Source organism: Malania oleifera, chromosome 5 (genome assembly GCF_029873635.1).
Source record: "Malania oleifera isolate guangnan ecotype guangnan chromosome 5, ASM2987363v1, whole genome shotgun sequence".
Classification (NCBI taxonomy): Eukaryota; Viridiplantae; Streptophyta; class Magnoliopsida; order Santalales; family Ximeniaceae; genus Malania; species Malania oleifera.
The window spans coordinates 82,027,995-82,100,083 of record NC_080421.1 but is presented as its reverse complement, the minus strand read 5'-3'; the positions used below and the strand labels follow the sequence as shown (position 1 = coordinate 82,100,083).

General features: G+C 35.3%; 1 protein-coding gene and 1 non-coding gene across 2 annotated transcripts; both read left to right on the top strand.

Moving 5' to 3' along the window:
* Positions 1 to 29,932: 29,932 nt before the first annotated feature.
* Positions 29,933 to 30,021, top strand: TRNAM-CAU (transfer RNA methionine (anticodon CAU)). Its single transcript is given in 2 exon segments — positions 29,933 to 29,970; positions 29,986 to 30,021. It is a non-coding gene; the product is annotated as a tRNA-Met (tRNA).
* A 10,670-nt stretch (positions 30,022 to 40,691) lies between these two features.
* LOC131156245 (serine/threonine-protein kinase Nek2) lies at positions 40,692 to 71,085 on the top strand. The gene is made up of 15 exons (XM_058109773.1): positions 40,692 to 40,910; positions 54,059 to 54,170; positions 54,313 to 54,379; positions 54,909 to 54,974; positions 56,837 to 56,883; positions 56,975 to 57,020; positions 57,148 to 57,228; positions 57,355 to 57,397; positions 57,722 to 57,771; positions 57,858 to 57,939; positions 58,045 to 58,094; positions 59,749 to 59,822; positions 60,063 to 60,114; positions 61,081 to 61,545; positions 70,158 to 71,085. The coding sequence occupies exons 2-15, from the start codon at positions 54,085 to 54,087 to the stop codon at positions 70,782 to 70,784; spliced, it is 1,836 nt and encodes a 611-aa protein (XP_057965756.1). The 5' UTR covers positions 40,692 to 40,910; positions 54,059 to 54,084; the 3' UTR covers positions 70,785 to 71,085.
* Positions 71,086 to 72,089: the final 1,004 nt, after the last annotated feature.

Below are 72,089 nucleotides of genomic sequence, written 5' to 3'. Positions count from 1 at the left end.
AATCTCGGTAAAAAAATCAGGGCAACCCGAGAGGTCCGGTCAACCAGAACAAGTTCGGTCGACCGAAGTTCTTGAGGTTCGGTCGACCGGGCAAGAAATGAACTGAATGGTCGGTCGACCGAAAGTGCCTGTCCAAAGGGCGACTTTTCATTTCTCCGAGGTCCGGTCAACCAGGCCATTTTGAACTGAATGGTTCGATCGACTAGACAATTGGGACTTCTCTCGAGGACCCTCGGTCGACCAGGTGGTTGGCATTTAATTTTGGCTCGGTCGACCAGATGGTCAATTTGTTGACCTCAAGAGGTTTCGGTCGATCAGGGGATTTGAACAACACTAGTTCGGTCGACCAGGACCTTGGTCAACTGTTGACCCAGGCCAATTTCGGTCGACCGAGGCAGAATGAACTGCCAAGGTCAGTCAACCGAAAGTGCACAATGTGTGCATTTCAGTCCTGTTATGATCCACTCAAACCCTAATCAAGTGCCTAACATTCATAGGTGCAATGGTGAGTGTCCTAGGGTCATTTTTGGGTCCTTTTGAAAACACCGAAAAAATCTGGTGTCGGTCGACCGAAGGGTAAACTCTAAAGTCTTTCTAAGGTCACTTTTAGTTTACGGTTTGTTTGAGTTTACCTATTTGATCATGCATGTGATGTGTGTGAGCTTATTACAAACCAATCCCTATTTACTATTACAGACCAATTACATGAATGAATTATATATATTACAACACAAGGGTCTTCAATCTTTACTTTCTTTGTGCCCATCTCGATCTTGACAATTTTAGTTCATGCACAAAACCTCAAACACCCATTAGACACAATGAGTATTTGTCATAATCAAAACCAAGTGTGACTTATAAGGTCAACAAGTTTACCAGCAGAAGTTCTTGAGAATAGGGAAGATTACCCGCTCATACAAGTAGCTTCCCTCTACCCTAATACGTTATACAACCCACAGCTGCATCTGATACCTATCAGGGCACTCGCCTTTCTCAGCAAGCCTTCGAGCGAATAGTATACCCCACCCTAAATACATGTAATAATACCATATATAATACATTTTTTTCTTTATTCTATATCTGTTATTTCCATATCATTCATTACATTCATATTCACATTCCATATTCTTATAATCTATTTCCATTTCATTCCTGTCCATATCATTGCCATTTGCCAATTTCCATATCCGGTGTTCTCATATTTGTCATTTCCATATTATCCATGATTAAAATAACAATTATGCGTTTAGAACTCTCCATCTATACCGATCGAAGATCATAGTCATGCTACTGCCCCATGACGGGTTGTGCTGCCCAAAGGTTGGACTTAACTCTAGTTGACCTACCAAAGCTAAATCAACCACATTCTACTGTCTGTATGTACAATTGGCTGCTCCTACACTGGTCAAGACTCTAAGGGGACACTACCCTTCCCAGCACAATTGACCATCCCATCTCCACACTCTATCTAAGGCATGTGGGTGCACTAGCTCTGCCAAATATATTTGCAACAGTAGTGTGCCCATTTTCCAGTTTTCTAGTTTCCAGTTTACCAGAGTTCTCAAACCATACATTTCCATTTAACAATCCCAAACACATGCATAATAAACCATATCCCATTTTGATTATTAATACATTTCCAGTATTTCCTACATCTTATACATATATCATAATTCAACACAGAAATTTCCTTTTACTCATGCCATACAATTTAACAACATATAATCATATGTTTACTGAAAATAAGTCAACCACAATCATCGTTAATATACGAAAAATATACATTTAATTTCTTAAACATTTATCCAGAAAATTTGCCATTTTATCTTTCTTTTTTTGTAAAAAAAATAACTAGTAACACAGCCTTAGGCTACGAAATTTACCATTTAAGCAGTTGGCTTTTCAGAACTCACATAAATATCGCAAACATATATGCATATTATTTCCATTTTTACTAGTTAATTTCATAAAAATATTGATTTATTATATTCCCCTTACCTGGTTTCTTGAAATACGTCGGCAGGGACCCCCAAACAATACCTACGACGCTCACCCAAATCCTAATTCAAAAACCTTAATTTATCAACTCAAATCTCAAACAACACTCATTTAATACTTCCTAAGCTTCATATACCTCAATCTAACAATTAAACTCTAAAATATCTCTTTTACCCTGATTTTCGGATGTTACCCCAAAATCCCAAATCAACGATCTACTCTGGCAGCCTTGCAGAGAATGATCCCATGAACCTTGTGATGGTTTTGATTCGTCAAAACGGACTTTTATGGAGCAAGAATCGAAGAAAATTGAGGGAAGAACTGTAGGGCTCAGAGAGAAATGAAAGGAAATTTTGATTTCATTTAAGAAACACTTGCAAGACTTTTCTTTATATCACCTCTACAGAGAAAATCGTTGCCAATTTTCTCATACCTTCAAAATTTCGTCATCGATTTTCTCTTTAACCAGCCCTATTTTTACCATTTGACCCATTACTGACCTGCTTTAATTTCATATAATCGCCACTGGTTTTCTCTTCACTTTAGAAAATCGCTGCCGGTTTTTTTTTCCCCGGGTCTCTACAATTGCCTTAGGTTCTCAAATTGGTGGAAGTCCTCTAAGGATTTTCTAGATCATTTCATAAGTTGAGTAATTATTTCCTAAGGCATAAAGGGATTTTATTATATGGGTGAACCTAGTGTACATACTAGTAATGGTCTCATCAGGATTCATCCTAAAAGCTTCATACTCGCTAGTAAGCATGTCAATTCTATTATCTCTTACATCAATAGTACCTTCATAGGTTACTTCAAGTTTATCCTAGATTTCTTTAGTTGATTTACATGCCATGACCCTATTGAATTCGTTTACATCAAGAAAACAATATAATGCATTCATAGCACTTGAATTTACTTGCAACATCTTATGGTCATTTTCGATCATCTCTTTTTCTTCTTTAGGTATTTCTTTACCATCCACGATTTTAGTGGGGATGAGGTCACCATGTGTGACAACTTTCCATGTTTCCAATCCATAGTTTGTAAATAAATTCTCATTCTTTGTTTCCAAAAGGTGTAGTTTACACCACAGAAAATAGGATGTCTAGATGAGTATTGACCCCACCTCAGCAAAGGGAGATACTCCTAGCTATGTCATAGGGATCTTTATGTAACTTATAGTTTAATATTAACCACAACCTAAGGCTCTGATACCAAATGAGAAGTAAAGTGAACTCCCAAGAGGGGGGGTGAATTGTGTTTTAAAATTTTCTTTATAAATCTTTTTATTAAGTCTTTCCCAACTATTTTATATTCAGCAATCACACAAGTATAATTGATTTGCAATCACAAGTACAGCTAAGAACTAATTTAAGATTAAATCTTTATGAATGAAAATATCAACTTGAATAAAATTTCAGAGATTTTATTTCACAATGCTTTACAACTTTATCAATATTCCTTTCTGCAATTGAATTCAAAATTGGAACTCAATTTAGCTTTGGAATATGTCAATCCAATCAACAAAGTAGGTTTGATTTCACAATATGAAATAAAATAGAAATTTCAACTAGCTTCCAAAATTTAGACTTTGATATCAAATAAGTTACTTGAATTTAAGTATGTAACTAATCAATAAGTTAATGAGCTTTGATATTTATCAACCAACGTACTCCCTTTGATTAAGGTTTCCGCAATTCCCAATAAAAAATTTATCCAGCAATTAAGTAAGCATCCATGCAATTTATATATCCAGAAAATTAAAGAGAGTAGGGACGAGAGAGAGACACTGGACTTTTACAAGGTTCGGCCCAAGGCCTACGTCCTCGTCCCAAGCAATTGCTATGAGGATTCCAACTTTCTTTATTAGGACAAAGTTACAACCTCTCTCCTTCTTAGTGGAGTTCCCTCTCTAATGAGAATCTCCTCTCACTAGTCCAACAATTCAATCCCTTAAACCGTAAAAAACAACAAAAGATATAAGAACATTTTTGTGTACAAGAAACACTCTCAAAAGATCTTATTAGTACAGTTAAAATCAGAATATACTTTAGCAATTTATCAATATAAAGAGTTGAAACTCATAGTAAATATCACCAAGGTTCTTTTGATTTGAAAAGACTCAATTTAGAGCACCAGAACCGTGGGCTTTAATTCAGTAAGACTTAGCAAAAAGCTTTCAGCAAGTGTATTCAGCAAGATAGCTTTGAAAGTATAAGAATTAGATTGATTGCTACTTGTTGGTCATTTAATTCTTGGGTTAATCATGTATTTATAGATAGAAAAGACTTAACTTTCTTATTCCCCAAGTTACTTGCAGTATTCCCTAAATTTTTACAAAGTTTGAGGTCCAAACAATCTTATTTTGGAAACTTTCCCTCACTGTTTTATATTTAAAAAACCGAAGGTCAGTCGACTGAATTATTAGGGTTAGTCTCCAAACTCTAAGAGATCAGTCACTTGACTCTGAGAGATGAGTCACCTGATGCTATTCTGTCTGTTTAATTTTCATTAGCATAAAATGTCAGTCTCCTGATCAAATATGGTCAGTTGCCTGAACTTGCAATTTTTCAAAATCTTTATTTTTCAACACTTTAACCCTTTGATTTTGTAAAAACGTAAATGATACTTATTAAAAACATTTTCTAAGATTTTTAAAAATTGGTCTCTAAGTCAATAATTGTTCCTAAGAGCTTCAAACACTTATATTAAAAACATGTGAAGTACTTACACGAGACTATTATACAACAATGACACTTCTATTCACTAAGTCTTCATGTATAGCTTCTTTTCTTCATGTATAACTTGTCTTCAAGCTTCAACGACCTTCATAAAATCTTTGTAGCATTAAGTTCAAGTTGTCATCAGACTTGTCAAGCACTTTGACATTGATTACTTGAGTCACTTAATTTTTTATCCAAAAACACTTTCGTCCTGAAACATTATCACTTAACCAAATATGTTAAGTTCCTTTGATTTATTATCATTGAAATAATATTCTTAAGCCTTGTTAGGCCAACAACTCTCGTGAGCATAGAATGAGAACCCAATGGAAATATGGCATCAGGAGTGGAATCAGCACCATAGGAAGCAACATTGGGCTCAAAAGGAGGCAAGCTAGGCTCCATGTAATGCAAAGTGGAGCCTACAAGAGAATCAAGGGCCTGCAAGGAATCATGCACAAGGTCAATACAAATAACATAGGGGCTAGATCCAAATTGAGTAATGTATGGGGAACGTGGCTTAAAGGAAGGGTGTGGATCTATATGGATAAAAAGATTGGGTTCCAGAAAATTGGAAAATTGTAGTGATAATATGTGCTAAGCTTGGGAAGTATCTAGGAAATGAAAATGATTTTGATCAAATTGAGCATGTTTTTTAATGTATAGACTAAAGGTAGAGGGGTCAAGGCAACGAAATCCTTTATATGAGGGACTATAACCCAAGAAAATGTAAGGAATACTGCGAGGGGAAAATTTGTTAGGCATATAATCACATAAAAAAGCATAGACACGACAACCAAAAGGATGAAAATTTTCATAATTGATGGAGTTAGATACAAAACTTCAAAAGGTGATTTACCCCCCAAGAAGCGGTGTGGATAAGCGGTTGATGATGTAAGCCGCAGTGCTGAAGGCGTCAACCCAAAAAACAAGGAGGAATGTGAGAATGGAAAAGAGAGGTCAATCTCGTCACAGTCGCATGATGGTGTTTTCTGTCTACGCTACCATTCTGGGCAGGTGTATAAGGACAAGAGAGTTGATGGTGAATGCCAGAATTACGAAGATGAGTTTTTAAAACAAGTGCCAGTAAATTCAACACCTCCATAACTTTGGAAAATTTTAATACGAGTAGAATATTTATTTTCTATAAACTTTTGAAATTGAATAAAAATATCATAAAAATCATATTTCAATTTCAAAGGGTAAAGCCAAGTGAAGCATGAATAATCATCAATGACATAGTAAGCAAACCTCAAATTTGATTTGACAGGGGAAGGTTCCCATATATCGCAATGAATAAGATCTAGCACATTAGATGACCTATGTTCATTACGATAAAAAGGCAAACGATGATTTTTCGCAATTTGGCATGTACTACGCAATGCAGGAGAGGGAATAAAGACATAAGATAAAGATGTCCTCTCTTATTGAAGAAGGAAATGATAGAATGATTCACATGTCCAAATCTTGCATGCCATAAATCATATGAAGCATAAAGAGATTTATTTTTAAGGATAAAAATAAAAGCGTAATTTCCGCACTCTAGCTCATATAAGCCTCCATCTCATTTATCGATTGCCGCCACCCTTCCTATTTTGCGATTCTGAACTATAAAAAGATTATTAGTAAATGTAATGGATAAAGAAAAATCGAACATTAATTTACTAATTGACAATAGATTTTTGGTGAGATGAGGAACAACCAAGACATCTAATAAGTGGATATTTAGGGAAGGAGAAATTGTACTGGCATGGGTAATGAGTAAAGACGCACCATTCCCAACAATTACACAATCCTTACTTGTGTAGTTATTTGAGTGATTTAGTTGAGATAGGTCTGCTGTCATATGGGTCAAAGCCCAAGGGTCTAAGAACCAGTCAGATTTTGAAACTTCAGAGAGTGAGCACGAACTGGTAAAGGCCTCGACAAGTTAAGTAGAAGGCTCACTACAATCATAGCGCTAGAAGCACAGGTCAGCATATATATGGACCTTCCATCCAATAAATTTGGCATCGCGGAGGACGATGTCCTTGGCCATAGTAGGGATGTCCTTGTCCTTGTCCTCGATTAGAATTGTTGCTGCTAAGGCCATTGTTACGGCCACGCCGGATGCGAGAGGAGCCACCACCAAGGTTAGAGAAACTCTTGCTGCCGGTAGACACCGCAATAGAGGAGGTAGAGGGGTCAAGATTTTTCTGAAAAATCTCAAAACTCTCTGCTTTTAATACTAAATCTATGAATGATGGGAGAGAGGTAAGCACCATTTGAGTAGTAGAGAAGCTTGAGAAATTAGGCCCTAAGTCGCGAAGGAACCAATGCACCTTATCGGTGCTGTCAACGGGCTGACCAATCGCATGGAGTTGGTCATAAAGTGCCTTGAAGGCTCTAGCATATGCAACAATAGGGCAAGAGTCACACTTCATTAGCTGGAGGTCATCCTTGAGACGAAGTTCAAGGGCTTTGGGGCAGTGGCTGAAGATGTTCTCCAAGGCAAGCCATACCTCACGAGAGGTGGATAATCCAACGAATTTAGCCATAGCTTCCTCGGTGAGGGAGGAGAGAAACAGACTAAGAAGACGCTGATTTGTCATTTTCTATGCCAAGTATTTGTCGTTTGGCATCTAAGAGTTGACATGTTCAAATCAGGGTGGTGGCACAAGGGTGTCATCAATGTGACCCAACAGTTCTTGACTCTCAAGAAGGGTAAGAAGTTGAGTCTTCCATAACAAATAGTTGGAAGAATACAGCTTGATAGTGACCATGTGAATCATGGTGTTGAAGGGAAGAATGGTAGGGAAGGAATAAGAGGCCATTGGGATCGAGGGATGTTAATCCAGGTAGGCTCTGATACCATGAGAATGTTTGATGAAACCACCACACGTTTAGAGTGGTGAGTATTTTCCATTTATAATGATTTACAATTTGCATACATTAATTGTGATTACAATAGAAATGGAAAGAATATACAAAATTCAATAAGAACAATCTCCTAGAATTAAGGGTCAACTATATCACATATGGGAGGCCTTTGATTGAAGCGAAGTATCCTCAACAAGTATGACATAGAGGTTGGTTTTTGCTATGGATAGTCCACAAGCATTTTTTTTTTTTTTATGGATGGAAACTATTTGTCTAGAGTTGGCATCCACAAATGATAATAAAGTCTTGGATTTGGTGGAATTGTCTACTAGTTGTAAGATAGCTGGTTGTAAATGGCTCTTTGAGACTAACTATGACCCTTAGGTGAAATTGAAAGATAAACTAGTAGCGAAAGACTACAATCAAAGAAAAAGAAATTTATCACAAAGATATTTTCTCTCTAGTATCAATGAGTCTTTTCTAGCTTTTGATGGCCTTGGTTGCTTATTTGGTCTAATGCTTCATCTAATGGAAATGAAAATGGTGTTCCTTAACGGTAACTTCTTTGAAGATATTTATATGTAGTGGCTTGACAATTTTGAAGAAACCGATAAGGTGTGTTTTGTGCACAAGCTAAGAAATCTATTTATGATTGAAAGAGGCTTTGAAACAATGATATCTAAAGTTTGATGAGATAGTAACTCCTTATGACTTTCAAAAAACATTGTGACCCTAAAGGTGATCAAGAGAAAGCTTTCTATTCTTATATTATATGATAATGATTTATTGTTGGCTAATGATGATTGTGTTCTTATATATGAGATGGAGCAATTGTTGTCACATCATTTTGACATGAAGGATTTTGGTGATGCCTCTTTTGTTTTAGGTAACACTATGAATATATACAATTCCATTGTGATTGATAGATCCTAGAGCATTCTTGTTTTATCTTAGAAAAACAATGTTGAGAGATATAAATAGGTTTAATATGTAATCATGTTCACCTAATGTTGTCCCTATCTTGAAAAGTGAGAAAATCTCAAAGGCTCATTATCCTCAAAATGATTGATACTAAGAGATAAGTTATTAGTAGCTTTTCAAAAGCCCAAGAGTGGATGTGCTCTACTATTTCCTATGCAATTAGGGTACTTAGGAGATATTACTAGGGTTAGTCATTGGGAAGTGGTGAATAAAGTGATGCAATATTTTTAGGATGCTAAAGATTATTTGATCATATACAAGTAAAGTGATTGCCTCTGAAGGTGGTTGACTATTCCGATAATAATTATGCATACTATCCAAATGAATATAGTCTACTTCCAATTATGTTTTCATTGATGGTAGGAGGGGCTCTTTATAGTTATCTTGACTATAGAGGCAAAGTAAATAAGTAAATAACTTATTATGAGGCTATACGTCAAAATTTATGGTTGCAAATCTTCATTATAAGGTTTTAGATGGTTGATTTCACTGTTAGGTTGTTTATATATTATGAAAATTTTATTCTCATTAACTTCTCTCAAAACAATAAAAGTTGTTCATGCTCAAAGAATATAAGCATTAAACTCTTGTTTGTTAGAGATATGGTTTGTGAGTTCCAAATTCCACATTGAGCACATAGCCACAAAGTGTGGTTGCAGATACACTAACCAAGGGTTTAACTCCTAAAGTTTTGCAACATGTAAATCACATGGATTTAGTTAATTCCTTTGATGTTTTATGTTAGTAGGAGTCAACTATTTCTCTTGTAGCAACTTTATTATGATGGCAATAATGTTGTCAAGAATATTGTTCATTGATCATTTTATTGTGATTCATAGTATTTTGTGCACATATATGATTTTTTTTTTCTTATGACAATATTTTAAACTGCTAAATTGAAACATTTTGACACAATCTCATTTTTTGTAATGCCTCAAGGTATTCAGTCTTGGTCTTGATAAGATTTGAAGCTTAAGAATATTGGATATATGATTGAACCATTTTTAAATATATAAATAAATACGCGCGCGCGCATACACACACACACACACACACACATATATATATATATATATATGCCATGTAACTTTGTATTGCAATCCCATCAACTTGTGTATATTTTTATGTGTATATGATGATATCTACATCACTCTTGGATATGATTATTTACATTGTTAAATATACATGATTTCATTCCAAAATTATAATGATTAGTAGGCAATTAATTGCTCACATTTGCCATTCATTATTGTGCTCACATGTGTAATTTAATTTTGAAAAGTCATCCTACTAAAACTTTACCTATATGGTCTAAGTGGTAGAATATTAAAATTATATGGGTTGTCATAGTCTAATTTTAGTAATATGTTAAACTGAATGTTTAATATTAGAATAAGGTTCATAATGTAAGCAATCTCTACATGCAATTAGGCCTTTTGCACCAATGGATTAGGTTAGTGTGGGCTTTGTGATAAGGAAGCCCATAATGGGTTGTCATAGTCTAATTTTAGTAATATGTTAAATTGAATGTTTAATATTAGAATAAGGTTCATAATCATAAGTTATCTCTACATGCAATTAGGCCCTTTGCACCAATGGATTAGGTTAGTGTCGGCTTTGTGATAAGGAAGCCCATAATGGGCAAGGTTTTGCCTTAAACTTTGCATAAACTCAAGGAGAGGTTTGTATCTTCACCTAAATGTGTGCTATTGTAGTTTCCAAGTAATTAGATGAAGTGGCAATCGGGTAGTCTACTTTCCACGTACAAGCATCACGTTCTACAAGGAATCACTCTAACGGAGTCAAATGATGCAAGGTTTTGCGTCAAACTTGGTTATTTTTGTGTAATTTTATGACCATGTGCCTATAATTTTATTGTGTTGATAATTTCACTTGTAAGTTTTTTCCACATGAGAAAATAGAGTGGACGATGGGAGAATTATATATATGGTTTGGCTCAAGAGCCAATAAATTTAAGCTTTTAGGTTAAGTTGTTATTCACCCATGGACTCCCTAGTACAAACACATTGGGATATTAAAAAATGATTTTTAAGTTATATATATATATCATGAAGGATGAAACATGAGTTAAAAAAGGATTCCTTGGAGAGTGAAAATAAGAAAATAAAAAATAAAAATAAAAAAAAGTTCTGAATTCAATTTGACTTTTACTTCAACTCAAGGATAGATTTCCAAAAAAAAAAACAGTGCAGTATAAGCAAAATGACTTCTACAAATAAACAAATCCACAAGGGCACCTGGGCAAATTGTTTTTACTCTTTTCCCAGCCAAATCATTTAAAAAGTAGGATGAAAATATGTTGAAAGAGACTTTTCTATATAACTAAGTGATAATGTTTATTTCAATTCATGCAATGTCTAAGTAGAGTTGTCCAGCTGGGCTAGCTCAAGTAGTAAGGACCACTTGTAACTTTGGTAACCCCAAAGTCATAAGTTCAACTCCCCTTTGAGGCATTACACCGGTGAATTATCAGGGATGCGCCAATGGGCAGGCGGCTTTCACCCCCCAAGTTTGGTACCGCACCATAGTGTCCAAAGTGGTGCAATGGTGGTTGGAGTCCCCAGGTTATCAAAAACAAAAAAGGTCTAAGTAGTGCATGTAAAAGAATTGATTAAAATGTTTAAAAGTTAAAACAAACAAATCTTTTGAGAGCTTGAAGATGTGGTCTATATATATATATATTTTTTCTTGCCTTTTTTGGTGAAAAGTGTAAAAGCAAACTTGAACCTCCTTTTAAGGAAATCTTCATCTTATTCTCACGTTAAATTATAAAAAAGGTTATTTGTCTCAAAGGCCTATAAAAACATTCCAACTATTTAATCAATAGAAGTCTCGAGTTTAAAAGTCAATAGAGAAGAATCTCAAAAACAAGATATATGTATAAACCATGCACTCCTATGGTGTATTCTAATCTTGATGAATTTCTCAAAAGAAAAGTTTTGCTTTAAAAGTTGCTAAAATATATTTTTGGAGGGTGGTGGGGGCAATTGTATCAAACCAAAGTGAGATAAAATACCAAACAAAGTGAGCACAAGTGGTAAGGGCGAACTTGTGACCTTGGAAACCAAAGGTCATGGGTTCAATTTCCCCTTAAGGCATTACGCCGATGAATTACCAATGGTGCATCAACGGGCGACGGTTAGAACAAGAGCACAAAAACCATTTTCAATCCTATAGTCAAAGGATTAACTACATACATGAAGGCTAGGTTTTGGAAATAAATATGTTGAAATATAATGGCAGTCAATGCCTGCAGACTATTTTCTTGGATTGTTTTGAGGAATCCAAGTACTGCAAGATATTCAAAGTTCATCACCATTGTACTGTCATTAGAGTCCCCATTTTCCCACACAAACAGAGAAAAATACTTCATTGACATCACATTTCATCGAATCATATATAAAAAGAGGTAAGCTCCATCCGCAAGTGGGCTTCTCAAGTTCAGTTATATGGCTCAGATACACTCAACTTAATGAACATGAAGTGGCAATTGTTCTTCATCTGTGACAAAATTTCCTTTACTGAAATCTGAATTTCTGAATCTACCGGTGCTGTCGGTTTTGCTTTGATTGATAGCACTTCGTTGACTTGCAGTATTGGTTTATTGTCAATGAATTTTGAAGGATTTAGAGGGAAGACAGCATAAGTGAGTTGTCCATTTCTAAAAGACAAGTTGAGAAATGAGGATCATGTTTTTGGTGGGCAACTCTGGTGGCTACAGAGAATGTACCTGCATTGACCAATGATCTGCTTGGAACTCTTAATAATCTAGAAAAAAGATTGCTCTCGGGACATCTGCACCATTTCAATGACCCGTAGACGCTATTATTGAGTCAGCAGGAGCATCTGTAAGATGGCCCCCCATTCAAATGTGGGAGTACTGTTATCAGCATCACAAGTCACAACTGGTTCATTATTCATTTCAATATGATGGTATGGAGGTGTTCGAATTTGGGGTGGCGATAACATTTAGTCTTTGCTTTGCTTTGCCAATTGGATGAAAAGGAGATAGGCCCACAAAAGGGATTTCCATTGATGTATCGAGCTCAAAATGAGCCATAGTGGGGAGAGAGAGAGATGGCAATGTTGGGCAATTGGGGAGGTCAAAAATGGCAAAATGCTGGAATTCTAGAATTTAGGAGGCCCATTAACCGAAAAGAAAAGATTCTAATGTCATCTTTATCCAATGAGCTTGAGAAGATTATAGAATAGGTCGTCCCATGTTATAATAACTTCCACAATTATGATTATAGAAATGAGGTGCAGTTTTGTTTATGTATGTTAAATTAAGCAATGCCATTGTTGATTCTGTCCACCATACAAATGTCATTGTGAACACTGTTACACTGTTTACTATCAAACCTTGTAGATCTTTGGTGATTAATTTCAGTCTGCAAGAATGTAGCAGTTGGGAAGAAGGTTCAACCAGACTAGTAATGCCTCAACCGGCTAAGGGGAGTCTAAGATTTACAACAGAAAAAACTTGTAATATTTTTAAATTCAGAGAGTATCCCTATTTGCATTTTAGCATCACTCCAAATTTCCAATAGGTTCCATCTTAGTTTCACATGATTCAGTTCATTGATCTCCTTAATTTTGAGTTAGCCCTTCCTGCTTTGTGGGGCAAGAATCAGGCTCTGCTCCATCTCATCCATCATGGCAGCCGTGTCCTTTACATCCCTTTATTTATTGACGATATGAAAATCCATGCCTTTAGCTTTCTTTTATTCATAGATTTTAGTTTTCTTTTATTCATCCAAATATCGAAAATGAAATTGGATTAAACTGAATAAAAAAATGAGAACTGACAAAAACAGCATCTTTAGTTTCTTCTTGTTATTGAAATATTTCAATTTATCTTATAACTGATAATGCTTGGAGACCCATATGAGAAATAATTGCAGTACCATTTCCTACAGATTCTATTTGGGTGGGGGGAGGGGTGGCTAGCCCTTATCACCTCATGAATAATCATACCTGTATTAACAATGCATCGTAGTTCGGCACACTCAGAAAGCAATTTCGAAGCAAAACCGTCAACGGTTACATCAAACCATCAACGGTTTCATCAAACCGTCGACGGTCACATTTGTCCGCTGCAAATTTAAATGAGGAAGATCCGAGACAAATTATCACAATAAAGACTAAGGAGCGTCAAATATTCAAAGTCAATGTCTAAGGGTCATATATGCTAACAAATCAGAGCATATTGATTAAAAAAATATTATATATGGCAACAAAACATATTCGAATATTGTAATAAATTGGATAAGATCTAGTAAATGCTCTTTATGGTATTTGTGGGATTTTTGGGAGCAACTTATTGGTTTATTGGAGGGAGTAGATTTTTCTATAAATCATTTGTATAGAGAAGGGAATAAAGTGGTTGATGCTTTGGCTCGACAAAGTGTCATGAGGAGGAATAGTTTATTTACAAATAGTAGTAAACTTCTTAGAGTTATCAAAGGTTTGTATAGATTTGATAAAATGAATACGACTTAAATGAGATATGTTTAGTTGGTTTCCTTTTGATTTTGGTATAGGTTTGTTTTCTTCTTTTGTTTGGTTTGATGCATGGGGTGTTTTATTGGTTATTATGTAAGCTCCAAGTGTCCTTTTGTTTCCACTGTATTCATCCGCCATAAATGGGGGTTATTAACAAATTAGGGACGGGGCCGCTATATGGGTGACTTCTGGCTCTTTCAAAAAAAAAGAACAAAAAAAAAAGAAAAACGGATCTAATCTCAAATCATGGGATTTATAATTATTATCTATATTATGTAATAGTATATTAATACCATTGCTTGCATCCTCTCTAAAGTACTTAGTGTTCACAACTCAACTATTGAATAAAAATATCATTGTTCTAAGTGTTACAATTTTTCTTTAAAAGTCACAGGAAATGTGTGGTACTGGATTTAGAGATACAAACTTGAAATCAATGAAATAAATAAAGGATAGGATCCAAGAAAAAGTTTTCCAAGTATTGATCTGCACATGAAAAAAAGTGCCGAAAGAAACTAGCACTTTATACAACACTACTAATTTCACATGCTCACTTCAATCTCTTTTTCTGTCTAGTGTGCATGTCAAACAAAGCCCATCCATCCACCCTCTGATCATCATTTCTCTTGCCTCCTAAACCAGAAAGATTCCCATGTCTGGTCGTTCTTCAAAAGCATTTTGTGTATGGTAGCCGATCGATTCGGGCTGACCCACCATCCATTTGATGCATCACCATGGATAAAAGTTGTGGACTTCATCAGATATTGCAAATGCTGAACATATTAACTGTGTGTTGTTAAGTACTAGTGGTCCAAGCATGTATCCAGTGGATCTTCTGATCAAAGGCATCAAAACCTAACCCACAACACCGCCCACACCACCTTTAGCCTCAATGGATCTCTCTGGAAGAATTGCATCAGGCCTACCGCAAACATGCATTCAATGCTTCTCTCCGAGTAGTATACGGTCCTGGCTGGATCAGCTGCTTGTCCATTTTCATATGTAATGGATCTGTGGTGCCACCCACATGCAAGCGGGCAATGGAGCACTTATGATTTGGAAATTCATATACTGGGCAACAAGAAAACTAATCAAACAGATCACACAAGAAAACTAATAAAACAGATCATAAATTTTCTCTAGGACAGTACCAACTAGGTGTTTTGGTACGGTATGTGTTTAATTCAGAAGATATACTTCTGGAAAAAAAAACAGTGATTATTTTCCTTATAAGCGCTGCAATATAACCTTGACTCTATATCAATAATCTCTAGCAGTAAAATAGGACAATTATCCTTTACGAAAATTCCTAAGCACTGTGTGTGTGGTAATGTTTGTGGAAGCAAACTGCAGAAAATTTGACCATGTTCGTGATCTACTATATATATAAGCTTGATCAGTATGATTTCATTCTATAGAGTTGTACAAATTATGTATTACATATTTTCTTCATGCACTGAAAAGCATATGCTCCACTCTTCTCTATCACCAGAGTCCTGCCTCTTTACAACCACCAGCCCCATGAAGAAGAAAACAGATTAATGCTCCTGGAGACTCCGAGAGGTTTTTCACTTCTCTCTGAAACGGTTTGATTCAATGCCAATTGGCCAACTTAATCACTCTGCCACTGCTCTTGGACTCCAATTAATTCTTCCAAAAGAGTCTATGCAGATATAGTTTTCTTTCCCATTTTACTTCTGAATTTTCCCTTTACAGACTTTTCCTTTTAATTGTATTTGTTTAGAAAAACTTTTTCAAAATTCAATTCAACCCCATTACATTCTATTAATGTCCGTCCAGTCTCACATCGTCTTATGAGCAGTTTCAAGACTTGTATAAAATTCTCTTAACTATCTTTCCTTAACACTTAGGTTTTGAGGATGAGTTCTCTAACATGGTATCAGCTGGGCCTTGGGCTGTTTGACTCTTCCGTGAGTTGGACTTCTCCTCGCTGCTTAGCTCCTCTGTGGGATGGACTTCTCCTCGCCTCATTTCCCCCCATGGGCTCTCGTTGCCTCATTTCTCCCATGAGCTCAAGAAGGAGTATTAATTTCCGTCCAGTCTCATATCGTCTCTGTGAGCAGTTTCAAGACCAGTATAAAATCCTCTTAGTTCTCTCTTCTTAACACGTAGGTTTTGAGAATGAATTCTCTCACACATTTAATGGGACAAATTAAAAAATTACATAAGGGTTTGATGTCGTTTAAAACTTGAAAAATATTAAGGGAAAAAATATCAAGAATTTACTTTTCTCAATTGATAATTTAAGAAAAATGAGAGAAAATAAGTACACATAAAATTAATGAACATTTTCTTTATATGCCATTAAATTTTGATTTTTCAAAATTTTTTCTCTATTTTTAAGTAATATTCATTTTTAATCATCTTGGAGATACAAATAATACGCAATGAAAATTTGATTTCCATCTTCTTTTTCCCTCAATAAATCCTTAACTCAAACAGAGAGCTAATATAATTTTATTCCACTAGCATTTTCATTTAAGAAAGCATCATCTAGATCTGGAGTAAAATGCTCAATTGATATAGCACATTAGAGATGAAAAAAAACACATTTCCCCTTAAAAGACTCGCTTAGGTTGAAGTTCCGAGAGATATATATATGAAAATATAAACTTACTCAGACCTTCATATGTTTATTTTAATTTTTCAATTTTGTTGGTGGCAATAATATAAGGAAAGACAACTGTTGCCTCGTGAGTCAGAGGATCAAAATTTTTCTCACGGGGGGAAATTGGAAAGGGATGTATGCAAGTGAGTGACATTGAGGGATGAGAAGGAAGCACCAAAGCAAAACGTAGAATTGAAAGAGTCCACAAATCCAAGAATTCCTAAAAGAAGGAATATTGGAAAGCAGAGATATATCCCATAGGATAATGATTAGTAACTGAAAAAAGGGAAAGAGCAAGAGGGAGGATGGGCAATGCATTGCATGTTTCAGGTGGACTGCGCGGTGTCATACTATTGAAGTGGAATTGTGGGGCTGCTCATGCTTTTGTACATACAGAATGAGTTCAATTGAATTGCAAAGTAAGAATGAAAATGAAAAGGAAAGCCCATGCCCCATCAGACTCATGAATAGGTTTTCAAGACCATTCATGAGTACTTCACAAGCAACCATAAGCAAAGACCAATTCAGAATGAGAGTCCTACCTCAGCTCTCCCTTATCATTCCTAAAAAATTACTGGGTACGCAATCAGATATTTAAATTCATGCATTAAAGATTTCAATTTTAATTAAATATCAAATTATGTTCAATATTTTAACAGTGAACTCAATTTATAACATTTGGATTTTTATTCGATAATTTATGGATTTTTAGTATCTTATTATTGTAGGATGATTTTTGGATATTAAAGTTGAAATTAAAATGTACGTGGATCGTACATGAGAGAAACGAGACCATGCATGTAAAGTGAACCGTGCACGTGAGGGCCGTAACTTTACATTGAAAGAGCTACATATGTGGGATTAATGGATGATAAAGAATAAAAGGATGCAAATGGAGGCATTGAGCGTAAAACAAAGCTAATTGGGCAATTATGGACAGTTTCGACACTGTTTCGAATCTGAGTATAACTCTGTCATCCGACTTCCGATTTAGATGATTCAAAATGCTTTAAAAATTTAAGAAAACGCTTTACACTTTTCATGTTTTGACTTTTGAGAGATATTGACTGCGTCAAGGTCGAAATTGGGCAAGAAGTTATCATGTGCTTATGAGCTTTTAGTGTGGACACTGCACCCATTGAAGGAAGCTAGGCCCATTCTTCGCATGGGCCATGCGTGAGATGCGTCTTGGGCCGGAGGTTAGGCTTTTTTTGCAAAGTGAGGCTAGAGTACTTTTGTTATTTTAGGGTTTTTAAAGTAAACTTTTTAGGTTTTTTCTTTTTCTTTTCTTTGGGAGAGGGATTGCAAAAGGGCGCCGCACAGCTGCCTCCTCACTGACGGCCTCTCATCTCCTTCTTCCATCTCTCCTCTCTCTTTACTCTCTCTTTTGCATTTAAATAATTTTTTAAGTTATTATTTGTTACTTTTAGTTTTATTTTACTTAAAGTCTTTGTTGAATTTAAATTTTGTTGGGTTATTTACATTATTAAATTTAGTTTGTCTTTTCTTTTTATTTAATATTATTATTGAAATTAATTTTGGTTTGGATTATTTTTCATTGTTAAGTTCAGTTTGTTCTCATCAAAATCTTTCTTTAAGATTTGGAAATTTATTGGGTTCTATTTATCTTATGATCGTCTTATTTAAAGTCCTAGTTATTATCGTGTTTTAGTTTATTATTTAAGTTGTTAAAGAGTCAAGTTTATTTTTTTTTAATGAATAGATTGTTGGATTTAGTTTAATTTTTGTTGAAGTTCTTGATTGTGTTAAGTTTAATTTTTGAGTTGATGTTTAATTGAAGATTTCATGGTTGAATTCTTACATTGAGTAATAAAGTTTTCGTCTTCAAGCTTTTATCCGAAATCTCAAACATAGGTTTTATTTCTTATTTAAATGATTAAACGTAGGATTATTTTCCGCAATTAAATTTGTTATCGTCTATCTTATTGTGCTTGTCTCTCGTTTCTTGTTGTTAATTTAGTACATGCTAGGTTCATAATTTAAATTTCACATTGTTTTAATTTCGTCACAAAATTTCAAAAATCCCAAGAAACCAAATTTGAACTATGTTCAGTAAAATCTTCTTTTTCTTATTTTCTTTAGGATTTACACGAGTTTGGAATTAAACTGCATTCCTGAGGAGACAATCTGGCCCTTGGGTTAATTATTACACGGCTAAACTCTTATACTTGAGATAGCATTTGAGCTGCGCATTTTTAGAGTAAGTCAAGTTTATGGCATCGTTGCCGGGAAATGTCATATTTAGTTTCAAACTAGTGTCTTTCCCTTTTATTTTGCTTTTCTCATGAAAAAAAAAAAAAGGTTTTGAATATATATATATAGTTGCACCTACACCACGAATGCTTATGGATTTTTTGCAGCCTACACTCACCACCACACCTTCTTGCATTGTTTTACTTCATGACACACCGAATTTCATGATTAAGCCTAGGGTGCTGTCAGTGATACCTTAATTCCACGAGGTGGATTCTGAGAGTCTGTATTAGCATTTGACAAACTTTGAGTTGGCCTGCACCCCCTTTATTGGAACTGATGAGTATATCAAGCTCCGCTTATTTGCTTTTTCTTTGAAAGATAAGGCGAAGATCTGGTTTAACTCGTTGAGGTCTAACTCTATTAATAGTTGAACTGATATGCAGTGTGAGTTCTTACATAAATTCTTTTCTTTTCATAGAACCCAGTACCTGCAAGAGATATGTCAATTTATGTAGAAGGGTGACGAGACCTTCCAGGCTTGTTGGGAGAGGTTCAACGATCTGATAAATATATGTCCACATCACGGGTTCAAATCCTGGAGGTTAGCTAATTATTTCTATACAAGTCTTACTTTTGAATGCAAACAGTTTGTCCATAATATGTGCAATGGAGAATTCTTCAGAAAGGAACTGGATCAAGCACTGTCATCCCTTGACTACTTAGCTGAAAATGTCAAACACTGGAATACACAATATGAATAGGCACCAATGGCAGCACAACCTCTCAGCGCAATCGGTGGTGGAGGTAAATATGAGGTCAAAGAGGAGAATGATCTCTAGGCTCTTGTTGCTACACTAGAAAGGAGGGTAGAAGAATTAGAAAATGAGAGTAGTTCTAATCAGATACAATCAACAAATTGGGTTAACAAAGATTCAAATCAACCATTCTTGAACACCTACAATCCAGAATAGAGGAATCACCTAAATTTATCATGGTAGAATGATCAATTTGATCCATCTTTTTCATAGTTTTAGCAGCCTCCTTAGTCTTATGCACTTCTTTCGCAGCTGACATGTTATCCAGTTGCTCCTTTGCATCAGTATTAGCAACAGCAAATCTATCAGAGCTACGCACTTCTAGGATTTCAATTTAATGCCCTTGTTCCACCGATGACATCTTTTGAGGATAGTATGACATAGATGGCTAATACACTTCAAGAGTTTATGCAGACTAACACTTAGACCACGAATGAATTGCGGAGCACCGTCAACGAGTTAAGCACCGATTTGACTAAGATGAGCACGACATTGAATACCCTAGAAAAAGAGGAATTTCCGGCATAACCTCAATTTGATCCTCAAGTATACCGGCAACAACATAACAAGTACATAATGTCTCAGGAGATCCTCTTAAGACAGAGAAGGCCATTAGTACTTTGAGAGGTGAAGAAGAAGTTTCCCGACCTAAGATACCCATCAAAAAACAAACAGTTGCCCTGATGCCTGAAGTTACAATTGAAACAGATGAAGCTAAAGAAAAGTCGGAGGAAGCGAGCCCATAATTGAAGGAGCCGTCATCCCAGCTAGATACTTAAGTGCAAGTGACAACAATGGAATCATCATTACCTACTGTAGTTCATGTCAAGGATTGCAATGCCGAAGAAAATCTCTGCAACGGTAAGGTAATTAGTGCACTAGATGAAGAAGTTGAGCCGAATGGTGAGAGTTCAAGTTTCAAGGAACCAGGTAAAAATTTTAATGTTGATGCTTCTAAAGAATTAAATGTAACTGTTCTGACAACTTTTCCTCAAAAATCAATTCTTAAAGAAGTAAATTCCCTAGAAAATATACTGAATGAAGATCCTTTCTTATTAAAACAAGAAAGTCAATCTGCACATGTATTGTTTGGTATTTTGAAAAGCATTAATTCATTTAAGGCTAACTTCCGTACAGGTAATAAAACCGATTCATTGTGGTGGCTCAAATTTGGAGAACCTCCAGTTCAATTTATAAAACTGCACCCACCAGATGAAATTCCTCCAGAGCCTCCGCCAAATAGATTTTGATGTTTTTTTTTTCCCTTTCTTTTCATTTTTTTTTATCCTGCTTTATTTTAGGTACAATTTTCTTTAGTTTCAGTTTTTCTTTTCCCTCACTTCTCCACCTAGGTCACTCTACTTCCCTCCTTATCATCTCTCCCGCGTCCCCTATGCTTTCACATTGAGGACAATGTTTCACTTTAGTTGGGGGGGGGGGGATGAGAAAATGCATTGAAAAAAAAATGAATATGGATGATTAGGCCATGATTAACACGAACTTATACCCTTAACATACTTGTATATAACCTAAAAGTTACACATTTGGGTCATTTATATGTAGTTTCTCCTTGTATGACTAATCTACGAATTGTAACTCCATGAAGGTTGACTAGTAGTTCATTCATGTTAATTTGACTATATAAACTCTTGCATTTACATTGTATCTCACGAGGTTAAAAATACAAATTCATGTGACTTATAGCACTTAGGGTTCCTTATGAGCACTGAGAGAGCGCTCGTGATGATTTTGACACCTCGTAAGGTACTGTTAAGCCATTTATCGTTCTTTTGAGTTTTTGACGTCAGCTCAAAGTTCATGAAACTCAACTTTTCATTTTTTTTTTTTTTTTCTAGATATTCGTTGTACACTAGTCTCGATTTTTGACTCTCTACCCTAGAGGTGACATGTAGTGGGGAGATAAAAACCTAGATCTTGTAACCTACTTAAGATGTGAAGGCTAAATCACTCCTAGAAATAGACTTATTTCATGAACTCTTGTTTGAGCTTAATTCCCATTGGTGGTATGAAGAAAATAAAGAAAGTGTAATAATTGTCCTAACTAACCATGAAAAGAAAGAAATTGAAGAATGAGCAGAAGAAAGAAAAAAAGAAATAAAATTGCACCAGAATGAGATGAAAAAAAAAATTAATACCTACTCCACACAAATACAAAAAAAAAAAAAAAAGTTTGGGACACGACACATGCTCTCCACATATGAAAATTCTTCAACCGCTTAATGTCTCAAATTTATTCATGTCTAGTTTGTGAATAAGTTGATCTAGGGTGGTATTGGTTGGATATGGCGAGTAGGTGAGAAGATGTTAGGGTGAAGGACCCGACACCTCACAAATAGGCAGGATCCTTTTCAAACTAGTCCACTCCGTACATTTAGCGTTATTCCTTACAATATGTGGAATGTTTAATTATGACACTCCTCCTCACATATGACGAGTGAACTCATCCTTTTTTAGTGTTATTGAGGGTATACCAGTTAGGTCGAGTCAAAGCGACCGTTCAGTAAGTGTCCATGGATATCCTGAGCCGAATGAGTCATACACCTTACACATGCCTTAAGATTTTGCCTATTTATACTCGAATTTATACAACTACATTAACTCTGAATCGTAATTGCAGGTTAACTTTATGTGAGGATAATGTTCTTAATAGCTATATAATGATGAAACATAATTCTCTCATCCGACTTTCGATTCAGATGACTCAAAACAGGATCATACATGCAAAGTAAACCATGCACATGAGGGCCATAGTTTTTCATTGAAAGAGCTGCTTATGTGGGGTTCATGGAGGATAAAGAATAAAATGATGCAAATGGAGACGTTAAGAAACGAAATTAATTGGGCGATTATGAATAGTTTCAACATTATTTCGTAATCTGAGCATAACTCTCTCATCCGACCTTCGATTCAGATAACTCAAAATGCTGTACAAAGTTAAGAAAACGCTCTACAACTTTTATGTTTTGACTTTTTAGATATCCTAACTATATTAAGGTCTAAATTGGGCGTAAAGTTACTGCACGCTTATAAACTTTTAACGTGGGCACTGCACGCATTGAAGGAAGCTAGGCCTATTCTTGCGCGGGCCATGCGTGAGATACATCTTGGGCCTTGGGCACATAGATTATCTAAGCCATACGCTTGGAGGAAGCAAAAGGGTTTGGAGGTTAGGCTTTTATTGCGAATTGAGGGTAGAGTAGCTTTTGTTTTTTAGGTGTGCTTTTTAGGTTTTTAATTAAGCTTTTTAGTTTTTTTTTTTTTTTTTTTGGGAGAGGGATTGCAAAAGGGCTCCGCACAGCAGTTGGGGCTGCCTCCTCACTCACGGCCTCTCATTTCCTTCTTCCATCTCTCTCTCTCTCTCTCTTATATTTAAATAATTGTTTAAGTTATTATTTGTTACTTTCAGTTTTATTTTACTTAAAGTCTTTGTTGAATTTAAATTTTGTTGGGTCATTTACATTATTAAATTTAGTTGGTCTTTTCTTTTTTATTTAATATCATTATTGGAATTAACTTTGGTTTGGGTTATTTTTCATTGTTAAGTTCGATTTGTTCTCTTCATAATTTTTCTTTAGGATTTGGATATTTATTGGGTTCTATTTATCTTAAGATCGACTTATTTAAAGTCTTAGTTATTATCGTGTTTTAGTTTATTATTTAAATTGTTGAAGAGTCAAATTCGTTTTTTTAGTGAACAGATTGTTGGATTTAATTTAATTTTTGTTGAAGTTCTTGATTGTGTTAAGTTTAATTTTTGAGTTGATGTTTAATTGAAATTTCATGGTTGAATGCTTACGTTGAGTAATAAAGTTTTCCTCTTTGAGCTTTTGTCCGAAATCTCAAACATAGGTTTTATTTCTTGTCTGAATGATTAACGTAGGATTATTTTCCGCAATTAAATTTGTTATCATCTATCTTATTGTGTTTGTCTCCGGTTTCTTGTTGTTAATTTAGTGCGTGTTAAGTTCATAATTTAAATTTCACATTATTTTAATTTCGTCACAAAATCTCAAAAATCCTAAGAAACTGAATCTAAAATATATTCAGTAAAATCTTCTTTTTCTTAATTTCTTTGGGATTTACACGAGTTTGGAATTAAACTACATTCCCTAAGGAGGCGATCTGACCCTTGGGCTAATTATTACTCAATTGAACTCTTATATTTAGGATAACATTCGCACTACTCATTTTTAGAGTGAGTCAATTATACCAGAGTACACTCCTGGATTCTATTTGGATGCTCTATCAGCGTTCAGCTGTACCTACTCCCGTAGTGATAAGACGTAAGAGATGCAGAGAAGGTATTTGATAAAGGGGTAAAGAAAAGAGAGATGATGTAGAATGGATTGTTCTTACACATTCATTTTTCAATGATCGATTACACAAAGTTAGGCCTCATTATATAGGCCTTTACAGATAACAAACTTGACTACATTTTACTATTTTGTCCTGCCACCTCAGTCATTTTGTTATCTTGAGATTCCTTTGAAATATTTGGCAGTTAGTTGATTTCCTTGTTGTGTCCTGGAGTGTTACAATCTAGTGTGCTAAGGAGGAGGTGTGGTTGTATCTTCAAGATCCCCCATGCGATCCAGAGAATACTGGCGTTACAGTAAGGCTGGATCGGAGCATAGGAAGGCATGCAGTAGGTATAGGTTTGGTCAGAATACCTGCAATCTGATCTTTTGTAGGGATGAAGGAAACTTGGAGTGATTTAGCAACAACTCTCTCTCGGATAAAATGATAGTCCAAAGAATGGATTCCTCATCAAGTCGGTGTTGGGGGTGTGCCCGTTATCACCAAATCATCAACATAAACTAAAATATGCAAGCAAGTAGAGGCAGTACACATGATAAAAAGAGAAGAATCAAAGCTAGAACATTGGAAACCAAAAGAAACTAATTTATCACACAACTTTGCAAACTAGGCCCGAGGAGCCTATTTAAGGTCATAGAGAGATTTTTTTTAACTTGCAGACATGATAGGGGAAGGTAGAATTCATGAATCCTAAGGGTTGCTTCATGTAGAATGCTTCCTCAAGGTCCCTGTGCAGGAAGGCATTCTGAATGTCAATTTGATGCAACGCCAAATTTGAAGAGACGGCAAGTGAGAGGATAAGATGGATTGTAACTGGCATAACAACCAGGCTAAATGATGTATATGATAATGCACTTCAAATATTTGAACCCAAATAAATTTCTCCAAAAATATTTTCAATAAAATTATAGGAGAACCTTTGGATTTACTCTCAAAATATGATTTGAAAAATGAATAAGATGGGAGAGTAAAAGATATATGGTTTGTAAAAATAAAGGCCCAAATGAATGCCAAAAAACAATGCTCTCTTGTAAGATTTATTAAAAGAATAATAAAAAGAGTAAAAAATTAAGTATAAAATTTGAGAGAATTTTGACTAATCATCTTGCTAATTATGAGTTATGAGGGGGTATATATAGACTTTGGCCAAAATATGACCGTTGGGGACACGCTGGTCATTTTTAAAATTATTTAATTAATTTTTAAGTGTGTTTAAGTACTTAGAAATGGTCTGACCTGAGAGGTTCGGTCGACCGTCTTAAAGGCCGGTTGGCTAAGTTAGGGCGATCTACGAACCTTCGTAGGTTCGGTCGACCGTGAGTAAAGGTCGGTTAGCCGAGCTAATAGGTTCAATCGACTAACCCATTCTAAAACATGAAGGTCGATTGGCCGAGGAAAGATAGAAAAGTCAAATTTATAGTTCGGTCGATCGTGGAAGGTGTGTTCAAATTGGGTTGGTCGATCGAGGCTTTGACTTTGGTTGACTTCTTTGTTCGGTCGACTGAAGTGGTTTTGAGCTGGAATGGTTCGGTAGACCGATGCTTTTAATTAAGCCTAAAAACCCAACGTCGATTGACCGAGTCTTTGTAAAGTTTATTTTGGCCCTAACTTTTGACCCTAACCAATTAGTTATTAAGAAAAGATTTTTCTATGAAAAATGTTGATCCTAGAGTCTGTCTATGGTCATCACTGAGCTTCCATCTACATCATGCATGTAATGCATTATTACAGATGAAATGGAAAACAAAATGCAAATACAAATTAAAATATATATGTCTTCTTTTCCTCTTTGCTCTTCTGTCTTCATGAAATGCACTAGTAGTATGTGCTCTTTAAGTGCTTATGGCTTCCATTTCCCTTAGTCTTATGTGCGTACCAAATTAAAAACCCTACAAACGCCCAACACACAGATAAGACACTTGTGCTTTGTCAACATCAAAACAGGTGTAAGAACCCGATCCGAGATATATAGATTAAAAAAATAAGAAAGGGTAAAAGGGTAAATTTAGTAGGCTTCATCGAGGAAGCCATTGTTCTCGTCGACGAAGGCCCTCATACTCTTTGTTGCCGAAATTCAGAGTCTCGTCGATGAAGAGATACCAAATGAGTTGTAAAATATCGGAATAAGGTTCGTCGCCGAAGGAACCAGTTCGTCGACAAAATTTGTAGATGATTCATCGACGAAGGTGTCGTCTCGTCGACGAATTGGATTGAATCAAGGGTCTATAAATAGGATATTTTGTTACTTTATTGCTAAGAAACCTCAAAACCTTTCTCTCTCTCTCTCTCTAGAACTCGAATCCTCCCTTCCTCTCTCTCTCTCTCTCTCTCTCTCTCTCTCTCTTTCTCTCTCTCTTTCTCTCTCTCTCTCTCTAGGATTTCAGGTCGTCTGTTGCTTGAATTAACGATCCGATGTTACAACGTGGATTAGGAGGAGAAGTTCTACGTTTATAGCGGATCGGAAATTCGTTTTGAGGATTTTTGGGTTTTGACCCAAAATCGAGGTAAGGGTCCGATTTTATTTTTGTTCTGATAAATCTGTAGAGAATAGTAATGTAAGAAAGTATTGTTCTTTGTTGTTTAGGTTTTGGTGCCTTAGTTTGTAGTTTTGGAGCCGTAGAATTCATATTTATGGTATTTGGGAAAAAGGTAAGGGGATTATGTTTATATCAGTTATTTTTTAAATCGGGATTGGTAAACCTATAGTTTACGATCGTGTGTATTTTTTGGCTACTTATTTGGGAAAATCTATCAAGTGATGCGAGGGGAAAATTGGAGGTTTCAGGTATCATCTTTATTTTTGTTAGAAAATTGTATGTTGTATAAAACTGTAGTATTGAGATGACCATACCTGCATTTGTATTAAACTGTATTCTCGAACTAAAAACGATGTGATTTGTTATATACTCAAATAAGTGTGGAATGAAATGTTGTATGTAAAATGTTCCAGATTTTGTAAAATAGCTAGAGGCGGCTAATTACCGTACGTTGATGGGTATAGGAACATGAGTTCCAAAATTGTTCCAGGTTTTGTAAAATTTTGCCACATCTCGGCTAATTACCATGGGCAAACGCCATCTCTCGGCTAAATACCGTGGGCGAGAGTGTCCGGCTCTATATCTGAGGGGTGTGAAATATCGCTTGTTTGTTCCGGATGGTCACTGATGAGTGTGAGTGGACACTGTACTGGCAATGATATTGCTGTGAGGCTTCGGTTATTGCAAGGTATCGGGTGCTTGAGTGTGACGACACTGACCGTATGTTTGGTATCATATGTACTGGAATTGAATTGTGAAAATACTAAAACTGTATTGTGTTATGTTTTATGTCGAAATAACACTTGTGTACCATACACTGATATAACATGTTTTCTTCTTTACTGAGAGGTGTCTCACCCCAAATATACAAATATTTTTCAGGTTCTTTGGGTAGCCGAAACTAGCATCCTAGAGTTCGGGAGCGTGGGTGTCGGTTAGCTACGTAAAGTACTTATGTAAGTATGGATTTTGTAACCAGGTTGTCATTATTGGGTTTTGTAAACACCCGGGATATGTATGGTATTTTGGAGCTTAGACTCTATGTATAGACTCTGGTATGGTACGTTGTATGTATTAGAAAAAACATTTCTACTGCGTATTTGATGTGTATGAATATGTGATTGTGTATAGGGTTTACATGTACCCCATGGGGTCGGAGCTTCATTCAATGTAGTATCATGTTTGTTTTAAATGATACAAAGACAGGTTAGGTTACTAAATTCACACCTGGGGCCCATATGCGGATTCGGGGCATGACAACAGGGGATTAGACTCAAAAAATCAACAACAACCTTTGTAAAAAGGAAAAAAAAAATTTAGAGAGTTTTTTTTTTTCCTAGAAACTTATAACAATTGAAATATGTTGTAGCTTACTAACAGTTTGTTGCAAAGAAATAGTAAAGAATATAGGGTTGAACAACATGTGATAATCACGTTGAGGAGCCTGGAAAAGAAAAACAGAGAGTGCTCTATTTGACCATAATTAATCATTTATTACTTTATCTATAATTTTACCATAAAATATGGATTTAATTTTACTATTTTCAAAAGTACAATGATATTTTTTTTTAATGGATCAAATTTAAAAACTTATTATCGCACAAGTATGACATTAACACAATGCCACAAAGCCCAATCTAAGTTAGATTTTGTAGAATGAAGTTGGGACAACCCACCAGAGGAAGTATTGAAATTTGAAAGGAGGGTTACTTAGCTAGAACAAAAACTTTTTTAGGTATTGGAAAGGACTTATTGACGGGAAATCTCATCTCACTTACCTTTGGATCCACATCTCTCCAACTTTACTTCATTTCAACACTATGGAGTGATACTAGAGAGACCATTAACAATAATATAATTTTAAGGTGTATGTTGATTATATGATATGCGTTTTGACTCTAACACCCGAAATAGAGTTTTAAGAAAACGACTAATTAAAAAATTTATTAATTTTAAGATATCCCTGTACTATTTGAATTTATATAAATATAAAATTTAATATTTAATATAGATGTTAGTTATGTGAGTCTTATAATACTTTAATAGGGCTAAATATTAATGTAACATCTAATGATTTGTGAGTTTTAAATATATATATATATATATATATATATATATATATAATAAAGCGAATAAAAATTCATTAATTTGAATCAAATTTGACTTTTTAAAACCAACTCATTATCGATTCGCCCATCAAATGAGTTGGCCATGATTCAAAAAAAAAATTATCTGCATCCTAAACGGGTTGGTTGATAGGTATTAGGTTTTGTTTGATGAAAATTTGTCAAATATCAGTAACTAATGTCCAAATCTAAAAATAATTCTACTATCGTAACTCATGAGGCATAACTAGCGTAAGCCTATAACTAGCCAAATCCCACTCACACATTCCCAACTCTTGCATTACTGTCTGTGTCTTTGGGTCTATCACACACTCTCACTCAAACTCAAGCCCATTATGATTTGAAAAAAAATTACAATTTTGTGACCGGTTAACTTTTTTACTATAATTACTAAGCAATATAAGATTCTATATTTGTGATTGTTATTAAATGTCTATCAACTTATCAAATTATAATTTCAAAAATAACTTGATTTATAATGTTACGAAATAAAGTGTTCATTGGATAGTAAAAAAAATTCATGTTTAGGATGGCAACGATAGATTATCCATTATCCATCATGAATTATCTGATTCAAACTATCATAAATTCTCCATTTAATTGAGTCAGATATGAATTATTTTCTTCTCACCCCAATAATCTGCCTAATTTATCATGAATTATGTGATCCGAGACACTTTACTAAAGTTTAGTTTGACTCCCTCAATGGCTTTTTAAAAGAACCTTTTAAAAAAAAAAGTGGATGAAAATGAGTTTTCAGATATTATTTTAAAAATATTTGCCACCTGGGAAAAAGGAACTATTAGAAAGAAAAAGTTAATTTTAAGTATTCGAGAAAAAATTATGAAGTGTCCCAAAAAAAAAAAAAAGTTAGAAATTTATTTTTAGAAGTAGAAAAATTATTTACCAAACACATGCGATCCCACTTTTATATTTTAAAAAAGGAAGTTCTTTTGATGGATTACCTCCAATTAAGTGGAGAGATAAAATGACGAAATTAAGATATATATATATATAGAGAGAGAGAGAGAGAGAGAGAGAGTGAGAGAGTAAATCAACCAATTAATTTAATTGAATTTGGCTTTAATGTATTATGTATCTAAATCCACAAAAATTAACGGCATGGGTAATTCTCCTTCTGTGATATGCATGTAATAATATTAAAACTTTGAGCCAAACGACACAAGGGGTGGTGGCGCAGTTGGCTAGCGCGTAGGTCTCATAGCTTCTTGTTGAGTTATCCTGAGGTCGAGAGTTCGAGCCTCTCTCACCCCAATATTACTTTTCCACCGCTTCCTTGCAGGAATATACGAAACCGTTTTTATATGAGAAAATTTCTGAAAATTTTAAAAAGTAAATTATTATTATTATTTTTACAAATATTTAACTATTTAGGATAATTCTGGAGATCTCAAACAAGAAAATTACCATTTTGTCTTATTTGATTACTATTATTTTTGTTTTAAAATATTAATAACAAAAATCAATATATATATATATATAATATATGTATGTATATATATGTTTTTCTTTAATCAAGAAGCACTTGAACTTGGTCATTATTTATGTGTGAGTGTATGCGTGAATGTATATTATCGTATAAGATAATTTTAGCAAACAATATTAGAAGCAATATATAATAATTCAAATATAAACATATAAATCAAAATTAATTAATGAAAAATTATAGAAAATTCATTAAATTTCATAAAAAGAGTTAAAATCTAAAAGTTTCAAAAAATAAATAATTCCCAAACAAAATCATAAAATCACAAAATGTAAAAATTTATGAAAAATCCAAAAAATGATTTTTTGAGAATTTATATGATAGTACAAACCCCAAAAGCTGAAATTACAATATTTTGTTCAACAGTTTCAACAAAAAAAAATATTAGATTTTTTTTTCAAAGGGGTGTACAAAAAGATATTTAAATAGGAGATTTCATTTACATTATATTGTTCTTATTGTTGTTGTGTTGTATCATGTATGTTTTGTTGATATGTAGGAATGCTTTTAAAGTGTATATGATGTACCACATTTGAATTTGATGATTTTTTAATTTCTTTTTCCAATAGAACTAATCGTCAACTAAATGACTAGAACAATAATCACCATAGTTGCTTTGATCATAATTTTATTTTCATACAACTTGGAAAGCATAAATAAACATGAAATAAAAAAGAACAACAAAAAGTGAGAACAAGCAAAAAAAAAAACTTTAAAGTACTTAATGAACAAAATTCTAGGGAAAAGAATTTAGACAAAATAGGAAAAAAAAATAAATCTAAGTCAACATAAAGAAAAGGAATGGGCAATTGATTTACCTTTGGTGCTAGTGTTTTAAAAAGTTTGAGCTATATTGTGGAGGAGTTTGATCAATTGAGTCAAAAAGGCTAAAGCTTTCAAAGTAGTAGGAGAAAAAGAAGTAAAATGGTTGACATGAACCATTCGCAATTCTAAAAATAGGAAATCACAATGCACATGGTAGAATTATAAACACTTTAAAACAACTTAATAGGAAAATTAAACAATGGTATGGGTGAAATTAAGAGAAGTGCAATCTATGGATAAGCAAAGCAATACTGTGGTTCTATAAGAGTTAAAATTGTAAAAGGTGGTGTTATGATGGGCCAATCCCATATGAAGGCTTCACAATAATATTCTTATTCAAGCTCCCATTCAAAAGAGGAGTTACTTGTCTTCCAATGTCTTGATTAGCACATTTATGCTTCACAATAAATCTCTCATTCAAGAGAGGAGTTATTTGTAATAAATTGATAGTTTATTCTCTTATTCAAGAGAGGTGTTGGTCTGATTAGGCACATTAGAGTGGAGTGAATTAGGTGATTTTAAATACTTACGATTAATTTAAATATTTTACTAGTAATGAGAATTACATCAAAGCTTAACGCAACCAAGTATTTAAGATATAATCAATGAAGGTTTTAGAACAATATTTAGATAAAAAATGCACTAGACCAATCGATAAGTTAATGAAATTGAAGCATATGATCAAAGCATAAGATAGAGAATGACATACAAGATTTTATAATGGTTTGATCACTTAACATGTGCTCACTCCTGTAATGCCCCAACCTAGGTCTGTCAGGGAGCACTACATCTCTCCTCCTCCACCTGGACCAGACAACAGGGGGGCGAGCCTTATCAGACTAATGACTGACCCCACAAACCAATACATGTCATTTTCAGTGTGTTTTGTCCTCACTCACACACTTCCTGAGAAAACTTTTCAGGTGGTCACCCATCCCAAGATTGCTCTTAACTATGGAATTCTTACAGGAAAGCTCCCGAAAAGAAAAGTGCACTTTATTGATATGGGTGGTAACATCTAATCCTTTTTAAGTCTTTCATCCATGGGGTATCACATTCTCCCCCACTTATAGAACGCAACGTCGTTGTTGCGAGCCCACATTTCCAAACCCAGACGATGTAAATCTCATCACACTTCCGACTGGGTGTTGGCTCTGATACCATTTGTAACGCCCCAACCTAGGTCTGCCAGAGAGCACTACATCTCTCCTCCTCCACCTGGACCAAATAACAGGGGGGGCGGGCCTTATCAGACTAATGACTGGCCCCACAAACCAACACATGTCCTTTTCAGTGTGTTTTGTCCTCACTCACACACTTCCTGAGAAAACTTCCCAGGTGATCACCCATCCCAAGATTGCTCCAAGCCAAGCACGCTTAACTATGGAGTTCTTATGGGAAAGCTCCTGAAAAGAAAGGTGCATCTTATTGATATGGGTAGTAACATCTAATCATTTTTAAGTCTTTCATTTATGGGGTATCACAACTCCTCACTAACCCAATTGAGCTTTCCACTAATACATTCTATATTACAATAACTAGGATTGTGATACCCCGTGGAAGAAAGACTTAAAATGATTAGATGTTACTATTCATATCAACAAGATGCACCTTTCTTTTCGGAAGCCTTCCCATAGGAACTTCACGGTTAAGCGTGCTTGACTTGGAGTAATTTTGGGATGAGTGACCTTCTGGAAAGTTTTCTTAGGAAGTGTATGAGTGAGGACAAAACACACTAAAAATGACATGTGTTGGTCTATGGGGCCAATCATTAGTCCGATAAGGTTCGCCCCTTTGTTGTCTGGTCCAGGTGAAGAAGGAGAGACGCAGTGCTCCCTAACAGACTCAGGTTCAAGAATGTCATCAGTCGACTGACTCAACCGCATTCAAGAATGTTAGTTGGCTGGACATTGTTAATTGACTGAGTAAGGTTAGTTCATTTGATCAGTTGGATGGTCAGTTTATTCAACCATTGTATTCCTGTTAGTCGGCTAAGTAAACCCAGTGTAATCTGGTCAGTCGGCTGACCAATTTATTTTTCTGGTTTTTCATTTTTAGTTTTCAAAATTAGTTTTACTCTCTTGATTTGATCTTTCATAAAACATTTTTTGAAGTTTTAAAATAGGTCTCTAAGTCCATAAATATCCCCTAAAAAGCTTCAATAATATTTCAAAAGATATTTAAACATTAAATCACTTACATAAAGACTTCTAAGTCATTTGTCAGTCTTAAACACTTAAGTCTTCATGTTTTTGTCTGCTACTTGTCTTGAAGCTTTAAAATACTTTGAGCTTTTTATTGAGTTCTCTTTAATATTCATGCTCTCATGAGATCTTCAAGCTTTATTCTTTGAATCCATGTCATTTAAGTTTCATATGATCATCCTTCTTTGAAGTATAAGTTTGCAATGGATCCTTGACTTTGTATTTACATGTTTGATCCTTGTAAGTCCTGAAATATCATTACTCAACTAAATATGTTAAGTTTCACTTGTTTATTAGCATCAAAACAGGATGTTAAACCTTGTAAGGCCAACACCTACATATATTATATTACTTAAAATTACTATTTGTCATCACTATTATTTTGATAAAAGAAATATCAATAATTAATCATTAGGTATATGTAAAATATTACAAATTATTCGAGAACTTTCTTAAGATCATGTATGCAAATTATTTCATTTTTTTTCTTTGTTTTTGTTTTTGTTTTTGTTTTTTTTTTTTTTTTTTTGTGATTTTGTTTAAGGGTTTGTTAAGGCATAAGTAGTGGAATTCCAATGGGTCTTAGGCTTTTTATGAAATCCATGAAAGCCTTTTTAAATAAGTTAAAAGGGTGAGAATCTGGAGTTTGCTGCAAATGAAAGAAAGCAAAACCAGCAGAAGGCAATCATTAGTACGATAAGGCCCGCCCCCTATTGTCTAGTCCAGGTGAAAGAGGAGAGACACAGTGCTCCCTAACAGACCCAGGTTCAAGAATGTCATCAGTCAGCTAACTCAGCAGTGTTCAAGAATGTAAGTTGGCTGGACATTGTCAATCGTTTGAGTAAGGTCAGTTCATTTGGTCAGTCGGATGGGCAGTTTACAAAACCATTGTATTCCTGCAGTCGGCTGAGTAAACCCAGTATAATCTGGTCAGTCTGCTGACCAGTTTATTTTTCCAGTTTTTCATTTTTAGTTTTCAAAATTAGTTTTGCTCTCTTGATTTGATCTTTCATAAAACATTTTTCGGGGTTTTAAAATAGGTTTCTAAGTCCATAAATATCCCCTAAAGAGTTTTAATAATATTTCAAAAGATATTTAAACATTAAAGCACTTACATAAAGACTTTTAAGTCATTTGTCATTCTTAAACACTTAAGTCTTCATGCTTTTGTCTATTACTTGTCGGGGATAACAAATAAACGGCATACAGTCTACAACTATGCTAGGGTAAGGTCAGACCGAGCATTCTTAATGGTTATGGGAGATCTGGACTAAGCCTCGGAAAAATTCATGGAGTCAAAACTTTAAAGTGTGAAAAGGACAAACAACTTACACAATACAAAGATTTGGATCAACAGTGCATATTTTCAACAGTTTTCTAAGAACATGTTCAAAAGAAATAAAGAATGCGAAGAACATTCAAACAAGATGTGAAGAACATTAAGAACATATGAAGAACATAGCAGAAAAATTAGCACACAAAGCCAAGAAAAAGAATGAAAAGACGCAAGGAAAAGGGTGGAGGGAGAGTGTACCTAGAAGCAAGGGAACCTCTCTCTGCTGAGATAGGGAGCAAATGGGCCAGCAAGTGCCTTTTATAGAGAAAAGTTGGCCCAAATCTCCACAAGAACGCGAATCCAGAAGAGATAGGATCATTGATTATCCCACGTCTCGAGGAAAGACTGTAAGTCCCCGTACGGGCCCGTAGTTCAAAGAAGATATCATCAAACACCCGCGTGCTGGCAAAGGCTCCTTACACGCATGCCTTCTAATCAGATGGGACACCTAAAAGATGTGTAATCCCAAGGAAAATTGCGATACCCCAAAGGTACGACTCACTTACCAAAAAATCTTGAAACTTCTAGGTGAAAGCAAAATTATGGAGACTCTTTGAACTTTACCACTGCGTGCAAACCCGTCTTGAAATCGGCCCAGCTGATGAGCAACGCTCATGAGGCCCAAAAAAGATGCCCAAATGAGTACCACTCATTAGGCAAAGAAGACCGGCTCAATTGATGAGCTAGGGCTCATGAGGCCACAAAATATGCCCAAAAAATGAGTACAACTCATTAGGCAAAGAAGATTGGCCCAACTGAAGAGCAATGCTCATGAGGCCCAAAGAAGAAGCCCAAGAAAATAAGTACGGCTTATTAAACAAAGACGACTGACCTAATTGATGAGCTAAGGCTTATGAGGCCATAACAAATGCCCAAAATATAAGCACAACTTATTAGGCAAAGTTCTCCAAGCGAAGCTACTCGGCAAAATTCTCGAGATGAGCTGGTCGGGACAAAGTTCCCCAAGAAGAGCTGCTCAGCAAAATTCTTGAGAAGAGCTGGTCGAAACAAAAGTTCCCCAAGAGAAGTGGCTTAACAAAATTCTCCAGAAGAGCTGGTCGGAACAAAGTTCCCCAAGAGAAGCTGTTTGGAAAAATTCTTGAGAAGAGCTGGTCAGAATATGGTTCCCCAAAAGGAGCTGGTCGGAACAAGGTTCCCTAAGAAGCTATTCGGCAAAATTCTTGAGAAGATCTAGTCAGAAGAAGGTTCCCCAAAAGGACCTGGTCGGAACAAGGTTCCCCAAGAAGTTGCTCGGCAAAATTCTTGAGAAGAGCTAGTCGGAATAAGGTTCCCCAAGATGCTGCTTGGAAAAATTCTCGAGAAGAGTTGGTTGGAACAAAGTTCCCTAAAAAGTTGCTCGGTAAAATTCTTGAGAAGAGCTGGTTGGGAAAAGTTCCCAAAGAAGCTACTTGGCAAAATTCTAGAGAAGAGTTGGTCGAAACAAGGTTCCCCAAGAAGCTGCTCAGCAAAATTCTCTAGAAAAGCTAGTCAAAACAATGTCCCCCAAGAGAAGCTGCTCGACAAAATCTTGAGAAGAGGTGGTTGGAACAAGGTTCCCCAAGAGAAGCTGCTCGAAAAAATTCTTGAGAAGGGCTGATCGGAACAAGGTTCCCCAAGACGCTACTCGGCAAAGTTCTCAAGAAGAGCTACTCGGAACAAAGTTCCCCAGGGAAGCTGCTCGGCAAAGATGAACGCGTCCCATCATTGGCTCGGATCAGCCGAATCTAGCTCGGCATTGGCTTTGCTTTGACTCAGATAAGCCGTCTCCCCCCAATTCGGCTTGGCGAAGCCAAAAACATCCTAATATCGGCTCGGATCCACTAAATTAGCCCTGATATCGGTTCGGATAAGCCGTTTCTCTCCAATCCGGTTTGACATTGGCTCGGATCAGTCATATTCCTCCAATCTGGCTTGTCAAAGCTGAGTGCATCTTAATATCGACTCGGATCAGCCAAACTTAGCTCGACATCGGCTCGAATCAGCCATCTCCCTCCACTTCGGCTCGGTAATCGAAAAAAAAAAGATAGGAAAAACTCTCGAACTTTCAAGAGCAAGTTCCTAAAATTCAAAACTAAGGGGGGACAACTGATATACCTTAAATATATATCAGGGCCAAAACAGTCCATTTGCCATAAAGGAGCATTAAGGTGCAGCAGCAATCAGGGCCATTATCGCCCAAGGATAGCTGCTCAGAAGGGGTCAACCCCATGCAAGTTAGAGCGATCCATGTCTGTGCCACCGATAGCTGTTATCAGCTCCTTAAAAGCCATAACAATTCACACTTGCACCATAACTGACCAATAAATGGCCATACACCCTCGAGTCAACTTTGGCCACTATAAGTAGGGACTTGGGCAAGAGGCTAAGGTAAGTCATTCTTAACCCACTTTATTGTTGCATTCAACCTCTTTGAAACGTTCCCTTACTTAGGCATCAGAGTAATCTTCCAGAGTATACCCCGGGTCCTCCAAGCCTGCTTTGTTTTCACCCTTTTTAGGTCATCGGAGGTCGAAGAGCAACGTCGCAGGTGTTGACCCTATGGGTCATACTCTGTTTTGATTATGACAAATACTCAGGTATTTAATGTCTACCGAGTTGATGTGCAGGTTTATCTTGGCGGTATCATATGATGGCACTCGGAGACCTGGAGGAAAATGAAGACCCTGAAAATCATTTATGTTGTAATTCGTTACTATTTATTTTGGTCTGTAATATTTAAGTAGGACAGGTTTGTAATATTTAATGCATTTCATGCATGTAGGAACTACAAAACTCAAAGACCATAGAACAACTCTAGGTCCCTACACATCTCCTGAAAATCAAAATGACCATAGAAAGACCTTAGGGGACTAACACCGATTTTTTTCGTTGCTTTCAAAAAGGCCTAAAATGACTATAGGACACTCACTCTTGCACGTATATGAATGATCACTTGAAATGGGTGAGTGAATGCTTAAAACAGAACCGAAATGTATAAAAATTACATGTCCAGTTGACCGAACTACCATGTACAAAAAGCTCTCGATCGATCGAACCGGTGGTGGGTCAACAGGTTGACCATATCCCAGTCGACCGAACTCATGTTGTTCATTTGACCTTGGTCGACCGAACTCCCCAAAAGTCAATATTTTGACCACCTGGTCGACCGAACTCAAATTGCCTTACAATGCTTTGGTCGACCGAGTTCGCACGTGCAGGAACTTAACGGTCTGGCCGACTGACCGAGGTAGTTTGAAATATCCCTAATCAACCGAACCTCGCAAAAAGGGAAAATTGCCTTGGACTTACAAGTCTAGTCGATCGAGCTCACAATTCATTTTATTCCCGGTCGACTGAACCTCAAGAACTTCAGTCAACCGAACTTGCCTCGGTCAATCAGTGCTCGGCTGCCCCTCATTTTTTATCCCAGTTAATATTTTTAAACAGGGTTAATTTATTTAAATAACATTAAAACTTTTATAATTATTCCATCTGTGTCCTTAACGAACTTATTTTTGGGGAAATCTATATATACCCCTTCATTTGGAATGATTAGTAATGAGATTAGTAAAACAATTAGCAAATATCCCCTGAATTTCAAAAACCTATTTTTACCTATTCCACTCCAAATACTCTCATATATTCATTCCCTTGATACATCTTAACATTGTGAGTATATTTTGTGTGCTAGTGCTTATTAGGTATTGCTAATACTCCTATTGTTTTGCTTGAATATTTGATATTGATTTTTAGGAGTTTGGCATTGTTTATCCCACAAATTTTTATTCATAAAATCTTGTGTTGGAATAAACTCATAAGCTTAAGGATCTTTGCATTGTCATTGCAAGATTCATATAGCTTTATTTTTATGTGCAAAATATTTTACAAAACTAGATTTCAAACAACTCTTGTGCTTGATACAATTTGAGAAAATATTTTTGAGTTCGTTTGAATAATATTGCTAGCATCTTTGAAACACTAAACTAATATTAATATTTCATATACTTTGCTTTCAAATATTAACTTTCTTGAACACTCTTGTGCTTGATTAGATAAAGTCATTATATTGAGTATAGATTGCACATATATACCACTGAGCTTATAGTTCTGACATGTACAGTGTAGATTGATTATTACTTGCGTGTATTGGGTACATATCTGCTTTACATGAAAGCATAATCACTGTATCAACTTGGCTGAGAAAAATATTACTGTATTTCTAGGCACGGGCCTGAAGAGGGAGACTAACCCTTTGAAATAGTCTCGAATTGACTTAGACTTGGTTAGGAAAGTTAGGTGCATCATCCTAATAAGGTGTAGGTTGAGGTCAGCCCCGCTAATTGACCTGATTGTAAAGGTTGAGGTCTGTGCTGATTGATCTGATTATAATTGGTGCCGCTCCACCCGTCAAGTGAGCATTAGTGGAATCCTTGGGCTTGCGAGCTAGAGGCGGGGACGTAGGCACAGTTGGCGAACCCTAATAACATATCTTGTGTGTACTGTTTATCTTTCTGCAATTTACATTTCTGCATATGTATGTTATTGCTGGTGAATGTTACACATGATTTTAATTTCCGCACATTATATTTATCTGCGCATTTGGAACTGTATAGACAGACCCTAGGTTGCGAATATACTACTGTTAGATTAGCTAAACCTATGAATAAATTTTAAAATTCCAATTCACCCCCCTCTTGGGAATACACCAAAGCTAACAACAGGTCATCACCATTTTTATCCCATAACAGTTAAAATTGTCGGCTGATCAAGGACACTAAGCTGATATATTTTTTAAGTAATTTAATTGACAATTAATCGCACTAAACACTTGCAAAGAGTTATACTTAAATATTGTTTGTATTTTATGTGTTTCAAGGTAATGTTTAAAATGATATATTGTTACAATTTTGTATTTTTTAAGTTATCCGCTGGCAGAGAAAGTTAGGTTAATATGTTTTTTTTTTTCACGATTTAATTGACAATTAATCTCATTAAAACAAACACAAAAGTTATACTTAAATATTTTTTGTTCTATATGTGTTTTAAAGGTACTATTTAACAAAAATGTCTATTCCAAATATACTTTTCGTATACGCCTTTACTAATAGTAAGATTGTATTTACGTTCAAACTCCATACTGTAATTATGTATTGTTTTAATTTTGTATTGTTAATATTGGTCTTAATATCTTGATTTATTTTTTTAACTTATTTCATATGCATTTTATTTTTTTATTTTTTAATATTATCCCACTACAAAGCGCGGGATAGATTTTCTAGTATTATTTATTGTCATATCCACTAGAACCAATATTTTTCACTCAATATTCTTTTTTATTTTTATTTTTTTATTTATATGAATCATCCAAATTATTTTCAAAAACTAAATGGGCTCAAGCTTTGGGATGCAACCCAATTCACATTTTTTTTCTTTTTATTTTAAAAAACATTGACCTATGTTTGAAACACATATTGGATTTAGACAAAATTTAATAGGTTTTGTGTGAATTTAAATAAAATGTAGTATAAAATTATATTAAATTTACAATTAAGAGTTTTTGTTTATTTGACCCATTTTTTTTTTTGAGAGAAAAAGCATAATATTGTATCCATTCATTGTATTTATAAATAAAAAAAAATAAATTTGAAAGGAAAATTTTATTCATATTAATTGAGATTAGAAACTTAATTTAGACTCTTAAATTTAGGAATGTGATTATACAAGTGGGTCCCTAATAACATGAACTCACATTGATAAATATTTAATAGATATAATAGTGGAGAACACCACTCTAGTTATTGAACATAGCTCGTGTCATCACATCTTTATTTTATTAAATTTAATACTCCAGTGACCGGCAGCTCCTATTTGAATTCGTGGACTTTCCAACGTTAGACGTGTCGATAAATGATTGGTCAAGAGGGTGCATAAGGATACACGAGTGTATTTATAAAAGTTTCGTAGTACATTTTTCGAGTAATATATTTTTTTGAAAATTAATTCAAGGCGTATTCCACTCTTCTGTATTGTATACTCCGTAGAAAGAGAGAAACTAGGTCCCGTATTTATTACCACCGTCTGTCTCTCTCGCTCCCTCCTTACATTTGAACTTGGAATTGAGTTTTCAGTTTCCATTTTTCTCTCTTCTTCTTCTTCTTCTTCTTCTTCCTCCCTCCCTCTCTCTCTCTCTCTCTAGTTTTATTCTATCTATAATCTATCCCGAGGCTGCTTCCAAATGCTTCCAAGTTTTTAAGTGGCTGCATACTTCGGAGTTCGGGATCTGCTGATTCATTGAAGTATCTTCGGCTTACAGGTACTTTTACCTTTTCATTTTCTAGGCTGATTCCTTTTGCCCTCAACATTTACCTGTTGGTTTCTGGTTGCTGAAGCTGCTGTATTTGTGGGTTTGTTTGTTCTGGGAGTGGAATCTTTGTGATGCGCGAGTTTTTGGGTTCTTCGAAATACTGATTTTTGTACTAATTTGATTGTCCATATTTCCGCAGTAGCTCATTTTGACAGAAGGGAGTTTCTTATTATCTTGGTCGCTTAATTTTTCTCTGTTATCTTCTGTTTGGTTGGTAAGAAAACTGGGGCAAGAAAAAAAAGAGACACGAAAAAAGAGAATAAATTTTTTTTAGTTTGTGTTTATCCTCCTTACTTGAAATCTTCAAAATGAGGCCTTGGGCTTGGACAGATGGGTTTGCCACATCACACGCTCCGCCCCGCCTCATTTCGGTCGTCTATGAGCCCGGTTTGCTCTGAGCTAAAATTTTTTGCCGGTTTTTTGAATACTCCTAGCAAACAACGGTTTGATTTAATTGTAAAAGAAGTTTTCAACCTTTTAAACTTGAAAATTAATTACAAAATTTATTTGCAAATTAAACCAGTCCGATTCTTAGGATTTATTTTGCAAAAATAACTGATAGTCTTTAACTTTTCAGTTTCTGGTGTAAATTTGGTATTTAAATTTTATTTAAATCCATATTAAATTCCTATTTTACTTGTTGCCTCCCAAACATCTATAAATATTGGTTCTCAACATGGCTGTAGAACACAGGCAAGCTATTAAAATCCAATTTTCTTTCAATACTGCAAATCTCTTCTTGCTCACTTTAGCTTGCAGCCTTTGGTAGTGCCTACGACCGAGTCTTGTCGGCATTGAAGAACTTGCTGTACCTAGTTGTGGTGGATCTCATTTTTAGGGCAACAGCTTGTGTTGCTCTTAAGTCGTTTCAATTTCAATTTTGGAAACTTTTTCTGGTTTGTATATTCTAATCTATTTTCTTTGTATTTGTTACTTGTGCTTGCTGAGTGACATTGTGCTCAAATGTAGTATTTTCGGACAACCTAAATTGAGATTGTTTATTTAATTATTTTACACAATGAGCTCGAGTAACATGGTAACCCAGGTTCCTAATATCACTAAGTTGGAACCATTTGATGGCATCAATTATAATGGGTGGGGTTTCAAATTATTGTTTATTTTAGAAACCATGAGAGTGGACTTTCTGATGAACTGACTGCTGAGTGTCCTACTAGAAGAACTTCTTTCAACTGTGGGATGGAGAGTTCTGCAAGAACTACATAACGCCATAGGCAATGACTTCTACAATGTGTACCATAAGTCTATAACCTCACGGAAGCAAAAGATGTTTGGGATTCCTATGTGTAATTTTTTAGACCATAATATGGTTCTTGAAAAGTCAGCATCTTCACAAATAGCTTACATGAGTGTATGGTCAATGAAGTCCTAAAGGAAAGAACAAAAATAGATGGAAGCTTTGGGGCCTAGTGAATAAGTTACCACCATCTTGGAAAGAGTACAAAATGACATTAAAGAAAAACACAACGACATGTTCTTGTGGGGCCTAATTGTTCGCATTGGAATTGAGTAGATTAACTACCCATGGTACTTAGTTGAATAGGTTAGAGTTAGAGAGGAGACCTTCAAAGCTAGTTTGGTCTAATCTAAGGGAAGAGAGGAGAGGTCCTGTGAAGGGAAAACCTGAAAAGAAGTTTGTTTGAAAAAAATCGGATAACCACTACAAGGCAGCCAAGGTTGTCAGAATTGGGATCCTAGGTGGGATTGTTGGAGGGTCTGTATTATTGGATCATAGAACCGGATCGAGAATTGTAAGATTCTACTTTCAGTGTAAAATAAATATTGAAAGAATTATATATGTGGAACTTTATGACAAGTCTTAAGACTAAAAACTTGGTCTGTAACTTATAAGAAGTAAAAAATTAATAAAACTATTAAAAATTTCAGACAATGAAGAAGAAGAAGAAATAGAAAAACAGAGCTCACTGATTTGAGTCTTTCTTGAAGCTTTTCATGAAGCAGATCTGTTTTGAAGCATATTTCTGCAGCTCTGCTGGGCTGCTGGCTTGGCTCTTTTCTCCATTGCTGCTGATTGAACAAGTACTCTGTGTTGAAGAGGACTGAGATTTTCTTGTCGAACACCAAAGAAAGAAGAGGGATTGAGGACTGAGTTCTTGTGGTTGTTGAACACAAAGAACTGCTGATCAAACACCAATTCTGCTGCCTGCTGCTGATCGAACACCAGTCACAAGATGGAGGGCTCTTTGGTTGTCGAACAGGAGAGAAACTTGGGTGTTGGGCTGCTGAATTTCAAAGAGGAGTAGCGGAATGAGGTGTCAAACTCCAGGGAAGTTAGGTGCAGATTCTGCTGAATCTGTTCATTCATGGGAGGCTGGGAACTTTCTTGCCTCAATTTTTGAAGAATTTGGGCCAAATGTATACCTTTTGGGGCGTTTGGGACAATAAAAACATGTATTAGGCCTTATTATTAAAGCCCAAAAAGAAAGAAAAAAAAAAAAAAACCAATCCAGGTGACAAAGTAGGATCCACATGATTCTACTTGCGATTCTAATATTCTATTGATTGTTTTACGATTCTACCACAATTTCACTTGATTCCAATTTTTGTTGCGACTTGGATCGTTTGGGTGAATGTGGATCGTAGAGTCGTACATTGTTTTACGATTCTACCACAATTTCACTTGATTCCGATTTTTGTTGCGACTTGGATCGTTTGGGTGAATTTGGATCGTAGAGTCGTACGATTCTACGATCCTGATTGGGATTTTAATAACCATGAAGGCAACAAGGATTTCCACTAGAAAAATGAGTTGCATTGTCTACTATGGTAAGTTTGTGCATGATGCATGTGAGTACATATTTTAAAAGACATAGAAGCTGCAGGCTAACTTAACTGATACCGAGGAGGTAATTGCAGCAGCAATATTTGAAGTTACTTTTATTTCTAGTGAAAAAGAATGGGTGGTAGATAAAGGTGCTGCCAAACCAACTTTGTTAGTGGAATATGTTTACTGCCTATGCACCATTAACAGCAGATAATGAGCGAGTCTACATAGTTGATTCAAAAACTGTACCAGTAAAGGCAAGTTCTCCTCCTAAAACTAACATTTGGCTAAACTATCCAACTGAACAATGTTGGCCATGCCCCTGAGATTAAGTGCAACTTGGTGTTTGGAAAATGAAGGTAAGGATAAAACTAACATTTGGGTTGGAGAAGTTAGTGCTCACACGAAATGGTGTCTTTCTGTGAAGAGGGTTGTCGACACAAGGTTTAGAAGTTGTTTAGATTGCCAACATATGGTGACTTAAGAAAATCAAAGTAAAATGAACCAACCTTTGGTTCTTTTACTAACCCTTTTTTATTTAATGAAGCCACCACTTTATTTTAGTTTTTGAAAGGTAAATTAAAGGAAAACCTTTCTTTAGAAAAAGATCCAGTTCGGAAGTACTCTTGTGAATAGGGAAAGTAAACTTTTAAATCTCTTTAATTTGAGATTAAAAAGTCTAGCATCTTAAAACATCCATTCCAAGAATGCAAGACTTATCTTATATGAGTGTGTGTGTCTCCCATTTAAAATTCAAAAAAATAGAGGAAGAGTTTAAAAAACAACAAAAAGTATGCTTGCAGGACTTGGCAGTTGACCGCCTACAGAGAGCGGTTGACCGCCTCCTGTTAATTTTGTTTTGTTTTTGCTTGCTGAAATTCGAATCCTTTACCCCATTTGTAAAGGTTTTCATGGAATTCATTCAGAGGCATATACCTCATGGGAATCCAGCTACTTGAATGCCTTAAAAAATTCCTGCAACTAATTATGCAAAAACAAAGGAAAAGATGGAAAACAAAGAAAAACTTTTTTATTGGTGGCTGAATCTACCAAGGTACAACAACAACAAAACCAAGCTGTATTCCCACTAAGTGGGGTCGGTTATATGAATTTTTTCCCGCCAATTTATGCGATCATGGACCATTTCCTTTGATAGATTCAAGGATATTAAATCCTTATTCACTATCTCCTCCCAAGTTATTTTAGGTCTATCCCTACCCCTTTTACTGCCCCCCACAGTAACTAAGTCACTCTTCCTCACAGGTGCACTATGTGGCCTATGTGGCAAGTGTCCATACCATCTGAGTCGTCCCTCCCTTATCTTATCTTCTATAGGAGCTACACCTAACTTACCATGAATATGTTCATTCCTTAATTTATCTTTCAATGTTATACCACTCATCCATCTAAGCATTCTCATCTCAGTAACTTTTACTTTTTGGATATTATGTTTTTTCGTTGCCCAACATTCCAATCCACATAGCATAGCTGGTCTTATAGCTGTCCAATAAAACTTCCCTTTCAATTTTAAGGGTATTCTACGATCACATAACACACTTGAAGTACTTCTCCAATTACCCAACCTGCTTTAATTCTATGCATTACATCATCTTTAATTTTTCCTTCAGCTTGCGTAATAGATCCAAGGTATCAAAATCTACAAGTGCTATTTATTTCTTCATCATCAAGTTTAACTTTGTCTCCAATATTCCTCCTATCATTACTAACTTTACATTTCATATATTCTGTTTTATTTCTACTTATCCTAAGGCCTTTAGATTCCAAAGCTTCTCTCCATAATTCTAACTCAGCCTCTACTCCGTCCCTAGTTTCGTCAATTAATACAATATCATCTGCAAACAACATACACCGTGGAACCTCCTTTTGAATACTCTTAGTCCATTGGTTTATCACTAAAGCAAAAAGATAAGGACTCAAAGCAGATCCTTGATGTACACCTATGGTAATTGGAAATTCTCTAGTTTCTTCATCTATAGTCCTTACACTAGTCATTACTCCATTGTACATATCTTTAATGACATCGGTATACCTACAACATACACCCATTTTTTCTAAAACGCACCATAGAACTTCCCTAGGTATCCTATCATATGCTTTCTCAAGGTTAATAAATATTATATGCAAGTCTCTCTTCTTTTTTCTAAACTTTTCCATTAATCTTCTTAAAAGATAAATAGCTTTTGTGGTAGATCTTTTAGGCGTAAAACCAAATTGATTTTCTGAGATCTTCGTTTCTAACCTTAATCTTTGTTCAACTACCCTTTCCCATAGTTTCATCGTATGACTCATAAGTTTAATTCTACGATAGTTATTACAATTTTGAATACCTCCTTTATTTTTGTATATAGGTATTAAAGTGCTTTTCCTCCATTCATCTGACATTTTCTTAGTTTTTACAATTGTATTAAATAAATTAGTTAACCATATAATTCTGTTATCACCCAAGCATTTCCAAACTTCAATTGGGATGTTATCTGGTCCCATAGCTTTCCCATTTTTCATATTTTTTAGTGCAAGTTTAACTTCGTTAACTCTAATTTTGCGAATAAATCTTATATTTTTAGTCTTTTCCTCATTTGACAATTCTAAATTTAAGCCTTCTATTTGGTTTTTGTTAAACAACTTATTAAAGTAACTTCGCCATCTTTCTTTAATATTTTCGTCCTTAACCAAGACAGTATCATCCTCACTTTTAATACATTTTACATTTCCTAAGTCCTTGCTCTTCCTTTTTCTAGCTTTAGCAAGTTTAAATATATCTCTTTCCCCTTCCTTTGTACCTAATCTATCATACAAACTATTAAAAGATCTATATTTAGCTTCACTAACGGTCCTTTTTGCATCTTTGTGTGGTTAGGCTTTCACCTGGAATAACTTTACAATCTTTGCATGATAAACGATCTACCCTCCTAGTTAAAAAAAATCTATTTGACTTCTATTTTGTCCACTTTTAAAGGTTTTTAAGTGTTCTTCTCTCTTCTTAAAGCAAGTATTCATTATACTAAAATCATATGACATAGCAAAGTCTAAGATCATCTCCCCAGACTCATTTTTGTCTCCATATCCATATCCTCTATGTATCCTCTCATAATTTTTATTATCTCTTCCAACGTATCCATTCAGATCTCCTCCTATAAATATTTTCTCAGTTCCTGGTATGCCTTGTATAATAATATTATCCATATCTTTCCAAAATTGTCTCTTAAGATTTTCTGTTAAGCCAACTTGAGGAGCATAAGCACTAATGATATTTATTAACTCTTGTTTTAATACCACCTTGATTTTTATAATTCTATCCCTTATCCTAGTTACATCCATAATGCTATCTTTTAAATTTTTGTCTATAATAATGCCTACTCTATTCTTATTTTTTTCTTTTCCAGTGTACCAAAGTTTAAATCCTGACTTATCGATTTCTCTAGTTGTTTCCCCCACCCACTTAGATTCTTGAAGGCAAATTATATTAATTCTTCTTTTAATCATTGTATCCACAATTTCTATGCTTATATCCATAAGTGTCCCTATATTTCAAGTTGCTAATCTAATCTTAGTTTCCTGAACTAACGTCTTTACCTGCTCACGTCCAAAATGATGCAGGAACCCTTGCATATTTGACACCGTACCTGGGCGCCGACACGTGTAGTTCTAGGAAACATTTCGATGATTGTTTTGAGAAAACACTTGAAAGCATTTGGAAATCCTTTAAAACACTTAAAACCTTATTTAAAAATCATTTGCCTTGATTAGAAAACTAATTTTTGAATGAAAATTTTTGTAGAACAGAGATTAAAATCACGTTAAAACATTAAGATAATCTCTTTTTTCATTCTCAAGCCACTTCATGGGTGATTATTTTGAAAAATGGTTTTTCATTGTTTAAACTTAAAAAAGTTGTGGATTTTTGGTGGGAGAACCACAAATCTGCCTTGGAATCTGTGTTTGAAAACTTAGAGAATATCCAAAATTCGCATCATGGATGTATGACTACAAGAAAGTTTTGAAAACTTTGTAAAACTTGAAAACTTTGAGAAAACTTGAGTGAATTCTTTTTCAAATGAAAAGTTTGGTTTTCTTATGAAAAAAACAAGAAAACCTCCATCCAAACAATATGCAAATTCAACCAACTACACTCTAATGAGTGTAGACACTCAAAAAAACTAAGAATCCTGGAGGAACACTTGTAGGGGGGCGGTTGACTGCCTAGTAGCTCAACAGCTACTTCAAAAAGCAAGGGGGCGTCGATCTCCTATAGACCAAAATAATACATGTATTTTTTTTTTTTGATTTTTAACATACGTGTTTTCTTATGAAATTGTAGTAAAAACATCCTAACACCACTAACATGCAATTATTAATATGAAATGATGAAAAAAAAAATAACACATCTAATCATAAACATCCAAAAGCCTCCATACATCATGCATTCAACAATTCATGGAAATGAATGAAAATTAAGAAAGAGAAGGGTTAGAATTCAAGAAAATTGATGAGAAATGAATTTCCCACTTTCTTTTCTTCAAACAAATCCCCAATGTAAACCCCTTGTAATACTTAGAAAATCTCTCATTGTCACCACTTGGATGTGCCTATTTCTCTCCCCCACATGGTCCTTTTATAGACCTCCAATGGAAGGAAGGAAAAACTCTTTTTGAATTTGAATTTTGAAAATTCAAATTCAAAATTAACTACCATCTAACAACTGTCATTGTTGTTGTTTGACATGCAACATCAATAGGACACATGGCATGCCCAAATTCCCAGCCAATCATAAGAAAACTCAAAATTTCAAATTTTGCTGGTTGACCACCTGTTGGGGCGCCAAGCTAAAAATGGTGGGAAAGGGGCTGGTTGACTGCCAAAAGTGGTCAGTCGACCACCTCAGTTGCTTTCTTTTCCTTTACAGTTTTGCCTTAACTTTTTTGTATGTTCAGTTTGGTCTTTGTCTTGTAAGGTGAAAAATGGCTATTGACAAGTTTGTTGCATCAATGTTCTGTTTGTACTCAATATTCTATTTGTCTTAAGTGAAAATGTAAGCACTTCATCTTTTGTGTACTTGATCTAGTCATTAATTTGTGGCATGGTAAATTAGAATATGTGAGTATGAATTCTATGAGAAGAATGGAAAAACATAGGAAACATGCCCAAATTTTCCACAAAGGATTTTGAAAATTGTGATAGTTGCGTGGAAGCCAAATTTGCTAAAATAAACCTTTTAAAAGTACTATTGGAAAAATTGAACTGTTAAGTCTTATATAGAATGTATGAATTCTATGAGAAGAAAGGAAAAACATAGGAAATATGCCCAAATTTTCCCCAAAGGATTTTGAAAATTGTGATAGTTGCGTGGAAGCCAAATTTGCTAAGAATAAACCTTTTAAAAGTACTATTGGAAAAATAGAACTGTTAAGTCTTATATAGAATGATTTGGGAGATTTTAAAAATCATATGACTAGACTCTAGAGGTGGTAAAAGAAAAAAACAATGTCTATTACTTTTATAGATGACTTCTCTAGATACTACAGGTTATCTATTTTAAGATCTGAAAAATGAGGCTTTTGATCATTTATAAAATATTTAAAATTGAAATTGAAAATCAATTGAGGAAGATTTCACATTTTGATGAATACTGTGAGGATAATGGTATTATTAATGAGGTAATTGCACCTTATGTTTTTAAACAGAATGATATTTCAGAAGGAAATAATAGAACATTGAAAGAAATGACAGATGCCTTATTGATTAATTTTGGTTTACTTTCCAATATGTGGCAGCAAACAATCTTATTTGCTTGCCATATTCTAAATCGGTTGCCCATAAGAGATATTCTTATAACTCCATATGAGTTATGGAGAGGTTTTTTTTTTTTTTTTTTGTTGATAAAGAAAGAACTGTATTAAAAAAAGATAAGACTGTACATAAGAAAATTAGAAAGAGAAGGGAGAAAGAAAAAGGAAAATACGGAGAATAAGAAATCCTCCCTTTACATAAATAAAAACTAGTTACAAAGACTGTAACGTACATAGAGAACTAAACTCAATGTAACAGGGCCAACCAATCCTGCTGCAGGTCTTCCACAGAAACATGATGAAAAAACCATTTGCTAACACCCACAGTGACGCAAGATTTACCATTCTACTACAAAGCAAATTGTTAGTAGTAGCCACACCTTTGAGTATTCTAATGTTCGTTTCCAACCAAACACACCAAATAATACTCATAACGGTGCAATGCTATAGATCTTACCTATCCTTTCCTTTGCCGAAACTCCTAAAAGTTATGGCATAAAAGGCCCTTTAAAGTGTATGTACAGACCCAATTTTCACCAAATATGCCAAATAACTTATTCCAAATAGCCAACTTGAAAGGGCAATGAAGAAAGAGATGTGCACAAGTCTCTTCACTTGTTATGGAGAGGTTTGTTTTGTATCTAGTTTAAGGTATTGGGCTGTTCTTAGCTAGGGTAAAATACCATAGTTAAGAAAGAGAATAGATCATAATTTTTTTTTGATTATGCTTCTAATAATGCCTGTTATCGGTTTTTATCGATTGTAAAGTTTTTTTCTGGAAATATCTTTTCTTTGAAAGCGGTTTCTAGAAGTAAATTTGAAAATTCAAATAATTCTTCTAATGAAACTTTAAATCAAGGAGTTAGTATTAAGAAGTAAAGACCTGGCATAGGGAAAAATTTTAGAAATGATTTTCATTTGTTGAAGGAGAACCCTTAGTGGCTATCTTCTCACCAGATGCTCTTTTATTTTGGAAAGAGGCAGATGGTGAACTAGATTCAATCCTAGCCAACCACATGCAGGAATTGGTGGAACTACCATGAGAAACAAAACTTTTGGACTGTAAATGGATCTTTAGGAAAAAGAAGAGGCTTTATGGAACAATTTAAAAAATACCAACCCAGGCTAGTCGGCTAGTAGCACAGGGTTTTAATCAAAAAGAGGGTTTGATAATTTTTATACATATTCAAATGGTTGTTTTCATAAGAACATTAGTAGCAATTCGGTCTATGAATGAATGTGCGACATCAAATGGGTGTTAAAATTGCCTTCTTAAACAGCAACTTAGAAGAAGAAATTTATATGGAACAACTTGAGGGGTTGAAAGTTCCAACTTCCAAGAATGGAAAATAAAATGTGTAAGCTAGTTAAATCCTTATATGGTTTAAAATGCACACCAAAACAATGGAATGAAAAAAATTAACATTGCTTTGTTGCCAATGGTTTTGTAGTAAATGATGCTAACAAATGCATAAATAGTAGGTGTGCTGAAATTTCTTGAGCTATTTAACTTTGCATAAATAGTAAATGATGCTAGTTAAATCCTTATATGGTTTAAAACACACACAAAACAATGGAATGAAAAATTTAACATTGCTTTTATTGCCAATGTTTTTGAAGTAAATGATGCTAACATATGCTTAAATAATAGGCGTGCTGAAAAATCTTGACTTATTTTAACTTTATACTTGGGTGATTTGTTAATTAATAGTGGGAAGGTATTGATCTTCATTATACTCATTTTTCCACATTAGTTGATGGTTTTTTCATTAAGGCTCACTTCAGTATGGAGTCCAAATTTATTGCCTTAGAAAAGGCAGATTGGGAGACTCAATGGTTAGAAAGACCTTTTGGCTTACAGAGCTTAGTGAGAACAGCTGGTGCTACCAATTTCTATACATTGTGAATGCTAGGTTGCGATAGGTTGAGCATGTAATAAGGTGTATAATGATAAAAGGAGACATATATTCTCGAGATATAAAAATTGTTAGATTGGTGTTAAATGATACTTTGTGAGGTCAAATGAAAACCTGGATAATTCTTTAACTAAGGACTACCTAGACAATTAGTAGAAAATACATCAAGATGAATGGGATTAAGGCTAATTGTAGCACCCAATCAATGCGAATAGAGATCTCAAGAATTAGGTTTAATGAGTAAAAACAAGTTACTTGAGTGGCTGGTGGAAGCACTAAACTTACGGCATTTGAATAAATTGCCCCTTTTTCTATAGTGAATAGTTCTTTCTTTGTCGAGTAAGGTTGAGCAATGCATTCTTAGTGGATCCATAGCCCTAAGTGAGTTGCGTGCTTAATTGTAGAATACGCTTGATCGAATCCAAAGTGGGGCTGCCTTCTAGGATAATTTGGCAAAATAATATCTAGAGCACTCAGTAATAATTCAGGCAAAGGAGCCAAGAAAGTGCCAACCCAAGAACATGAACCCAGATAAATTAAGTAGAATTTGTGTTGTTTTTATAATTGGTGTGCAACAAAGGATCCAGGTCCAAAATATTTCTTTACGCATATTCTGCAAATTCTATCTACTAATACAGTGAATCATTTCAAGTCTTCTAGAAATTGGGACTAGTACATTCTACTTTGGCTTGAGAGCGTCTTTTTTATTTTTATAATTTTGAATCCCACATTTATTTGAATAATAAGTTGGTTTGAGAATAAATGGGCACACATGCCACCTGCCTCACCTTGTGCATTGGCTCTAGAGCTCATTTTGCTTTGGGCTCAAATTTTTTTTTGCAAGAAATGGTCTGATTGCAAAAGCTTTTTTCAAACTTTTGAAACTGGAAATTATTTACAAAATTTATTTGCAAAAATAAATGATTTGACTCTTCAATTTCAGGATTTATTTTTAAAGAAACTAATTTTAGCCTTTAAATTTTCATTTTTGATTTAAACTTGTTAGAATACCACTTTACCTGAAAGCTTAAGCTGTTCTGTTGTCGACCAACAATATATATCAAGCCTTAACAGTTATCACTCCCGTGCACGTGAAGCTTGATTGCATGTGGAGAGATAAAACTGATAATAATAGCCATTACAAGGAATAAGATAATTTTTGACAACCAACAGTGAATGCAGGCAACAATATTAGAGTCCATGACCTCCTGGCAACCATGACTTTAATACCATGTTAAACACTCACTTTACCTAAAAGCTTAAGCTGTTGGGTTGTGGACCATTAAGATATCAAGCCTTAACAAAATTCTATTTAAATTGATTTTAAATTCCTTTTTAATTGTCGGGCACTCAAAACATGTATAAGTAGAGGTGCCCAACATTGCGGCAAAACACACATACTTTGCTAAAGTTCATATTTTCCTGCAATACTCCAAATCCCATCCTGCTCTCAGCTGGTACTGTTCATAGTTCAACTGGTTTAGAATGCAGCTACCAGTAGAGCCTACAACTGTTTGGAGAACCTATGACACCTAGCGGCAAGAAATCTCGGGTGAACAAATCCTGCTCTGCTCCAGTTGTTTTCAGTATCAGATTTTTAGACTTTTTTGTTGGTTGTTTTTTCTACTTTATTTTCGTTGTATTTTTTACTTGTGCTTCTTGAGTAACATTGTAGTTTCCAATATAACGTCTCTCAAAATATTGAGTAAAATGGACGATCTAATCATGATGATAGGTCTCTCTCTCTCTATTTATACTATATGTCAAGTACATACTAGTGACCATAATACCCTTACTAACTCACACTCATTTGCATAACACCAACACACTAATAATACTAAATGACCAAAATAACCATTAGCAACCTCATTCAATATAAAGCTCTCTTATAGGAAAATGGTATGAACTACAATGCTCTTTACCCATATTCCATGGGTGCTACAGTCCAATGGTCTGTTAACACTTAACCACGAAGTAGATCCTTCACATTCTTTGTATACAAAACTAAGTTCCCACAGCCTGGAAAGTACATGGAAACATTTCCTTGAGTTACTTGACATCTCTACTTTATACGTTTGGAAAGGCAAAATAATATATATATATATATATATATATATATATATATATATATATATATATAAAGTGAATTGGGATAATTTTAGGGATGAATTATGTGCCTGTAATATGTTTTTTTTTTTTTTTTTCCCTCTCGTTTTGTTCGTGAAGAAGGATTGCTTTCTTTTCTCCTGTTGAAGTGGGGATCTAGTTTATATGATTTGTAAAGGACTTCTTTTTGAGTTTATGTTTCCATGCATGCGCGCACACACACACTCCATCATGTCGATGGTAAAAGGGATTCCACTCTATGTTTTAGACCACTTGGATAGTATCCTCATGGTAGATATGTGCTACACTTCACATTTATTCATTATTGCAGTTCGTTAGAATTTGTTATTGTAGGATCCTTCATAAGCAATAATCTCAATTTTTATCTGTAAGTGTTAGAGAATCCTTTCAGCATCAATTTTCTTTTGCACATACTTCTTAGTATTGAAACTCTTTGGAATACAGAAAGGGGGAGGGTAGCAGCACATAAAATGGACCAATATGAGGTTCTGGAGCAGATTGGAAAAGGTTCTTTTGGTTCTGCTCTTCTCGTGAGGCATAAACATGAAAAGAAGAAGTGAGGATGCTTCCCCTTTTTCTCTCTCTGTGTGTGTGTACTGTTGGCTTGTGTATTTAATTAAAATGTTAAAGTCATGTGGATGTTCACTACACCTAATATTAAATGGCAGTTAATTTTTGCCATTTTTTTTATAATGAAGGTATGTATTGAAGAAAATTCGCCTTGCTCGCCAAACTGACAGGACCCGAAGATCTGCTCATCAGGAGGTTTGTGTTTCTGGTTATGTTTCTCCGTTCCTTCTAAACAGAAATATACAGACGCAATTAGATCCTATACCTTTCTACTCATTCATTATACTTTCCTTGGTAGTAGGATGCCTAGAACTAGGGTTCCGTAATTGAAATGAAATATTTGCTTGTATTTAGATAATATCCACATATAAAAGCATGTAAACAATCAGGTGCTACCAGACAATAAAAGTTGCTCACTTCTCCATGCGAGCAGGTTTACTCTATGAAAAAAATTTAACATTATATTGCTTGATGTTTAGTTCTTTTTTATATGCTCTTTTATAGCCACAAAATTACTCAGAAGTAAAATGTCGAGGTGGTTGTAAAGAAACATATTCCTTCTGCCAATGATTTCTCTGTTAGCTGCTTGAATTGTATTCTTTGACCGTTTGACCGATATGGGTTTGAATATATGATGCTTTAATGCAAAAGATTTGGTGCCCATTCAGGAGCATAGTGTCTAATACTGGACTTTAAGCTTCTGTATTGGTTCATTTTTGTGCAGATGGAGCTTATTTCAAAAGTACGCAATCCATTTATTGTGGAGTACAAAGATTCCTGGGTTGAAAAGGTGAGGCATTGGTCATATATTGGTCATAAATTTCCACGATATTGTCGAAATTTCTGATTTCCGTCACCCTCGAAATCGAAATGGCAGTCGATTTCTGTTTTGCATAATTTCCGTCAAAATCTCAACAAAACGTCCAAATTTTATCGAAATCTCGAAATTTTAGCGAAACTCGTTGAAATTTGAACTATGTAATGAAATTTCCTCAGAATTAAAATGAGGGATTTAGGAGTGAAATGAAATTTCTCTTTTAATTTATTTTTATTGAAACAAATGATTATAACAAGTGCTTTTGAAATTATACGAAAACATAAACTTACAACAACATTTTATTTAACCACTCATTTCTAAATTATCATTATTTGTATAATAAATAATATTTAATTGATTTATGAATTTCATTTGTATTAACTGATTCACTGAATATGTTTAATGTACATTATCTTACATTTATAATTGACGCACATATTATATTACAACTTATCCACCTTATACACAGCATACATGTATTTACTTGTAATATATTAGTTCTAAAACTTATATTATTATGTCTACTAATCATTTCTAACGCTTCATAAAATAATTCCATGTTCTACTACTCGTTTCCGTTATTTTTTCAAATTGAAATCGAAATTGACATCGAAATTGAAATTTTCGTCGAAATCGAAATTTAAGACCTTTGTCATATGACACAAGTAGGCAGTCCACAATTTTCATAATTTCAATATTTTGCAATTACATATGTTATGCTATTTTATCCCTTGGATAATGCTTGCCTACCAGGTTTGTGCTGGGCATGGGATGTGGGTTTCTTTCGGTGGGAGGGGGGGAGGGAGAGGGGGTTTTAGGGCGGTCAACTTGCATTTGATCAAATTCAGACCACTATAGATAAAATGTGTGGAAGCAAATAATTCAACCAGGCAACCACAAAGGTAGGCAAACTCAATGAAACAAATAAAATAATAGTGATAGGGAGAAGGGATAAAAAATAGAGTAATAGTGATCAGATCGTTTGGCTGCCAGCTCAATGCCCGCTCCTTAAGTGACCTTGAGTATTCCACTAATCTGACCAACCAAGATATGAGACTTGTTTCACCCAGCACCTCAACAGGGATCACCCATCCTCAACCACCAGGTGTTGATGAGTTGATGATGCTTTCATGACCTGCATTGGGTCGCCTGGGTTCACCATGCCACCACAGAAAGGTTAGATCACTTTCACAAGAGAAGGTTATACTCCAAAAGAAAACTATTTTGAAATCACACAATCCTCACTCAAGAACATCTCAGTAAGTGTAGAATTTTAAAAGATAGGGGCAACTCATTTTACTATCGAAGTACAAATGGGACATCTCAAGATAAAATGGGATGCCTCAACTATAGACAGTCTTCTTTATGTTTGAGTTCATCTCAAGATAAGGCGTGGAACTGTGGAAGACATAATCTTCTTTGTTGTTGGCTAGTCAACTTGATCCTTCAGAAAAATGTTCATTCCACTGAATAACTCAACTTTATCCTTGAGGTTGTAGATGATGATGCTTGTCCCACTTATGCAATATTGCATTTCTATTTGCTTCTGCCTTTCATATATAGTGATAGCGTGACTGTTCTTATCTACTGACTATTTAAAACCCATTTACTCCTCCCTCTGTTAGAGCTTAAAATGACCAAATAATTTTTCTTTAGTAGGTTCCAACTCTATTAGTGGAAAGAAGTTCTGCTTGTATTTTGTTCGTTAGAGTTCAGCTAATGATGTAGGCACTACCATATCTAACACAATCTTGGAAGGGAAATGGTCGGTGATATTTGAATCGTACTGAAGTGTATGCTTATGTGAGGACAATTCTTGATTTTCACCTTTTCAGGGCTGCTATGTGTGCATTGTTATAGGATACTGTGAAGGAGGAGACATGTAAGTTTCTTTTCTTATTTAAAACAGTTGCTCAGGAAATGTGGAAAATGATGCATTTGTGCTGTCTATTTGACTATGTATAATTATATAGGGCTGAAGCTATTAAAAGAGCAAATGCTGTTCACTTTCCTGAGGAGGTTGTTTCTCTGGCAGTCAAGTTTATATTTAATCTCATTTGCGTTTTCTATAGTTTGTTGAAATTTTAAATAAATATTATATTTTAATTCATTTTTATAAAGTACATGTGCATTTCATTACATGCAGAAACTCTGTAAGTGGCTTGTTCAACTGCTGATGGCACTAGACTATTTGCATGCAAACCATATTCTTCATCGTGATGTCAAGGTTAGTCGAAAATCTTGATGGTGTTAGCTGGGGTATCAGTTAATTTATTCTGTCTTATTGGGCATTTGATTATTATTTCACTGAAACATCTGAGGTTATTTTTCTATGTTTTCACAAATGCTACAGTGTTCAAATATATTTTTGACAAAAGATCAAGACATACGTTTAGGTACTTTGCCTCATCCTCCATTGTTCCTGAATGACTATAAATTTGCTAACTCATCAATCTCATTAATCCATTCCTGGTTTATATATTTTAGTCTCTTGGCTGTTAAGTTTTGGAAAACAATTTAATGCCAACTTATTTTTCGACCTTCCAACATGTGTAGGGGAAATTTAGAAAACATCTTGGTTCTGCATATAGAAGTTGAAAAATTGGAAAACATGGTGGCATTTTTGTAATTTGTGAAGAAAAATAGAAATGAACAATGAAAACTGGCAGAAGTAAACATGCCCTTAGCCTTTGAATTTTTTTTTTTTTTAATGTATGCAGGTGACTTTGGTCTTGCTAAAATGTTGACTTCTGATGATCTTGCTTCCTCTGTGAGTAGAATAGTAAATATGGGCCAAAATCTAATGATCCAGCTTCTACTTGATCTAATTATGTGGTGATTCTGCTCTAAATGCAGGTTGTGGGAACTCCAAGTTATATGTGCCCTGAGCTTCTAGCTGATATACCATATGGTTCGAAGTCAGATATTTGGTCTTTAGGTAAACCATATGTGTGTATGTTTAAGTTTTAAATATGTAGCCTTGACCAGGATATTCATTTCTTTGCTGGAGCTTTAATGCATGCCTACTATTTGTGTTGTCCAGGATGCTGTATATATGAAATGACAGCACACAGGCCTGCATTTAAAGCTTTTGTAAGCTGCTGACTTGTTATTTTAAGAATTTTATTGTTTCATATCTAATTGTAATTTCTCAGCGTTCAGTTGTATTCTTGGGAATGAGTACTTTGTGGAATGATCACAAATAACATTTTCTTAGATAAATTATGTCGAATCTTGATATACATTGTTGGCCCATAACCTAACAGCTTAACCTTTTAGGTAAAGTGGTAAACTAACATGGTATCAGAGCTGGTTACCAAGAGGTCTTGGGTTATAGCTTCCTTGCATGCATTTATTGTGTGGTGTTTGAAAAATTATTGTATTCCCTATAACGGGTGATTTTTTATTGTGTGTTTATTTCTCCTCGTGATATTGGGCTGCATGTGCAGGGGAGTGTTGAAGCTGAATATACATTGTTGGCCCACAACCGAACATCTTAAGCTTTTTGGTAAAGCGGTATTCTAACAAACTATTCTTCAGGAGCTTTAGAGGCTCTGTAACCATTATGGTGAAATAATTATTGGTTTTATCAGGATGCAGGGGGGAGTTCATTGTACGATAATTGGTGCTTCTCTTATGTGGGAGATATTGATACCACTATTGCTGGTCAAATTCTATTTGAAGTAAAAAAAGAAAAAGATACAGAAAGAGGAATCACACCATTTAAGAAAGAATGGTCATTTTATGGAATTCTGAAAATAATCACATACAAAACGTGCGATTATCTCAAGTAATACCAAAACTATTTTTTGACTTTATTTCTGATGTTACATAAAAACTAAAATACTGAACCTTTCACTGTCATCAGGCACTGTTTAGAATAGTGTTCTAGTGTAATTATTGTGTCATGGGTTGGAATTTATGTTTATGAAATTCTTAGATTACCACTTTACCTAAAAGCTTAAGCTATATTAGGTTGTGGGCCAAAAATGAATATCAATCCTTAACACTCCCCAGCATGTGCAGCCGACAGCTCGTGGAGAGATAAACACACAATAAATAACACCCACGATAGGGAACGCTATAATTTTTTTAAACACCGCACAATAAATTCGAGCGACAAGATTAGAACCCAAAACCTCCTGGTAACCAGCTCTAATACTATGTTAGATTGACACTTTACCTAAAAGCTTAGGCTATTAGGTTGTGGGCCAATAATGTATATCAAGCTGAGCATTGATATAGCTCAAATGGTAGAGCGCTTAAGTTTATAATTTTCATTAAATTATAAACTTTGGCGAAACTTTGGAAATTGCATGGAATGTAATTTCATGCAAGGTGTAACACTTTCCAGGGGCATGGAGCAGTGGTAAAGCACAAGGGTTTATATGGAGCATCAGAGGTTCAAATCCCGGTGGAGGCAAAGTCTGGGTGCTCTTTGTCGCCCTTCCAGGGGTCCCGTCCGCAATTTCCAGAGGGGTCCACCGGGAGGAGAGCCGCAGCTCAAACATCCGGCCTGAGTGTGTATAAGCTGTAAACTGCATCCGGCTTTAACTGGGGGGTGTAACCTTGGGGGAGGCTGCAACCCCGTGGGTTTGGTGCTGCACCGGGGGGTCCAAAGGGTTCGTCGGTGGCAGGAGTTCCCGTGCCATAAAAAAAAATGTATATCAAGTCTTAACATAAATTATCTAACTAGTTGGCATTAAACTTTGCCACTAACTTGTTTCTTATTCTCTATTCTGAGCAGGATATGCAAGCTTTGATCCATAAAATAAACAAGTCTATAGTGGCTCCACTTCCGACTATTTATTCTGGGGCATTGTGAGTTTTACTTCTTTCATTGTGTCATTACAGTGAGCAGAAGTTTTTGAAGAATTACTTCCTTCCATGTTTGCAGTTATGAGCGGACTTAACATTATTTTAGTAGAGAAATACTTTCGTTACATCATAGTATATCACATCAGCGACTTTTGGAAAAAAACTTCCATTTTCTTTAACTGCCTTCATTTTGTGGCATGGTTTTCTCATTATGTTTCCTTACTATCATTTTCTTTTCTGCAGTCGAGGGCTTGTTAAGACAATGCTTCGGAAAAACCCAGAGCTTAGACCAAGTGTATGTATTGTTTTCCTCCTCCCTGTTCCCCTAGTCCTCTTTCATCCTCCAAGGTTTTATTGGATTTTGCTTTCATTGAGCTGCTTGAATGTACAGTTAAAATAAAAAAATATCTTACGATTATCATTCCTTATCTCAAACACATCATATACTGGTCCCTTGAATTGATTGTCAGGGCTGGATATCAATCACACCCAGAAGCTCGATTCAAAGGTCCCAAAAACAAAAAATGAAAAATTTAATTTGACCGGCTAAAAGAATGCAGTGATAAATTAGAAGCAACAGTCAATCATATAAATGTTATTGAAAAAATGGGCAACAAATAGTTGTTTTCAAACTATTTGTGTTTGGACACGATTACATTTTTACCATTGGATCTCTCCATGTTTGAGGATGATTTCGTTTGCTGAATCACAGACCATCATCTATTCTCTCATACAATTTCACTTGTTTTTCTTATTCACCTTTCATTTTTTTTCCATGTAGCACCCTTTAACAACAATCTAGTGATTCCTTTATTTTGGGCAGTATGACATACTTTTGCTGAATCATAGGCCATCATGTATTCTCTCATCATTTTACTTGTGTGTGTTTTTTTTTCACCTTCCTTTTTCCTGTCTAGCACTATTAACTACAATAAAAGGGCGACTCTATATTGGGCACGTCATTGATATGAGAAACTTGAAGCTGGTCGTGTTTTCTCCAAGGCAGAGTAGCTAATAAGTTTTTGATTCTATGAAAGGCCACACTAAATTTTTTGCATGGCAGGTTTACTTAAAGTAATCTCAAAAAATTTAAACATATTTGTTCTCATGCCACACTATAAATATCACACGGATATGATTGGAAATTGAAGGATGTGGGCGCTGAAGTTTTTAGTAGAAATTTGCTGTTTTTTATAAACATGCTTCAACTTTGGATGGTTTAGTTTTTCCATCTTTTTGAATTATATCTGTGCTTTTCCAGGCTGCAGAGTTGCTCAGGCACCCACATCTTCAACCTTATGTCCTTAGGATACATCTAAAATTGAATAGCCCAAGACGGGATTCCTTCCAACTCTTGAGGTCTGATTCGAACTACATGAAGAAAACTAGGTTCATTGAGCCGGAACCTGTTTCCATGCTTGCATACAGAGAGAGACGGTTATCATTCAGCAACAATAGGGCCTTGAATCCTAGCATATCTGGAACTGAACAGGATTTCCCATGTTCTACTCAAAGAGTAGAGGAATTTCCAAATAAATTCAATCGGAAGTTTTCAAAATTATCCGTTGGAAGCATCCATGAAGATATTTGTATTGATAAGTCAATGGCCCCGAAGTATTCAAGTGCTGCCAAAACCCCTAGAGTGACGGCAGCGAAAACTTCTTCTACTCCCAGGAGGCAGACAGCTCCATCAAAGATATCCCACACTGGTTCTAATCGTGACTCGGTGAGTGAGTTTTTATATTTGCACAGATAATAGAATTCGAGATTCCTATTTGTTAAATTTAATCATCATCAGGGATGAAGCCAGAAATTTACCCTTGTTTCTTCAGAGACCCACAGAGGGACACCAGCATGGATAAACTTTTAAAGAGCTCTTAGATGTACAAGGAGAAATTTTAGAGCTCCTTCCCCTGCCTTTGTCTCTGCTCATGGTTAATGTGTAGGACCAATCTCAAGCTTTCCATTTCTTATTCTTGTTCATGATGAACATACTGATTAGCACTTTTATTGAGGCCTGCATCCCTGTTGATTTTTTTTTTTTGGATGAAATATTTGTCTTCCATCTTACTTTTGGACTCTGAGGTGGCAGAGGTCTGCCCCACCGCACCTCTTTTCTCTCCTGGAAAAAAATCAAAACAAACATACTGAAAAAAATGTTTTGATTTTACCTTGTCCTCGTAGACAATTATACTCTGGTTGATATTTTTTTGGTATCTATGAAAAGTCTTCGTCGCTGAAGGAAAAATTTTGTCTGCTATTCAGACCCTATATGAGCTGTAATTAATTTGAATGTTAGTATATTAGAAAGATTTTATGTGATTAAATGATTTGTGAGCCGTCTGATTCAACCTTGTCCACTCCATTTTAAAAGCACAAGTGGCACTTGGAGTGCCTAAGTTCGAAGCTCACGTCACATGAAGGTGAGGCACATACTTATTAGAATTGTGTAAATTCCCTGTATAATGGACTCTCAATTTGTAAACACGGTAGGAGTAATTCAATAAGACTGAAAGATTTAATTCTAGAGGAAGAAGAACAAAAAAGAAGGGGGGGGGGGGGGGAATGAGAAGTTTGATAAGATCTTGAAGAAATGAAAGTGAAGCAGTGAGGCAGGGATGAGAAGTCGACAGTTCAACCAGTTCTTCAAGAAGAAAAAAAAAAGACAGCAGATTCAGAATTCAACTGAGGAACTGAGGCTGAAAGAAGAAGAGAAGTGAGGCATTAAGACACCTGGCTGCCCTTAAAAAGAAAAAAACAATGAAAAAGAGAAAATCTGGTTATGAAAGAAAGAAGGGAGGAAAACAGAGGTGAGGCATGAGAGGAAAACATAGTTTAATTGGTTGCAAAAGAAGAAGAAGAAGAGGAAAGGATATTTTCACAACATAGATTTGAGGCAGCAGACGGAAAAAAAATTGACTCCAAATGTTAATGAGGTGCATGCCTCCTTCTCTTAGAGGTCTCGTAGTCTACAAGTCATAGTTACTAGAAAGGCATCGTCAAGGTTTCACCCCTCTTTAGTTATCATAGTAAATGTGATGAGTTAATATATTTTAGCTTTTGTAGACGCCTAATTTTGTCCGGATTGAATTTAATTGGAGAATAACAGAGTCTAGTTGAGCTCTCTTTCCCCTTAACCTAGGCCTTTCTTTATGTAATTCAAATTTGGGCGTTTAGTTGCACATTTTATGGCTTAGTTGAGCCTTAATTGGGTTAATTTAGGAGTTGTCCTAGGTGAGAAAAACTTCTATCTTTGGAAGAGCTAATTCTTGTTGCCATGGTCTTGAATTTCCACGAAATTGTTGAATTTTCCGTTGAAATTTTCGATTTCTGTCACCCTCGAAATCGAAATGGCAGTTGATTTCCGTCTTGCATAATTTCCGTCGAAATCTCAACAAATCATCCGAAATTTATCGAAATCTTGAAATTTTAGCGAAACTTGTCAAAATTTTAACTATACAATGAAATTTCGTCAAAATTCAAATGAGAAATTGAGGAGTGAAGTGAAATTTCTATCTTGATTTATTTTATTTACTTTATTGAAACAAAAGATTATTATAAGTGCTTTTGAAATTATATGAAAAAATAAACTTGTAGTAACATTTTATTTAACCATTCATGTCTAAATTATCATTATTTGTATAATAAAAATATTTAAATGATTTATGAATTTCATTTGTATTAGCTGAATATGTTTAATGTACATAATCTTTTTTTTTTATTTTTTATTTTGATCAAAAGGGTAAATGTATATTGATCAAAGGCATATGTACAGATAAATCCGACACATACGCCGGGCAGGGAGGCCACAGCTCCCAATCACAACTAGGAAAAACCTAGAAACAAATACAATCAAACCTAGGCATACCCAGGGCACAGAGCTTACAAACATAGTAGCAACAAAACTAGGAAAACCCTAGAAACAAGTACAATCAAAACTGGGCATACCCAGAATACAAAGAGGACGCAAGATCAAAAGAGCTCAAGGAGGCCGAGATCCCTTGTTCCATTTCTTCCTTTTCACATTTTGGAACTCGTTATCTTGTACCAAAGCACTCCCATAGGAAGTACCAATGATCGAAGGCCCAAGAGGGGCAGTTCCATTGTCGATGGACTTTCCAGTTTTAACCAAACTAGCATGGGAAGCATTACCTTTTCCCCTACACAATTCAGGTTTTCTCCCCCCCTGCAAGGAAGAAGAAGCACCAATCTTAATTGTGTCAATGGACCCTGCAGTGTTAATCTTCTCAGCAATCATGTCACTGGACTTACAAGAGTCCAGGCAACCATCCAAAGGCTCTTTAATTGCATCATATTCTTTCTTCTTTTTTCCCTTCCTCTGCTCAACTTCTTTCTTATTTTTACAATTCACTTTTGCATGACCAAGCATATTACAAAATTTACAGAATTTTGGCACATTTTCATAATAGACCTCTTGATTAAAAGACCTCCCATTTGGCATACGGACTCTTACACTATACTTTAACTCTTTGGCAACATCAATTTCAACCAACGCCCTGGCGAAGGAGATACTTTCTCTGTTGGTGGTCAATTTATCAGCATGAATAGGCCTGCCTAGCATGGAACAAATTTTTCCAAGAGAGTTAAGGGTCCAAAGTTCGAGCGGAAGATTTTTCAATTGAATCCACACCGGTACAATACTAAGCTCCTCATTGTTAAATTGAAATACGTCTGGCAGTCTTTTAAGAAATAGAGGCCTACCATATGCAAGGAAAGGGCCACCTTGCAGCACTTGAGACATCTCCTCCTCATCGAAGAACTTGAAGATGATCCAACCACTCTTATGGTAGAAAATGACAACCACTCTTAATGTACATAATCTTACAAATATGTTTGATACACATACTATTTTACAACTTTTCCACCTCATACAAAACATAGATGTATTTAATTTGTAAAATATTAGTCCTAAAACTTATATTATTATGTTTGTTAACCATTTCTAAAGTTTCACAAAGAATTCCATGTTTTATTACTAACTGCCGTTAATTTTTTTCAAATCGAAATCGAAATTAACATCAAAATCGAAATTTTTGTTGAAATTTCTGTACTTTTGGAGCTTCGAAATTTGAGTCGAAATCAAAATTTAAGACATTTCTTGTTGCCAAAAGCTCATTTAGGACAAGGAAGGGGTTTCCTTGTTCTAAAAGGGCACTTTTGAAAAATTGAGGCTAGGGCGAGCTCTCGTGGTTTTCTATAAGGGAGCTATAACTCTTGCTCAAGGGAGGTCACAAATGTTGAAGCACAAAAATTTGGAGTATACATTCACTCCAAGAGGGGAAAAAGAAAAAGAGAGAGGAAGAGCATATGTTAAAGGGAAGGAAGAGCAAGATAGAAAAGCAAGAGAAGGAGAAAGAGAGGGAGAAAAGAAAGGATTACTTTGCTAGCTGCCTGATTTCTCAAAGAATCAACGTGCTAGTAGCACAAGGTATGATTCACTAACTTTGATCTTCATTGTAACCCTGTGTGTTGTATGCTCAAGATTAGCTTAATGGCTAATTTGATACCTTGATATGTGCTTAAATATAAGATTGCTTTAAAACTAGGGTGTGTTTTTTTTCCCTCTATAAAAAGATTGAATTTTATGGTGTAATCTTGCTTTCTCTCTATGAGGTCATGGCTGGGCAGAAGAAGAGATATTCGGGTGATTTAGAGAGAGAAAAAAAGGATGAAAGAGGTGGCCGGAGGCCATGGTTGCTAGAGAGAGAAGAGAGGAGAGAGTTTGAAAAAATCCAATTTTTATGTGCATGGAGTGTCCAAAGGGTTGGAAATAGGTAAATCTGGATCTAAGTTCAAAACCAATAAAAAAATAGGGTAGAGGGGCTTTAGAAAGCCACCGTGCCGTCGCCATTATCGTTAGGGACAATCTGCTAAAGAGAGAACAACCTCAACTGTGTGTTTTAGGCGGTGTTTTTGGTTGGAAAAGATTCTTGGGGTCAAGAGGAGTTGAATGGTGGTGTCAATTTTGGACATTAGAGGAGGCGAAAACAAACATTTTTTATTTTTAGGATTTCAACATTTTTTCCAGCGAGTCGTCGGAGAAGATGTTGGAAAGGAATAGTAACTCTGACCGACCCCCTTCCCTCGCGTGCTGCGCTAAATCTGGACCATTGGATTGGCTGATCAATTTGTGTAGTCCGATCAACTGGTTTACCTTGTTTTTTTGTTATTTATTTAATTTAATAAATCTATTTTAAGTTTACAAAATCAATAATTTTTTTTAATGGCAAAAAATAATGAAAAAAATAGGAATAGGCCAAATTTTTTTTTTTTTAAAATTTAAAAACCATTTTATTAATTTAATTTATTTTTATTTAATTTGGTCGTTTTCAATTAAGACAATGATTTCTTTTTGGTTTTTATTTAGCTTTTTGCTTAATAATTTTAAGGGATCTAGTTCCAACATTTAGGGATTTTTAGGATAATTTTTTAAAAAAAATATTTTTTATTAAGTTTTCTTGTAATTTCTTATAGTTTTAGCCTTTATAAGTTGTTAAAAAATTGAAAAAATTACAGAAAATTCTTGAAAAATACCAAAGATTTTTAGAGGGTTTTTATTATGTTTTTAAGGTTTTCAAAATGTTTAGAACTTGTTTGCATCCTAATTTGAGTATGAAGGTCGAAGAATGTGAAAAAATAGGAGCGTCAGCAGCACTCAATGTCTTGTTTTTGTGTGAATATATCTATTTGTAAATGTTGGAATGATTGAGTTGAATTAAAATGCTGTTGAAGGGCACTCTTATGAGGTTTGTTAAGAGAGTTTCATGTTTTTTCAAATTGTATTTATCGCCTCTGATATATGATGCCATTTTGATATGATGTGATTGAGACCGTTTGTGAAACCGTGTTGGAATCTTTATTTCAATGGTTTGGGTATTTGGAAACTTGGAAACCCTAAACATTAATTAATGAATATGACAATGGATGCCATATGGGGACACAATGACACTCCTTATTGGTTTTCTTAAGGTGACGGAAGCCTTGCGTTCTAAATCGGAATATTATAGGAATGCAAGGTAGAACAATGTTAAATGGAAAGGTGACGTTAATCGAAATGAAGGACAATGAATATGGATTCGTGATTATGCTTAGCTTAGTAGGTGCCATTTGAAAGGACCGGTGTGTAGGGGTGCTAGTACCTTCCCCTCGCACAACCTTATTCTGAACTTGACTATGTTATGGCAGACCATGACTATCGGTTTGTTGGACCTAGGCTAGCTTAGAGACCAATAGATCGGTAGTGATTAGGTGAACTTAACCACACCTAGACAAAAAGGATTAGTGGCCACTTAAAATAAAACCTTTAACATAATTAAGTCCCCACATCATAATCATATTTAGTGTTGTCATCCCAATGGAGGCATCGGATCCCAGTTCGCATCTGTTGACAAATTTCTTTTGAGAACCCCCCTTAATCTTTATCTAGTGCCACATGGCCATGGAAGACCTATGAAGAGTAGGTTTTTGGAGCCAACTAGCCAAATTGCTTTCTCCCCTACTTGCAGGTCCCCTAAAGATGATTTTTGTCTCTTCTAGTACTACTAGTTTATCTTAAGTTGGTTGCTCAGGTCTGTTCTTTGTCTCTGTATCTCATGTACAATTATCAATGAATTTTCCAAGGTGGCTTCACCTCGTATCAATGCCTTAATTTCATTCTTTAGATGGTTATATTTGTTCGTATTATGTATATGGCCTTAATGAGAATGACAGAATTTTGAATTGTTTTTTCCACAGAGGGGACCTTCAAAGGTCCAAAGTCATATCATACTCCTTCACTTTGATGTATTATGATGTGACTATGTGATGCAGAGGCAGCATCAAGGATCTGCAACCATGAAAGAGATTAGAAGAAATTGAAGAGAGGAAGAAAGGAGAAGAGAGGAGATACAAGGGGGAAACTCATGTTCACTTCCATTCAAATTCATCAACAACCGCCTACAACATGACTTTCACACACTATTTATAAGAAAACCCTTTCAAATGAAATTGCACATAAACCCCTAAAACAACATGAAATTACAAATCAACCCTAAGATACACAAATATTACAAATAAGCCCCCAAAATACATATAATCTTAATAAACACACAATTAACTACTAACTAAACCCAACAATCCCTTAAACACAATTTTTCTTAATTGTTCTCCAACGTAGATCTTTCCAAGGTCTTGCTCCTTGTTCTACATTAAAATTCGGCCTTGAATTTTGAAATGTTTGAGGATCAAAAGCAAGAAGCAAACCTAGATTCTTCGAAAGCCAGAACCTTGAGCGATACTAGAAGCTACAATCTTTTGATAGCATCATAGACTTGAATTGAGAATTGGCATCAACAAACACATTGGGAATGACCGGGAGAATCAAGGAGTACATGGACAATATTCATGGGTATGCTATCACACCAAACAATAGAAAAAATATTCACTGATTTGGATAGGAACTAAATATCTTTCACAAACATGTATTGTGGAGTTATCCACCCAATACGTCTTATAAGGCTCTAGGTGAGGTTTCAGATAAAGTTGCATTTGAGTGACTCCATTTGTAGAAACCATGTTCATAAGGTATCATTCATCGATGACGATTTTGCGAACATTTCCTCCACAAAACTTGATTTTTTGATGCTGGCAGTGACAATTTCTAGCGCTTTGTGCGAATTGCGCTTGTTGCTTGCTTGTAATAGTATTGTGTTGACAATCAAAATAAAATATCGTGGAGAAAGCCGGAAATCTTGTGACTGGAGCAATTTATGATGAAATTGGAATGAGAAGACTGGCAGATTCCTACTTGCAATTTGCCGGCGTGGGGTGTGTGCGTCGCCAACGAGGGTGCTCTGGTGATGATTTTTTGGGAGGTGGTAGATTGATGGGTGATGAGTCGAATGGTAATGATGGCGTTATGGGAAAAGCACAGGATGCTAGGGTTTTCAAATCGACAGTTGGAGATGTTTAGCTGCTGCGTGAGGGTCTTCTGTTGGTCGGACAATGAAGAAATTTCAGGGGCTAGGGTTTCAACGGGTTCTGTTTTTGTTGGTGTGGGTGGCATTGTAAGATATAGGCTGGAAATTAGGGTTTTGAAAACTGGGACATGATTGGAATTTTTAAAAAAGTTCAGATACGGTTTTTTTTTTTTTTTTTTGAATTCTCAAATTTGATATCAAAGAGAATGATTGAAGGTACTTTTCATGGATGTTGTTGAGATGGGAGATTAGTTGAGGGAGAATGATATATGGAGATTATGAAAGATGAAAGAACAAATAGAGTTTCAAATTGTAGAATATGAGAGAGAGAAGACCAGGAAGAAAGAAGAGAAGAAAAGAAGATGCTGTAGGGCAACATTGAGAACAAAAGAAAGAGAAAGAATGAAGAAGGCAGGAGGAGGAAGAAGAAAAGAGAAGAAGAGTGAGAGGGCAAAATGGGGGATTGAAATGGAAGAATAGAGATCGAGTTTTGGGCCCTTATACCAAATGATGCAGGGGCAGCATCAAGGTTTTGCAGCCATGGAAGAGATTAGAAGAAATTGAATAGAGGAAGGAGAAACAAGGAGAGAGGACATACAAGGGGAAACTCATGTTCAATTCAATCCAAATTCATTAACTGTTTACAACATTGCTTTCACACTATTTACAAGAAAGCCTATTCACATGAAATTACACATAAACCCCTAAAACAACATGAAATTACAAATCATCCCAGCAAGCAATTCATGAAGCAAATGACAAGCAAGTGCTAAGTATTGAAGCAATGTAGTTCATTAACAAAACTTTTGTAAGCAACATGTGTTTAGTGAGAGAGGCAAGTAGGATAAATACAAATGCTAGTGAGGTTTACAAGATTGATGAATGCTCACCCTTTCCTAAATAGCTCTATATGTTAGTTTAGCTCTAACATTAGTAAGCATCAAATTGTCTGAGGAGTCATATACTCCCACTTTGCGCTAAGGCTTCCACATACTCAAGGCATGAAGCCTATACTACTATTTACATGATGGTAGCCCATTCCATGCACACATGCAAGTGGTGTAGGCAAGTATAATGCACTGAACAAGCTTGGCTTGTGACACTATGGTGTTAATAGGAGTATAATGGTGAAGCCACCTTTATTCATTGAAGGGGGTCAGGTGAGGAACCTGCACACCTTTTTCTGATGATGCTTTTTGCTATGACACCTTGTGTTTGCTGAGTAATGCACTGTGATTTTATAGTTTTTTGATTATCATTGCTGATTGAATAATATCCTGCTAACTAATGGTTGCTGGAAGCTTATGTAGTTATATGCATAATAGTGCACCATGTTTGAATATTTATCATTTTATTTCAGCTTCCAGCACATTGTACTCCAGCAAGCAGGTCTTCGCAGCCAACACGCAGAGCATCTCTTCCATTTCTGACAAGGACTGCGACTTCAGAAACCCCTTATAGAGCCAATGTTGGTATCCTTCAAAGAATGGAGTCTCCAGATGTCTCTGTCAATGCACCACGGATTGATAAGATTGCTGAATTTCCCTTGGCCTCTTCTGAAGACCCCCTAAATGTTGTTCGAAGAACTTCATCAACATCTGCACAATGCTCTTCTTGCTCCCCGGTCAGTGGTGATCGCTCAATCACCAAGGATAAGTGCACGGTCCAAATCTTGGACAGAACATTTGCCAGGCAGAATTTTGCTAACCCTCGAGTTGTGCCTAATGGAAGTGACTGCTCTGAGCAGAATCCAACTGCCGTTTCAAGCCGTTCGTCATCAGATTCACGGCAGCGTCGGTTTGACACCTCATCATACCAGCAACGTGCTGAAGCATTAGAAGGATTGCTCGAGTTTAGTGCTCGAATCCTACAAGAAGAAAGGTTTGAAGAGCTTGGGGTGTTGTTGAAGCCGTTTGGGCCGGAGAAAGTTTCTCCTAGGGAAACTGCTATTTGGTTAACCAAGAGCATCAAGGAGACTGCAGCGTAACAGAAGTATTACCTTATTGCTGCAGCTGCCTGTTGCACAATTCCTCTAGGTTCGCCCATCTAAGAAGTTGTCCTTGTGGAGTGTCTAACTGAAGTGAGATCATCTTGTTCTCCATCGTAGGAACTGTATTTAAAGTTTAAACTTAACAATATATGTGTGTGGAGGTGAAGATTAAGTTTTAGAATCGTATGTTCAGAAGCTTGGAGCTTGGATCCTGAATTTGAATGTCAATTGGATAGAATGCTAAGTAAAATTATACTGAGTTTTGCTCAAATTTATAAAAATTTAAGTTTGAAACTCATGTTCTCAATTCAATCTATCAACTATTGATTCTGCTCTTTGTTCATTGTTCAGGGAACTGAAGTCCTGGAAATACTGCATCTCGGGTAGGCCTTCAAAGTTGACAATGAAAAACTGTAATTTTATGTGATTAAATATAAGAAAAGAAAAAGAAAAATAAAAAGAAAAAACTGCTTATACCTGTAATAATATGAAGGGAAATTTTTTTTTTTTTTAAAATCTTGAATGTGTTTGAATTAAGGATTTGTTCAATGAAAAGAAAATAAGGAAATTTATTTTTATTATATTCTATTTCTATATTAAATAGTACTCAAAATGTTTAAGCATGATAAAATTAAGAAAAATCAAACTTAATAATATTAAAATTAAAATTATATTTTATTTTCTTTTAACTTTTGTTAATCAAATATGAAAAGTCACTTTGTTCATATTTTCTTTTCTCTTTTCCAAACCGTTTTTAAGGTTCATACATTATTTAGTGTTCATTTTCTTGGCAAAGTGTATATAAAAGTAGTAATACATTGTATGTTTTAAAATAAATTATTGAGAAATTTAGGAGTTGTGAAGGTACAACAATCCATTCCGAAAATTGAATTGCAACAGCAAGTTACAATAATCTTTTCCAACTGGGGGAACCCATTTCTACATTTGAAACATAAATTGTTACAAGCTACTGGACCATAAAATTTAAAAGATTAATGGGTAGGAAGGTAGGCCCAGTTTTTAAATTCTGAATGAGTCGCCTATTGAGGGCATCTCAGTATGGACTCTTATCAATTTACATCCAAATCACGCTATCCACCAGCTCTCTCAATTGTACATGTCTCTCTTTGTGAATGACATCGTCGACTTGGACATGCATCTACACCCGTTGTCAACTAAGTTCTTTCATACATCAATTTTCCTGTAGAAAACAATAAAAAGCACTCTGTGTGCCTTGAATGTCAGATGGCCAAAAGTCATGACTTGCCATTTAAGTACTCTACTCATGTTTCTTCATATCCT

Excerpts from the sequence above, each read along its gene's own strand:
- LOC131156245 (XM_058109773.1), top strand. The coding sequence starts at position 54,085 with ATGGACCAATATGAGGTTCTGGAGCAGATTGGAAAAGGTTCTTTTGGT. Across the intron at positions 56,884-56,974 it reads TACTGTGAAGGAGGAGACAT|GGCTGAAGCTATTAAAAGAG; the intron begins GTAAGTTTCTTT and ends ATAATTATATAG. Across the intron at positions 60,115-61,080 it reads ACCCAGAGCTTAGACCAAGT|GCTGCAGAGTTGCTCAGGCA; the intron begins GTATGTATTGTT and ends GTGCTTTTCCAG.